The sequence below is a fragment of the Pezoporus wallicus genome, unplaced genomic scaffold (genome assembly GCF_028554395.1).
Source record: "Pezoporus wallicus isolate ANWC-B61680 ecotype Strahan unplaced genomic scaffold, APGP_CSIRO_Pwel_v1 contig_5069, whole genome shotgun sequence".
In the NCBI taxonomy this organism is placed as follows: domain Eukaryota; kingdom Metazoa; phylum Chordata; class Aves; order Psittaciformes; family Psittacidae; genus Pezoporus; species Pezoporus wallicus.
In genome coordinates this window covers 8,021,959-8,094,047 of record NW_026642361.1, presented here as the reverse complement: position 1 = coordinate 8,094,047, position 72,089 = coordinate 8,021,959, and the positions used below count along the sequence as shown (strand labels likewise).

General features: G+C 40.7%; 1 protein-coding gene and 1 long non-coding RNA gene across 2 annotated transcripts; one reads left to right on the top strand and one right to left on the bottom strand.

Moving 5' to 3' along the window:
* Positions 1 to 750: 750 nt before the first annotated feature.
* Positions 751 to 31,565, bottom strand: CPM (carboxypeptidase M). Its single transcript, XM_057429536.1, has 9 exons — positions 31,415 to 31,565; positions 31,111 to 31,261; positions 14,157 to 14,254; positions 6,211 to 6,383; positions 4,576 to 4,760; positions 4,176 to 4,346; positions 3,222 to 3,374; positions 2,090 to 2,238; positions 751 to 1,359 (listed from the first exon to the last, which is right to left on the bottom strand). The coding sequence occupies exons 1-9, from the start codon at positions 31,529 to 31,531 to the stop codon at positions 1,123 to 1,125; spliced, it is 1,434 nt and encodes a 477-aa protein (XP_057285519.1). The 5' UTR covers positions 31,532 to 31,565; the 3' UTR covers positions 751 to 1,122.
* A 2,961-nt stretch (positions 31,566 to 34,526) lies between these two features.
* LOC130610010 (uncharacterized) lies at positions 34,527 to 53,079 on the top strand. The gene is made up of 3 exons (XR_008974937.1): positions 34,527 to 34,762; positions 46,939 to 47,014; positions 51,955 to 53,079. It is a non-coding gene; the product is annotated as an uncharacterized LOC130610010 (long non-coding RNA).
* The last annotated feature ends 19,010 nt before the right edge of the window (positions 53,080 to 72,089 follow it).

Here is a 72,089-nt window from a genome sequence, read left to right as displayed (position 1 = left end):
TACCATGTACAGGAGAAAATTGATGTTCCCAAAGGTAAGCCCTCTTGGTCACTTTTGAAATTGCTTTAGAAAGTTGCTGGCAGATAGAGTTTTTGAGTAAACACAGGAGGAGATGGTACCAACTGGCTTTTCTTGATACATGTTTTTGTTGGACAGCTTCAAAGGGCCCTGAACATGACTTGCAGCTGCCCAGGTGAAAGGAACCCAGTAATTGTGCCTGCAGCCCAGCCCAGGCAGGGCACTGAAGGGCATCGGCTGGCACTGGAGCCAGGCTCTGCACAGGGTTTGTGCCCCACTCTGTGCACTTCCAGCTCCCAGCACGGCTGATAGAGCAGGTTGTACAAACAGCATAGCAACAGGCCTGTGGAACACTGAAGCCACTTAAAGCCTCACTTCCATACCAAATCCAGTAAAAAATGGAGACCAGCAATAGTATAAAGCTGTCACTGGCTGTTTGGCTGTTCCCACATTGTTTTTAATACTGTGGCATGGGGGAACACCATTTTCAGGGACCCAAGTTGTTCTCTGTTGCATGGTAGCACAGCTTACCATCAAGCTTCCAGCAGCATGGCCCTTCAACATATACTTACACTTCATTTCCATGTTCTTGTCTTAGACCGTGTCTGTGTTACTGGGCTTCACCTTATTTCTGTCCAGGTAAGAAAGAGCATACGGAAAAACGCTGTTTTTCAGTGACTACAGCGGCTTTATTATGAGAAATGAGGGTTGGGCTCCTGGCATTCAGTTCAGTTGGGTCACACAGCAGCTGCCGGCTCACACAGGAGCCTGAGCTTGTGTGAAACATTTGCAGACAATCCATGACTTCTTTTAAACTTGGGCAAATTCTTCAGACTGTATTTGTGCATCACAATTCTACAGTTATCTCCATAGGCTGTACAGGGTGTCTTTAGAGTAAAATACGTAGAAAATATGATAGTCTTGTAATTAAAGTAAAACATTTGATTGTTGAGCCAGTATTTTACAAAATGCAAAAAACATGCCTGTAAATCTGAGAGTTTGGTTCATAAAAACATACATTCTTTTGCATATACAACTCCATGCCTGAATTTCAACCGCATTTGTGCAGGAAGATGTTGCCTTGCCACCTCATGTCATTCCCAGCTATTGGAAGATGACAAGCAGAACGGTCATTAAAACCAAGATGACATGGAAAGTTGGTTTTACCGCAGCTGAAGCCCATTGGAGCTCCTGGTAGAGGGGAGTTTTGGGACAAGAAGCAGCACTTGACCTGATAGAGACTTCTGGGAAAGTGAAGTCTTGTTTCAGAGCACTGAAGTTACCAGTGTTGTCATGTATTTCCACTGTCTTCAGGATGGATTTAAATCCCGGTAGAGTAGCCTAGGAGCAAACATGAAAGGTTTCTTATTGGTGTGAAATGTTGAGTTCAGCTGGGAAACAAACCATTGTGTGATGTGTTTGTTTACGCTTTCGACACATAGAGAAAAGTGTTCTAAACATAGAGAACACAGAATGAGGAAAGAGTATTTACAGCAAAAAGAACAAACTCCCCAAAACTGAATAGAAACAGAATGCATATTTATAATGGGGGGCACTGCATGCTGTGCAAGAGAGGCAATGTCACTTAAGCATAAGCCCTTGGCAGGCAGAGTCCATCTTGCTTTGATGTTTTCTAAACACCAGCATCTGAAAACTGCTGCAGAAGAGCCATTTCAACCCTGGGGAGTAACTGCCATGGAGGGTGGTGCCAGCCCAGGGCTGTGTGGGTCCCAGCCTCCCCCTCCTCACCCTTCAAGAGCTCTAGAGTTTGTTTCAGACACCTCAAGCTGGCATCACTGTGGTCCAGACGCTCATCCCAGCCTGCTCCACCATCCAGGTCAGACGAGTGCTTATCTCCAGACATTCTGGGGACTCAAGATCTTACTGAATCAAAAAACCCCTTCTGCTGACTCATATTTTAAGATATTTTCTTTCAAATCTGCTAGAGTCTTTACAGCTTCTGTACCAGTGTCTTGAGCAAGTTCAGCTCGTTCATCTGCATGGATGCAGTTTTGCTGTGCTCAGGAACACATCACCATTAGAAACCATAATTCAGTAAGGCTACACTTACATTGATCACATACGTCCCAGGCAGAAGGAGAAGAAAGTACTCCCCTTGTTCATTTGTTCTGTAGGGGCAGACATGAGGCCTTCCTTGAGCTTCCACAATGGCGTTGGGAATAGGATTCCCGTTCTTATCAGTAACTTGACCCTTGATACCTATCAAAAAGGCAGAGAAAGATCACAACCTCTAACTGTAGTGAGCCTCCTTCTCCAGGAACATCAGACTATTCTGTTGCTGGATGCACTCAAAGGCTACCTCACTGATCTCAAGCACATCCAATAATATCACCAGTCACTCCTATCTTACTGAAGGGAATGAGAATAGAAAATCCGGTGGTGTTGTTCATAGCTTACGCTCACATTAAGTTAGAAGGCAGCAATGTAATCACCGATTCTAAATCTCAGCTGCTGAAAGCATTACATATACTTCTTGTCCGTGTCTTTTACTGAAGGGCTTCAATCTTCAGTATTGGTTTGGGGGTGGTTTTTTTTGCTACCTCTCCCCCTTTTCTTTCCCTCCAAATTAAAAAAATTCCAGCCTTTTAGCCGGTACTTCCCAATGTCAGAACACCAACAATGTCTGCCTGTGAAGTAGATTCCCTCAATTCTCACACACCTCCTTCAAGGCAGCACTGGCACTAAGCAAAGATAAACCAGCAGTCAGACATTCCAGGCAACAGAATGCAAGATAAGCAACAGACTTGTGCAAACCCTTCAACTCATTGCAAAGCACTACTGTTTCATTGAGCAGCAGCTCTCTTCCAACTGTGAAGCCAAAAATCACACCTAGAAAAGCCTTACAAAAATACAAAATCCAAGCAGCAAAGACCCATGAAACGTGAACACACACACATTTAGAGACCTCTGAAAGAAATGGCTGTCTTTAGGCTGCTCAGAAAAGCGGGCTCCCTGGAGGTGTGTATGGAAGGACATCCCCAGGACCCGTCCCTTGCTCCTGCCCCAGTGCATTCTAAGCCACCTGCACTGCTGTAGTACTGCCCTACACCTAATATACCTGAATGCTCTCCTCCCTTACCCATCCCTGACCGTGTAGCGCTTGCTATTCAGAAGCAATTGCTCCAAAGTTTGCCCATTGGCCTGGCCTCAGCTTTAGCTCCCTTCCCCATGTGCACGCTCACCTAGATGTACTTGCTTTATATATTCGATCAGAGCAGCTTTGTTGTCTCTCCAGAACTTTTCCAGCTGGTCTGCTGGAGGATATTTACAGCATGACAGCTCCAATGTGATTTCAAAGCACTGTCCCCAGATGTAGTTGTAATCTTGCATTCCACCTTAAAAGTGAAATAAAACAGTGTTCAGCTGAAAAGAAGCACCAAGTTCAGGCTAGAAGAAAAATAGGAGAGTTAAGATGTTGTTACTTACATCACACCTGTAAGAAAAGTAAATCAGATAAATTTATTCCTCAATGCCACACTTCTATTTACTGCCTCCTGTGGAAAACCAACTTCATTGCTCCAGTTGCATGTTGAGTGTTATTTTCTAAAGCACAGAGCCGTTTGGGAATGATGACAATTATGTCTGAGGAAGGGTGGGTTTTTAACTTAAAGTCTTTCCAGCGCTCACAGATAGGGGGAGATAAATTCACAGCCTGGCATAGACTTTGCCACTGCCAAAGCCATCCTAAGAGCCTAGTAAGGCTTTGAATTCTGATTGTGACAGCAACACATTCTGCCACAGTACACAGGATAGTCTATTTGGCTACGCATAAACAGTAATGAAAACATTTATTTCAGTGATCAAACTGTAAAAATAAGGATGATACCTGAACAGAAGATTGGTTTTCTTTCTGAAAGAACAAGACCTTGGTGCCAAAAGGTAATCTATGCAGCTATGCCTTAGAAAGAGCACAGAAGCAGCCAGACAACAGAGAATGCCTCATGCACTTGTGCAACTGCTGACTGGGAGAGTCTGTTGACAGCCAGGTCCTGCTCAGAGAGTCAGTGTGAATGTGTCTTACTCCCCATGTCCCCTCTATTCTGGCACAGTCACAGCCCTTTCATCATCAAAGATGGCAGGAGAAAGTGAGAACATCATATCTGAAGCAGCTGAAAAACAAACACAGACGGCCTTACCTTCCAGCTGGTACCAGGAATACCCGTTGGTAATGCCATCTGGAAAGGTTTGTCTGTTGTCACACCCAGTCCCTTTGTACATGCTGGCATGATTGAAAGAATAGGTTTTTGCCAAATGGATAAAGACATCATCATCTGGAGACCTGCTATAGCCTTCCAAAGAGCCTGTAGCTGCAGGATGAAGAGAGCCACCATGTCACTCTTGTTACTGGTACAGTGCTGGCTTACATACAGCATAACCATCTCCAGGTAGCCATATCAGGCAGTGTTTCTCAAAGTCTGCCCACCTCAGCTCAAAAGCTGACAAAACCTTACCAAAATCCTTATAAATTTTGCTTTTGTATGGCTAACGTTCCTAGCCCACATCAGCTGTGGAGAGGAGAGCTCGGTACTAGCTTACCTGAGTTGCCATTATCAAAGGTGTAGCTGGCAACCAGGGCACCCCCATGCAAGTTTGCTGAAAGAACAAATGTCTCATTTTTTATCCAGCTCATGACTGCTTGAGTCTCTGGCTGAATGCTGGCGTTGTTACGTTCAAAGGCATCAGGAAAATTTCTGTTCAGATCTTCTCCGTTCTTATTGTACCTTAGAAAGAGAAGACATTCCCATTACTGCTTTTCTTATAGACACTTTCATGTCACCAGCCTCCCACTACTTCACATCTGTGGTGTGCTAGTGTCTTCAGGAAACAGGAAAGATGACCATTGTAAATCTCCTCAAGCATCATGAAGATGGACTTTAGTTTGTTTTGTGGCAGCACTGCAATTTCATAGGACACAATAAAACAATTCTGTTGTATAGCGCATATAGCATATACACACCTGCACATACATGAATTAGAAAAACCTAAGCCAAGTAAGGGGGATATTGTCCTTCTGTATGTGTTCTTCCCACCTGTATAGAAGACCAAGGTAACTACTGGCTGGCTGTGTCCCTTGTACTGCTGTCACTCTAGACAGAGAGAAAAAAAATCTGACTCAAACCCAGGATGTATACTCTTCTCCCCGTACCTGAAGGGCCAGCCTTGCAAATACTTTCTTCCTTTTTCACTCAAATAGGTCAGTACAAGAGTAGAGAGAATATTTAGTATCAGCTCTTTTAATTTTTAAACTCAAGTTAGTTAAACTCTGTTTATTTGACAGTGAGGGGATAAAAAAAAGATATCACCCTCCATAAAAGTCCTGTCTATTTGCTGAGGAATAAATGTATTTCCTAATAAAAAGGAGGGCCTGCACCAGTAACCTGGAAAACTAAATTACCTAAGCTACATTCTCACCTGCTTCTGGTGTTGCCATGGCCTAAGAGAACTTCTGGCTCATGAGTTTGTTTTTAGTGGATATTCCAATTTTGTCCCTTTGGCATTTCTTCCCACTCTCTCACTCACTCCCCCTTTTCCCTCTACTAGCTTGTTAAACTTTTCCTCTCCTCTTTGGTCTCTACAATAGTTACATTAAAGAATGCAGAAGCAGCACAGGATGCAATGCTAGGTTATGTTTCGTTTTGCATGTTTTTTCCAGAGCACTGTTATTAGCACAGCACCTATTAGAGCTACCTCTCCTCGTGTAACTCTTCCCTCTTACTACATCTGCATTCAATGTGATCTTTAAACATATTTTTGTAAGTCCATTCGACAAGCTGAGACACATCTTTTTCACATTAATAAAGGTTACAGAATTACCCAGTTGAAATAGAGCGCTGTAGGTGGAGTTTTCCTTTTTTTTGTAGCACCCTAAAGGTCTAAACAGGTAATTGTGCTTCTATTTGCTGTCTGGGTCTCCTGCCTGAAAGGTTAGGTCATTACACCATTCTGACCAATTTTCTTTAGCTGCACCACATATTAACACCAGTCTGACTCAGTCTTCCCAAAAACTCTATGCTGCAACAGTGTATCTTCAGAACAGCCCAGGCCAAAATTAGCCCTAACACATCCCCTGGTGTATCCACTCCACTGATCATGATTCAGTCTCTGGCTATCTCTGGTTATTACTCCCACCCATTTCCTTTACCTGCTCCCACCCTCCTAAGCCACCCTTACCTTCCTCGCGTGTAATAACAATCAGGAACCTTTGTAGCTTCAAATCCATCAGGATTCATTGTTGGCATGATATGAATCCGGGTATTATTGAGTAACCGGGTAATAACTGGGTCCCGCCTATAGCTGGTCACCAGGAAGTCTATCAAATGGAGCAGGATTTCTCTCCCAACAGTCTGTATAAAGAATCACAGATTCCATTTTAAGTTTGCTATGGAAGAAAAAGAAGTGAAAAAAAGACCTACTACTTTGCACTTACAGCTTTTTCTTACCGGGTTATACAGACATACAAGGCATACAAGAGCGTTCTGGTTAACACTGTTTTGTATATTTTTGTATATTTATTTAATAGATGAAGGAGTCACTGGAGGGTTTTTACACGTGTTTTAAACCCGTACCAACCAGAGCTCCTTCTGTTATGGGAAACTGACTATGTCAGCTGCACTGCTTTAATCCTGCATGGGTAAGGCACAGCATTACCAAAAACTAAACCTGCAGAGGCTGCGTGTTGAAGGCAATGTGGGCTCAGAAACACACCAGAGTCACAGCTCTGTGCTGATGCCCAAGGCACCCTGAATCCTGAACATAAGCACATCTGTGCTCTGCAACACTACTTGGCAGGGAGGGTTCAGAAGAAAGGAAGGAGACACCTTCATGATTTCCAGGGTGCTACAGACTAGGATTTTTCCTTGTTGATCCCCTTTTATGGGAAGCCAACTTTAATACAGAATCAAGAGAGGCCTCATAATCACTTCTGTTACAGCCTCTGTTGCACTACTTTATTTTAGTGCCATGAACACAGGCATTGGGGAAAACAAGCATATGTAAATCCTCAGAAAAAGAGATGGAAAGACATATGGATACAGACAGATCAAGGAAAGACAGTGAAATAGCTACTTATTTTTGTTCATGCAAGCTTGCATAGGTTGTGAAAACTGGCAGGACATCTGCCTTTAGTCTACTCTAGCACATTTCAAGCAAAACAGTGGGAAATTCCAGCTCCAGTGAGTTAAGAACAATCCTATTCTACACCCCAAAAACCACTAGTACAGCATTTACTAGACCATAATTCCCAGGAGCACTTTCTGTAGCACTGTGACCCATACCTCAAGGGGGCTGCCGGGTTCCTAAGCCCTAGCTGCAATGGGAACAAATCAAGACTTGCAACTAGATGTGCTCTGGAGATAACTTCTCCCTACTTTATCTACAAGAACAAAGCCTGGTAAATCACTGCAGGCTCTAAATCAAAGCTACAGCATCTCACTATCTTTGAGAATGAGTTTTGTATCACTAAAGTGAAAATACTGCAACTTTTTTTTTTTAATAAAGTGAGGTTCATGGAGCAGCATTACTGATGTCAAGGGTAAATATCTCCTTGTTTTGAGACTGGAACAGGCTAAGGGTAAAAGGTAGATGAAATCAAGCAAGGGAAAAGGAATATTTCTCCATAGCTTCACTGCACTAATGTCTTGTTGAATTTTCACATCAGTGCATTTTAAGTGGCAAATCCTGCTCTGGGCATTAAGACAAATAGGAACAGAGACACTGTTCTGCAGGAGCTGGGTTGGTATAACGAGGGCTAGGTGTAACTGCTGTTCAGGCTGGGACCAAACTGTGTCTTGCCACTTAGCTGGCAATTACCCTTTATTGCAGGAAAAATGAAGTTGCAGATCACACTGCTGTGCCATACTCCAAGGCAGCCGTGGTCTCTGAGTTGGTGTTTCAGGAATTGTACCATGCTGTTTGTACAGGAAAAAAAAAGGAGGATTTCTTCCCACCTGCCCTCCAGGAGATTTGTTCCTAAATTTTCTAACCTTGCTTGTCAGCTCCTGCTGTCTCCTGCAAGCCACCATCCAATATTCTGCTAGGGGAAGCTACCTTACTCAAGTGCATATACCGAGTGGCTCTTTTCCTAGATATTACAGCAAGTGGGCTTTGAAAAGGGCGGGGGGGAAGTACCTAATTTCCTCCATTGCCAGTACCTTTCAAAACAGCACCTGAGTACGCTAAAGCGGACTGCTCTGCAGGTTTGATAAATTTACCCCATGAAATGTAGGAAGTGATGCTACAGAACCTGTCTTGCATGGGTAGTTCAGTTCCAGCTCTGATAGACATCTTGGAAAGCAAACGGAGCAGAGCAGGGGGGAAGAAAGGAGGGAAGATGAAAGATAAAGCTAGCAGACTTAGAAGCAGCATGAATGGCCCTACCACAGAGATTGCTGAGCTACAGACAAAACTGGACTGCTCTCTGGAGAAACAGGGAAAGTACCTCTGCTCCTACTATACTTCACTTCAGTGCCTGGCAAAAAGAAATTCAGAAATGAAAGAACAGAGAAATAGGAAGGGAGGAAAAAAAAGATAAAGAAAAGCAACAAAAGAAGGTGGTGGAAAAGATCATGTTCCATTGAACATTGTCCAGTTTTTCACAGGTGACATTCTTTGTACATGAAAGTTAAACCCAGACTTACATACATTATAGCATTTTAAAAACTAACCCTACTTCATAGGATGCCTTGCATACCTATTGTTGTATCCAAGTACTTCATACATAGAATCAAACAATTCAACTAATCTCTATCACAGAGAGTCGTTACGTTAATCATCCCTGGTGGGGAAAGAGTGTATTTATTACCACTGTGTTTTGCTGGAGTGACAGAGGGGAGGTTTTGTTTCAGGCCAGAGTACCCTGCATTTCTTGAGCGTGCACATCTGGAGGTGTTTGAGGGGAGAGAAAGGGAAAGCTTTTGCTCCTGGGAAAGCATAGCTCAAGTTTTGATCAAGATTTCAGCCAAGCTTTACCCTGGTAATAGAGAGGTCAGCTACACCTGTGGAGATAAGTTACAAGACTTTATTTCAGAGCCTCAAATAAAGGATCTAGGCACACTGTAAATAAGTTGCTGACAACAAAGTCAAGGACAGACACCTTAACTTGCCTGTAGTGTAATACAAAGATGTAAAGAGCAGGGAACAGCCTTTATGTGCTCTGGGGCTCTGAGAAGACATGATGAATATTTGGTTTTAATTACAGTATCCCAAAGGCGATGCCCAGGTGTATTGTTTTGCTATAGCTCAGATGAGGGGTGACATAAAAGCCAAGGAAAACACTTTCTCCCACCTCTGGGGATAGAGTTGAACAAGTTCTCTGTGCACTTTCAACTGACAGTTTCCTTGTGTGCCCCAAAGGGAGCCAGCAGGAAAGGCTTTCAGTGATCCTCAGGGAAGCCCCAAACAAAGCAGCATGCGTCAGGGCATGGATCAACGCTGTAGAAAAGGGTGTGACTGCTGTTCCTTACCCCTTAAACTGCCTGACTATTGCTTCTGGCACGGCTGGGTCAGCACCTTGCTCACTACTGAGGACTTACTCAAGAAGCCCTGACAGCAGCCAGTTAAAAGATTAAGGTTAGCTCCAATTGCACCTGCACTGTAACACTTCACTGCAGCACTCCTTAAAGCATTTGTTACCACATGATAGAAGCCTAATACCAGGGGACTATGGGTGGATAGACTCTGCCCATTTTTATGATCAAAATGCTTTCCTTAGCCATAGCCTGGTTTTTAAATATGTTGAAATAAAGATCCAAACCATCAGGTAGGACCTGTTTCAGGGCAACATGGTCTTGCCAGTTTCCTTGCTCTGGACCTGACTGCTCTACAGACCTAGCACAACATACCGGGCACAACCCCACCTAAGGAAGTGGAGTTACAGCAAAGAAACCAGTAGGCCATCCTGGTTTACCACTTAAAAAATAACATCTTGTAAGCATGGCATTTAACACTTGTACCTGCTTCACTGTGACACGCCCTGCTGTGTTTGTCCTTCTTTACTGGAAACCACCAGTGTTAAAACAACTGTGCAAATACAGTTCAGCACATATCCATTTATTTCTACAGCAGCAATCACTATGAAAATATGATAACTACCACATATATGGCAGGGAATTGCAGTTTGTTGGTTTATTACTGAGGCAAATGGCAACATACCTATCTCTTGCTTTTGAACTAGTAACTGGCATAAGATGTTGCCACCTGCACAAATTCCACAGGCTTCTCAGCACAGTCGTCACCTGGAAATGGATCCCTTTTTCTTTTCCCACTCAGAAGAGTGGGAGTAAAGATAAGGAAAAATGCAACTGGGGTGAGGCAGTTGGTGAAAGAGATCTCAGCAGCAGCCAGCAGCGTAAGTCTTGTTAGCAAGTAGACTGGGTTGCTTTGAATTTTGAAATCTCTGGTGCTTTTGACCTTCTTTACATCACATCAGCTAATACTGAAGCCAGGTAGAAAATAGTTCACTAGACAAGAAATATTTCTCTTTTTTTAGTCTCTTTTCTAGAGCACGTATTTGTTTCCCTGCCACACCACTTCCATGTTTTATGACACAGTACAAAGGATAGAGGAATTTGTGCTGAAGATCCCATATAGCAGATTGTATAGCATGTGGACACAACACCTTCTGCCCAACCTGGTGATTTAAAAAAAAAAAAAAAAGCCCCCTTCATTTATAGTGGCATTTTGACAGCATAAATGCAGCTTCCATCCATTTTTCAGAACTCATTGAAGAATACTACATAAGATGTCTTAGTTTGTTGTTTGATTTTTTTTAAGCTCCAATTATATTGATCACAAATAAACCTACCCCAGTCCTCTGTCAGCCAAGTCCTAATAAGTCATATCTCAGGAAGCCCTTTTATGCATATGACTGTCTATGATGACATGGAAAATAGGGTCTAGTTGTTTTAACTTAAATCACAAGATAAGCCAGCAAGATACATGCTTTCATGTAGGTTGACTCAGGTCTATCAGCACAGGCTCAGCTACACATCATGAAAGAGGCAAAATACTATTACACTAAAAAAGTGATCAGAAATGGGTGATTTAGGAGGAAAGGGTTGGTATCACAGCATTACCATCAGAGTTTATCTTGTGATGGTACAGTTACACTAGAGCTGCAGAAATTTAACAAAGCCATATACTTAATACATTAAAGGGAGCAAGCAGAAACACACAGGTAGTTTACACTTTGTTCAGATATGCCTTTCCTTAAAGGGTTTCTCAGCTGCGATATCCATGGGTTAGGAACAGCCTTCTAATTAGATCCCATGGTTCAGATGTGGAGATTGGACTTCAGCTACTGGCACAGCTGGTCAAAACATGGTAATTCTGCTCTATGTATGATTTAGGAGTATTTGGAGCTTGGTTGTGGCTGATGTTAAGTGGAATGAGCTCTTCCTCAGCAAAGTATGAGTGTACACGCTGAGGAAGATAAGGTCTTTCAAGAGTACAAGCCTGGGACAGGAGATGCTGATGCCCCAATTCAGAGTGAGAGCTGCCACAGAACAGCAGGCAGACTCTCCCTCATCTTCCTCAGTGCAGACTTCATTAGTATTTCACAGACTGCTCAAAATACATATACCTATTAGTGCCACTTTAATTCAAGTCTCACATAGCTGCAAGTGACAACTGTCTCTAATCAGTTTTAATCTGACTTGTGTTAAACAAAAAGTACTGCTAAAACCAGTGCACAACTTCATACAGGCACACAAGGTATAGGAGAAGTCTTTTGCTGCATCTCCAGGGATGTGGAGCAAAAAGTTCACTCTATTTGGCAATGATGATCACAAAATAAAACCATGTAACCATGGCTGGTCATGCCTTACAGTATTAAAAAAAAAAAAAGTTAACTTGCTTTAAAAAAAAAGGTCTTTCCAGTTCTGGGGAAAAAATTACTCTTCCTAGTATTATGTACTCACATTATTTTATTGGAACTTTGCTGCTGGGCAGCTCTCCAAGTAACCTAGATTTTCTTCCAGCAGCCTGTGTGAACAGCCTGCACACATGCAATTCAGGCTCCTCTGCCCAGCTGTTAGGTTTAAGGAGCAGGCAGCCAGCTGAGTCAGAGTCATAAAGGGTCATCTGTGTGATCATGACAGGCTAGAAGGGCATTACCACCAAACCCTTTAGAACAAAACTTTCCTCACTCTGTACCATTTATGGACATTATCAGCGAAGCACAAAAGACCCAACTAGATCAATGAAGCCATAATTCCACAATTTTAAAGTTATGAAGGACTGGGGAACACAAGTTGAAGCTTGTCATACGGTTAGCGCAAAACTTATCTGCTTAATATATTATAGGAATAGCTGAACCTTTCCTTAGAGACTAGACCAGAAGAATCATAGATTATGGGGAAAAAAATATTGAAGTTCTTCAACGTTTTTCTGAATGAGGAACTCATTTCCTGCCATCCAAAATACTTTTATGGGCAGATAGGAAAACCAAGTGCCACTTGTGCATTAGACCCAGGCACAAAAAGCATAAACCAAAGATCATCATGACAGCCTGAAAAGGAGGAATAGCTCTATTTCCAGAATCTTTCCTAGGTGCATGCTTGGTCTGATGAACAAGCTAGAATGCAGCATGGCACTTAACTGCTACATGGTAACTCAGCAGCTCAAGGATCAACGCTGCTCAAACTCAAACAGTACCAAATACTTAAAAACAAGTTTTGCCTCATTTCCTCACAAAGTCATTACAAAAGTTTAGATCCTACGCAGTGATCCAGGCTGCCTGATCTCCAGCAATCCCTGACCCTATGGATATGCAAACAGTTCGTGTCTTCATGGTCAAAGTTCCTTGTGCATATCCAGCTGGGTAGCAATAATGGTAAAGTGCTTCATTGTGGAAGTTTCAGCAGGAGGAATGGCCTTCTGTTGGATTTGAGAGCCAGGATGAGATTGCTTCCTGCCCTCCATCTCTTTCCTACCAAAGCTGGGTCATCTGCAGCTGTAGGTTTGCAATTCCCTTTAGCAGTCTGCAGGGACTATCATGTGGAGCCTCAGTTCCTAAACACCCTGATGGCAACACATCAGGTTTTAGGAGTTGCAAACTGTAGCTTGGGCATCCAGTAACATATACCCATTTGAAACCATGAATCAGCTTCCTCCCACACAGTTAAATTCCAAAGCAGTCAGGCTCCCAGCAGCCCTTTGAACATAGACTAGTTTCACCTTGTTTGACAGTGGGCTAACTTGGGGAAAATTCTTGGCACATAATGTCACAAGTGCCTGTAGGCGTGCAAATGCTCACACATAGTATTGTTAACAGCAGTAGCTTATGTGCTGCGCTTTACACAGGATACACTTCCTAGTACACCTACTTTCATTAGTTTTGGGAATTCAGTCCAGCATATATAAAATTTTTGCCATTTCTTTTGAATTAGTTCACATGAAAGACTGCACAGAAATAGTGTAAACTTATCCTGAATATGACTAATATAAGCAGGTAAAGCTAAAGAATAAGGGAAACAGAAAGCAAGAAAAGATTAGAGAGAAGAGTGAAGATGTATTTCTGTTCCAGATTCACATGCTACATCAGGAAGGCTCATAATCACCATTTTCTCCTTTATTGTTATTCAGTAGGTATTCTTTCCACAGCAACTTAATCCTGAAATTGCTTTTTGGTTTGTACTTACTGTGTTCTCAGGTGAATCTAGGTATTCCTACCTTAAGGCTTCCAAAAGAGAATTTCTTCCTAAAAGAAATCACTTGGTGCTTCACAACAATTATTATTCAATCATGGGATGCATTTGAAGAGCTTATCAGTCATACTTTATGACTAGGCAATAATAATGTACAAGCAAACTATTGCATCTGACTTATTACCAGGAAAATTTAAGCCTCTGGGTTAATTCACATGAAGAAGACAATGCTCTCTACTTGAGAGATCTCAGGTGTAGGATTGTAGGATTCTTCACCATGATGTACTGTCTCCTAAAGCCCTTCTACCAAAATATGGGGACTTTATTCTTGAAATTCTACAAGAAATACATACATTGGGTCCATTTGAGGCATGACACCTCTTAATAATAAGTAGCACACACCTGAGAGAAATTCACTGTAAACCTGTGGTAAGTGTATTTGGTATAAACAACATTGCAAAACTTGAAACGTACCTCATCCCCATGCATATTAGCAACATACTTGAACTCTGGAATGCCAATCTTATGTTGGGTTGGAAACCTTCCCAGAACAAGGACCCACAGGTCTCTACCTTTAAGAGGGGAAGGGGAAAAGAGTTTTTTTAAACAAGTGTAAAAATCATACACAAACCTTAGAGAAAAAAAACACATATAATAAGAAGAGTTGGTCATTAAGGCCACTGTACAAATTCGCATATTTCAGTGCTACCCAGCCAGTCCTATATATAGCACATCAAGGCAGACTTTGTGGGTTTTTATTCTATGAGTACTTGCTGTATTAATTATAGGAATAAATACATTTTGCCTTCTGACCAAAAGTGTGTACTGAAGCCTTTCAAAAGCATTTAACCAATCCTAGAAAATAGGTTGGGTTTGGTTTTTTTTTTTTTGGAGTGAACTTTCTTATAATCAAGTTTAGCAAGCAAGATCTTGTAAAGCAAAGTCCCCAAGCAACTAAGAAGCATTTAAAAATCAGTCTTCCCCCCAGAAATATCATAAGGGTTTTCCAAGTTTTTATTATCAGAGTAAAAATATTTTTTTTGCATTAAAGACAACACCAAAAAAGCTAAAGCTAAGCACATTTGTGAGTTATTGCTTGGAAAACAGGAGGCATTGGTCACAGCTGTATCAGATATATTAAAACAAACAAAAAAAATCAGTAGGGAAAGAATAGCTACAGAAGAGTGTTAGTTAGGACAATAAAAGCTGCACAGGAAGCTGAACTTTGAGTAACAACACACATACAGTTTGGAAGTCCTTATTTAATGGGGGTGGAGGCATTTTTGATCATTATTTTTTGTGATATTGTAGCATTACAGATCCTATCTGCAAAACTGTGCTTCCCACTAGTCTGCTCAATGAGGTGGAAAGCTCTCATTTCAGTAGATGGCAGTAATGAAACTGGACCAGTTCCTTGGTAATATCAGTCACAGCCTATGGATTGCTAACACTCAGGCCTTGCATGTACATTTCCTGTCCCCAGCTCTCACACAGGCCTTGCTGAGACCCAGGAGCCATCTCGGAGGAGGCCAGTCATCATTGTTATGTATGTGCTACATTATATGCAGTACTATAAAACTTTTGTGGAAATCTGCAAATCTGCAGTAAAACTCTAGAGCGTAACAATTTCCTGGAGGTGGGAGCCATGATGCTCATGGTACAGCTGCAGAGCGCCAGTCATATAGCTAGAAAGTAAAGCAAATATACGCTGGCAACCGCAGTACCTTCAGGAATGGGAGAAAAACATTGAAGATGGAAGGCACACTACAAAATGCACTGAAACAAGTGCAAGACAGGTAAAACTGGAGGCTGGTTGCCAAACTAAATTTTCACTTAAGAGGTTGAATCAGTCTCAGGCTTAGGTTCAAGAAGCAGCAAGAGAGCACTGAGAGCAGACAGATTCAAGAAGTGGTCTCAGGATCCCCTCATTTTAGAACTTTCGTCTTTTCTTGGTGTCTTTATGCCCTTCTCTAAGACACTATGCCCAGCTCTCCTTCCCTCTCTGCTGGAAGGAAATCTCAGACATCCCTCCTTAGTTCCCAACTTGTCAGTTGCCATATGGAGTACTGCACCAAGAGGAACATACCTGCTTACCATTGCAATTGCAGCCTTTCCACCAACAGCTCAAGACTGGCTACTGCAAACCTACAGTGTCCAGCTTCCCTAGCTAGGGATTCAGCAGACCAAAGAGCACATCCAATGTCTAAAAGACAGCAGTGAAGTTATAAAATTAAGGTAGCAAAGGACCTATATTGAAGACCTGACAGTCTTACCTTTCCACACCTAATTATCTAATCACAGCAGCCAAACAATATAGCAGTCCTGAAAACATGAAGCACCTTATCTCACCAAAAAAAGGGACATAAAAATTAGCAGATCATAAGGGCTATTTCAAATCCAACTACTATCAGTAACACATCCCTTCCACACAGACTTCCTGAACCATCTCATGAACCAGCATAGAACAGTGCCATAGTCTTTAGCCACTTACCTTCAGCAGTACTAGCACCAATTTTGTACTGTATGTACACTAAAGCAGCAAAAGTTTGAGTACAGCTAAAATGCTATAGTTCCATCATTTAAGACTTTCTGCAAGTAATATTGTATTCTGATTTCAAATTTTAAGAAATTTCCAATGCTTTACCATCAGCAGTGCTCATTCCTGCTGCTACCACTTGAAATTGCACTCATGGGAAACTGAAGGAAGAGCTAAGTATAGACTAGCATTAAGTGCTGATTTAAATCAGTCTTTTCAGCATGAGTGTTTAAACTGTTTATAGTTTGTGTGAGGGCCAGGGCCATCTACATGATAAACACTCCCATGAACTAAGACACCAATTATTTTCTGGCATTTCCAGCTTATGAGAAGTATTAAAACCTGCCATTAAAAATTAAAATAAATTCCTGGGTCTGCTCAGCCTGCAGTACTGGATAGTGCACCTACAAGAGATGACATAAAATTTCTTTCCATACAGCAGTGATTTATTGCATATAAAAAGATTCAGCCTTTAGATAGTTTCCTTTAATCAGTAAAGCCTAGATAACTTTGTTTTTGTACCTGGAATGAACAGCTAACCTGCCTCCTGTTCTTTGAATCAACTGAATGTATACCAAAAAGACATTTCTTACTGCCAAACCAGAACTTGCTTCAACTAATTAGCAAAGTGTAGTTCAAGTAATTAAGACAAGTGTGTGTTTCTAACCATGTGTCTCAGGACAAGTAACAAGATTGGCACTGCAACAGAGCTAGACCACACAATTTCTAGTGGAATAAGCAGTCTTTTTTTAAAGTTTTCTAGTAGTGGCACAGTTCATGGCATAGTATCAGTGTTCTAAACAGATACATGAAAACTGGGAGTTAACATGGAGAACTGAAATCAATCTTCAGATGTAGTGGGAAATAAACCAAATCAATTTGCAGGTGTTGCAGTCTGGATCACACTCCCGTTGTCTTGTTCTGAAATTTATTTCTGCTTTTCTTCACTTCGTTATTTACAGCTACAGTTATAAAACAAAACAAAAACAAAACAAAAAAACAACCAACCAAACAAAAAAAAAAACTTATCAAAGAAAGTTATGGCTAGGAAATTCAGTCAAATGACTGGGCAATGCATCAGACCCACTCTCAGTAACCACTCAGAACAGGCTACTCATTCAAAAACTTGCATGGAGGCCTACTTTTACACAGAAAAAGCAATAGGCTGACTACAGTCCCCCTGGGCCAGCTATATGCTGCTCATGGGTAGGAACTGCAGCGATGCTGATCCATGTTGAGGCAGTCCTTCCATAGGAAGGCACAGGACAGAGGGAAAAGGAAGAAAGATTGCCTCTCATTAGAATGTAAGGTGCCAGAACAACTTAACCATAGAAACAATCACAGAATTGTAGAACAGCTCAGGTTGGAAGGGACCTCAAAAGATCTGGTCCAACTTTTGATGGGAAAGGAAGCCTAGATGGATTATCAAGCACTCTGTCCAACTGCATCTTGGAAACCTCCATTGATGTGGACACTACCACATGCCTGGGAAGTTGTTCCAATGAATGATTTCTCCCACTGTAAAAAATTTCCATTGTCTAGATCATTTATGTAGATGTTCAACAGTGTAGGGTCCAGTATTAATCCCAGAAGGGCCCCACTTACAACAGGCTACAGCCTGAATAAAAACAACTGATCACCACTCTATGTGTGTGGCTGTTTAGCTAGCTTCCTACCTATCTTATAGGCCATGTATTCAACCTATATCTTGCCAGTTTGTCCAGGAGAAGGCTGTGGGAAACAGCATCAAAACCAGTTTACTCCATCTCCAGATCTGACTGAATACCTATTTGAACAGTGCAGCACTGAACATGCTCATACAAAACTTCCTCTGACACTGGCTAGAAAATTGAGGGTTTAGATAGATGTCTAAATGCAAGCAAGCCTCAGATATCAATCTACTGGGATCCCATCTATGTTACCTATAAAACATAGCTAGGTTATGAAAAGGCTATGTTACCTATAACTAACTTTAGGCTATGTTACCTATAAAACAAAGCTAGGTTATGAAAAAAAAAAACAAAAACCCCCAAAAACCACAACATGACATTATACCAAATCAAAGTAATGACCTCAAAAAAGTATACTTATGAGGTTTGACACAAGCCACAACAATTTACTTCTTTGTATTTCCTATCCTCTTTCTTAAAGCTTACTACTTTTTATTCTTACTTATCCCATGTTTGCCAACAAACTCTACAGGCCAAGTAGCATATTACCAGGGTGGTTTGTACACGACTCAGAAAGATGTGGCCCTAAGCTGTAGGGAAGGCCCCCTTAGTAGTAAGAAAAAAAGGCAGAGAAATTAAATAGAAAGTGTAAACAACTTAAAAGCTTTATCATTATTCTTCAGGTTGGTATTGGCTACTGAGTACTGTGAACTCATCCTATCAGGGCTTCATTCCAGTGTGCTCCACACAAAATATAAATTTCTGAGCCCCAAAGCATGTACTCAAAGTAGTGCAAAATAAGAAGGGGGACCAGACAGGCAAGTTTTTATTCTATGAGAACATAAGAAGGTAGTGGATATGCCATAGGCATAGCTTGTGTCAATCCAGCTCAATTCCTTTACAAGCAGATCTTCAGCCTAGATTCTATGATGAGAACACCAAGTAACAGTAGTGAAATACACCAGCTGATTTTTATAACAGCTTCCACTGCAAGAGCAGCCAGTATGTAATTATGGTTTGACAGAAGAAAGAAACAATGCAAATAACTAACATCTACATTACTTATACAAAACATTGTGGAGAGACAGGGTGGCATGGGAGCCACTCCTTGATAAATACTTTTGTAGATACACCCCAATTCCCACAATCTCTCATGCACTCTTTAATCCACTGCAACAATGCATACTGATGTCAGAAACATGCTGACTTCATTTGGCAACATATTCTGCTATGACTTGGGATAGCCCATCCTTGCTGGCTACTTGTAATACTAGTGTAAATCTAGGTTAATTGTTGCCATGCAAGATATTAAGGAATCTTCACAGTTTCTTTTTATTACAGAACTATGCCAGGGTATCTTCCCTGCACATACCTATGTTCTAAGTCTAAGTCAGACTATACTTGTTACTACATGAAGGTCTTCATCTTGCAAGGAAAAAAAAAAAAAAAAGAAGAAATCAATCCTGCTTTATCACTTCTAACTTTTAAATCATATCCATGGTAAGTCTGTTTCAGTGATAACACAAACCTTTTTTTGGCTTTTGCTTTTTCATATAATTTATTCTTGTATGCCCTGCAAAGCTCAGGCAGTATTGTACTTCCAAGCTTCAATACGAAGACAAGGTGTTCCTTTCTCCATAACAGCGGGACAATGCTGTCTTTCAGCAAAACGCTACCACAACTAATGAAGGAGCAATCCTCACTCACTGGCTAAGCAAGCACCCGCAACATTCTTGCCCTGTGGTACTCTGATTTGCCATCACCAATTCAAGCTGGAAAATCTAAAGCTATTTTGGAACTTGTCCTCTGCACGGAGACTGCCCAACAGCACACATGGCTTGATTCATATTCTAACAGAATTTGAGTTACCAACACTTTTTATAACCAGAAATCTTTAATCAGAATGACTGACATAGTAGCATTGCAGAAGTGGCTTCACAAACATGCGCAAATGCACAAGTTTAATCTAACCAGACTGTTGAGTAAAGCAGCCTCCAGATTATGATAAATAATATATATGTACCCTTTGGGGATACAAATTCTGTATGTTGTCAGCCAAAAAAAGGCAGCTGTTTCTGCTCAGAAAACAGATACTTGAGATGTCTGGTTTATACTCAGAATAAACTACATACCTGAAAACTGGTATTAGATATACATCTGTATGAACAACTGTAGTACATCAGCTCTTTTTGTGAGAGTTTATCCTCACTTTCAATATACCAGGTTCTCATGGTCCACCGAGACAGAGAAACTTGGCCTGGCCTAGCATTACTAATGAACAAAATTGATACCCCAAGAAAAACTAGGACATCAAGAAAGTTTTCAAGGTATTGTAAAAGATTAAAGAGATACAGATAAATCACATGTTAACCAGGCATATCTGACAATATTCAGCATGCTGCATAGTTAAGCAAAACAAACCAAAGATGCTCATGGTAACATTAGACTGCAGGCCTACCATGCCTTCCCTCCTCAACTGATAAGATTTCCTATTTATGGAGGGGAGCAAAGGTTTTAGTACTTGTTTTGTACCCCAAGAATCTGCTTAATGAAGAGACTGTAAAAGAGATTATACTTAGCAAGAGCTACTCTAACTACACTGTTGTTTTTAGGATCATTGATAAGCACGAATCATAAGCAAATGCTTGTCCGAGGAAAACAGCAAGAGAGACCAATTGGTACAGTACCTGTGTAGCATTTTTAGTTTTATTTCATAGCATTGGGTCTATCCTATGCTCTGTATTTCCACTTGTCAACTTCCTGACTGCTAACAAAGACAGCTCCATCTCAGCCAATACTACCACTGACACAGTAACTATGCTGGGGCCACTGCTTAACTTAATACTTCCGGTCCCTTCCCATGTATCCCTTATCACAAGCACAAGGCTACCTCTCTCTAAAGAGAAAAAAAAACAAAACAACAAAACCAAACAACAAACCCAACTATTTCCCACAATTTAATAAGCACCTATCTATGTCCAAAGACTATACCAGCCTATTCAATTTAGAGTCACTACCTTACCAGCAGAACTGAAGAAATAACCAAATTACTCTCAACCCCCGCCTAGACAGTGTTTATTTGTAACCAAAGCACTTGAGAAAGGAAGTGAGTCAAAACAGTTCATGGTTCATGTGCTTGCTTATCTTTCTAAAGGTTTACAAATCTTTGGTCAATTGGGACATACATTACTGCTTTAGACACTTTCACAGGACTTGTGAGAACAACCCTTTCTTTCCTATGTATACATGACTTGAACTGTTCCATTCCCAAGTTCTCATAATCAAGCTGGGCACACTTTATACATAAAAACATTAAAAATTGCCATCAAGCTGGGCACACTTTATACATAAAAACATTAAAAATTGCCATTCCAAAGCATTTTCTACAATAGCACCTTATGGTTTATTTGAACACAAATCTAGAAATAAAAATAAATTTTACAAATCCAAATAAGAACAACTCAGAAGGGAATACTGTTTTTAAAATACACACTAATCTTAGCCAGTACTGCTCACTGAGAACACCAGACACAAAGAATTATCCTGAAAAGGCTTTTCCCAATATTTATACTAACTGGTTTCATATTCACTCCCAGAAACCGAATAGTCTATTTTTCCTTTCCACTAACTCTTGTTTCTATTACCATGGGGGTTTTAAACCTAGTTCTAGAAATCTGTCCTTTATATTCTGAGAAAGGTGTGAAACTGCTACACATCAAGTCATTTTCAGGAAAGCTTCTGTATCCATAAAATAAATAAATATTACTCATTCACAGTAGTGCCATTGGATCATCATGAGCAGAATGATTACTTGTAAAGCAAGCAAGTTGTAAAGTGAGCAGCTTCTTAACATTTCTAAAAGAATCCAATCCTTACATCATCTTTCTGGTTTAGTTGACAGGCTACATTAGTTTGACCAGTTGCTTCCAGATTCTCTTGTAAAATGGGTCACAAAATGTCTCCTTTGAAACATTAGCAACTGCCTTTTAAGATAAGCAACAGGCAAACACATAGTTTACAAATAACTAAAATTCAGACAGTGTTATTACCTACAAACAGTAGCTTAGTCCTTTGTCTCTGCAAAGAACATGCTCTGGTGGCCTTTGTTTTCTCTTGGATTTTGAGATCAGCCTAATGCAACGATGTACTAAACTCTACTTTAGGTCCACCACAATTATGAAACTTTGTCAGAAACAGCCAAATTGCACATTACTTGGGAAGTAGCATTTTGTGCCTACCCTATTCCTTGAATTTCCTCCAGCTTTTCTAGGAAAAAAAAATACTGGACCAGACTGGACTTTTGAACTGATGCAGTAGGACTGTATTTCTTGAGAACATAGTCTGGTTTTATTTTATTTAGGACAAATGTTACTTTTTCAGATCTGCCTAAGATACTTAAATGCAGATAACTGCAAGACCAATGGATGTAGAACACGTTGGCTAGGAGCAAACAGGAAATGTAACTCAATTATCCTAAATCCCCTGTGAGCTCAGCATGTTACACGGCAGCTATGGTAATTTAGTTAAATAACTCTATCTGCCATAGTCTGACCTTTCCCATAAATATAAGTAAGCCCTAAATATCAAAGTGCAGAATCATCTGCTTCGAAGCATCCTCTGACCTCTTCCTCACATTTGAGCCACTATATAGATTACAAGAGTCACTGTGCCAGAGGAGGAGTGGTTTATAGGGAGAGTAATATCTCAGCTGGAAGGGGAGAAGAACTATAGCCAGCCCTATGCATTTTGTTTTCATCTCCAGTAGCTACCTAATTCATAACAGTTCAGAAAGCAACACTAGCAGTCATGTGCACATCCAGCTTTCATTCAATGAAAAAGCCTTTAAGAAAGCCAAACCAAACTAGATTTCTCTTCTATGCAAAATCATGCACAGAACAACTGCCTAAGGACCAAATGCTTCAGGGAAAGAAGTGACATCTTGCCTATCAACTAATTAGTGCATTATAAGGAGGTCTCCATTTGTACTTATGTGAACCAGCTGAACACAGTATCCCATACCATAGCTACATACAGTAAAGCTATTATTAGGCTACCTTGAGAGTCAGGTAGCTGGAAGGATCTACAGTCAGCGTTCCTAGGCAGAAAGGCTATCCAGAAGGGATGCGAAAGGCACACTGCTCTTTTGCAGAAAGTGACTAGAAAGCTACTGGAAGAACTTTACTAGAAAGACTCATCCCCTGAAGTGGGTTAGGAGGAGTGTGTTACTGTGCTCTCCTCAAGTAAGAGAAGAATGAAAACGGATTGAGTTTCTGGGTGATACAGGCACAGGATGAGTTTTATTTCTAAGTTTGCAGTCAGAATTTGTTTTTACATGAGCAATATTGTACTGAAAGGGCCATTCAACCCATACCACTGAACATTGACACTGTTACTCACCCCATTTCCCCTATACCTAAAGAAATACAAGCCCTGTAGCATGGCCCAAAGACTGAAGGCCATCTCTTGATTAATGGTTGTTTTCTTTTTCTTTAGCACTCTTCCTGTGCTACCCCCAGCATCTGAAAAAACAGCAGTTTGAGGAAGTAAATTCTTAGGACCAGTGTAAGTCAACACTGACTTACATATAGAAAGCAACTCAAAGTGAGCATACAGGTTTGATATGCCCCTGCAATCAGCAGTACATAAGTTCGAGTCAAATTGTTAGCGCAGTTACGAGCTATAAGAAGGATCACAAGCCATGTTTCAAGATCACACCTCTTACTCACATGGCTAAAAGTTTATGTACAGTGCCCCAAGAAGCAGCATCCTATATGAAGTAAGGGTGGGGGGAAGACCCCAGTAATTAATCTTTCTCTATTGTGCAGTATTCCAAGTATCCTGAGCTTCATGTCTGGGTGTTTGGAATAGGTTTTTTGTTTGGTTTTAGGTAACAGAACAGTCTTCTATATATTTACTTTCCCATCACCAGCTAGGCAAGAATCAAGTTGCACCCACCAGCTGCAATTGCTGATTCTGTTACACAAGCTCCCCAGCATTGCTAACTTCACTGGTGTTAATTATAATATCCAGTTGTCAATTCTGTCTACTTCTAAACAAACATGGAAAGCTGTAAAGTCTTGCTGAGGGAAAACAGGATGGCTTCAGGCTTAAGACCTCTACTGCTCTGAAAAAAAAAAGCTTGACAAATATATGCTACAACTAGACAACTACAAAGCTAGGGACAGAGAGGAAACAAGAGAGCAGAGATTTTCCCCGCAATGCTGGTTTTAAATAAATGCTGCTCATAGGAACAGTGAATGATTTCTAAATACCTCAGATCTCTCCATTTCAAAGTTACAACATAAAGATGCCAGCAGTAGAAAACAATTCTTGTAACAGAAGTGTTTGATCTATGTTGCTAGGATAGGTTCCCTTCAAAAAGTTGTTTGAAAAGCCTTGCTACAAGATTCTCTGAAGAACTGTATTTAAATTGTGTATGCACATGTACGTAAAAACTGCACAACTCAAACATACTTCCATTATTATTTTTAGGGGTAGGAGATAGCATAGAAGTCAAAATAATGATCAACCAATTCAGAGCAAGCATAAAGGGAATATTTAAGCAAATTATTTTATTTTCACTGCAAGAGAACAGCAACATGCTCAGTGGACTGCACCTCAAAGAGTAACGTCATATCAGTCTTTTATACAACTGACACTGACCAAGCTACATATTTTATAAGTTATTTGTACTTATTTGCATAGCCATGCTGATAAAAAAAAAGCAATGTTAAGTCATGTTATCAAACAAAAGTCTTTGTACTTGTCTATCAGAAGCCAGCTTGCATACAACTGTGTACTGGCATTGACTTTTGATCTGATGCAGTAGGACTATATTTATTCTTCAACTACACAGTAGTCCCGCTTGAACTAATTCTGATAACTAAATTGCTAGATGATGCAGTCAGATGAAAGTATGTTTCAACATTTTAAATGTTAAATGTTGAAATGTTGTTAAATGTTCAACTTTTTAGCTTCAGCAAGGACAAAAAGACTTTATATGCTGCAAGAACTGACTACAGCTGAACCAAACATAGTAATGAACAAAGGGACCAAAGAGAGCAAGTAGCACATAAAGGGCGGGAGGAAATTTCAGGAGAGGCAGGCAAGAATGGGTAAAGCCAACTATCACAGTAAGTTTTAGAATGCCCATTTTTAAATGAAACTCTGGACTCGAGCCAAGTGACTTTAGTATGATTTACATGAAGCCCTCAGTGGGAAATCTCTTCTTCATCCTTGCTTCTAAAAATGAACACTGAAAATCTCAATGCTTTATATTATCTACATATGCCATGCTTTCATGATAAGCCTGTGATCCACACTGCTAAAGAAATTCGTGGGATGAGAGATGAGGAGGAATGGGAGACATTATCAAGGATTGGAGACAGGAGGAAAGCTATCTGCAGCAGTCATGCAAGTGGAACAAACAGAAGGCAATATTCTCCTACTCAGATATACCTCGCATCATGCGGCCAAGAAAAAAATAATTGCAATATTTTCTTTAAAGACATCACATTCCCTGTGGATTTTCTTCTAGAAAATTTGTTTATTTCAAGACAAAAAGAGTTCTTTACAACATTCTTTCTTCCTTCTTTCTAAATACACTGGTACTCATTTTTAGTTTGTACAAACATTTAATAATGACTAGCACTGAGAAACTTACTTCAGAGTACACTGGGCTGTGTATAACCTTCTCATTCTATTTCTGTAGAGTGCCAGGACCACTGAAACTAACCTGATAAGAAGAATGACAGTAGATTACAAACATTTTATGGATATGTATTTCAGTTTTGTTTCCTCCAGCAGTAAAACTTGTTTTCTAGTACTTTAAACAAAGTAAAAAATCCAGAATATAAGCATTTCTAATGTAAAGTCAATAAAATTTACAGTGCATTTTACTATTGATGCTAGTAACCCAGGCTCCTTCCACACTGTATCACATGAAGTGTCTGAAAAACAGTTCCTGAAAGTAAATTCCAGGTAAGCATCATTTTCCAGCTACATTCACAGAGTATCAATATCCAGAGGAGAAAAGTACAGTATTTACTATTAAATATTTTCAGAGAAGTGCAATGACCCTTAAGGTAGCACTCCCCTGTTCAATAGTTGCCTGTAAACACCTAAACGTATCAATCACACGGTATCAGAAAAGTCAGGAAATAACTTAATCCATGGCATATACTGGGCACATGTTCCACTGATATTTGTGCAGGATGATGTCAAAGACAGGTTAACTGCCTAAGTTCTCTATTAACAGGCAGACACACACTTCCTACTGAGCTGCCCAAGTCCCAGTCCCTACTGCACCCTCCATTTACTGAAGTCACAGCGATTTACTAGACAGAAACCTGGGCATGCATCATTCACTTCTGTTTACCGAGAAGAGAAACCCATGAATGCAGATAGGAAGTGGACATAATGAGCTTTAACACACGGAGAAAGCCGGCCTACTGGGAGCCCTGCCAAGTACTCCTTCCACATAGTATATCATATCCTCTATGCACCCAGATGTGTGGAAGTCTGTGCATAAACTTTAAAACCCAAACTGAACACACACACCTGCATACTTCAACCTGTTCACAGAGCAGGGACAGCTGAATAATTATAAGGGGGAGAAAGGGGAAATGGAGGTGTTTGGTGGACTAGTGAAAACTAGCAAAGTGCTTAAGAATAATGGATGGAATGCGCCAGGTCAAGGGCAACAGAGAAATTGAATATAAAGCAGCAGAATAGAATTAAAGTTCTCACCTAAAAGCTTTCAGGAGAGCTCTCTTGCAAGAAGCTATTTCTGAAAATTTCTAATGTAAACCACATTAAGAGCTGCTCAGTTTAGCTTTTTGTCTCTTCAATGATGGAATCTGCCACAGAGATGTTAATCTATGAAGTCAACTTTGAAGCTCTTCACTAGGAAAAGGACAGGTACTTCAGCCATACACAACCTTCTGCTCAGTGAGCAGGATCTGGCTTGAGGATGTTGTTTACAACTGTTCCAATTTGACTGGAATTCTAAAAATACAGCCTGATTACCAGAAATCCAAATCTAAACCAAGCTATAGTCACTTTATCTGCATCCATAAGTGTACCTGAAAAGAGTTTTTAAAAGACTGCATATCTACTACAAAAGCCGCTTAGCTCTTTCAAAGTTGCTTGCCTAAATGTCTATTTATTAGATCTTTAAGTCTGCCTTCCACCATGCTCATATTCCTTTCAAAGAGGGATAAAAGCACTGTATCTTGAGCGGTTAAAAGCCACAGATCATACTTAGACATCAAATATTTCCTTTTTGATAGCACACACTAAGATTTGCTCGCTGAAGAGTAGTCTGTTTTTCACTAGGGTGCCATCAGGCAGGACAGGTCAATATGATTACACCAGGTCCATTCTCCTGACTGACACAGCTCTGCAGCCTCCTCTATTATTATTATTATAAAGTGCACATACTATACTGAGGTTGGATACTGTGTATATTAGAAAACAGAGTCATGCCAAAGATCTTTTATGAGCTTATTCAACAACCCATCTAAAACAATATAAAAGAATTAAGATTTCTGGGCCACCACACATCTCTGCCTACCTGCTTATAAGATGATATCTGGTTTCTCACAAACATACAAATCATCCTATAAAAAACCTGAGGTATTTGAGGCTACCTACTAAATAAAGCCAAACAGATAACACTCAGTTTTGTCAGCCAGGTTTTGTCTTTTTAGGCTACCTTCTTCCCTTAGTTAAGGATAATAGCTTAGAAGATGACATACAGTTCTCGTGTCCTCAACATAAAAAGGACATGGAACTGTTGGAACAAGGCCAGAGAAGGGCCACAAGGATGATCTGGGGACTGGAGCACCTCCCTTATGAAGACAGGCTGAGGAAGTTGGGGCTGCTCAGCCTGGAGAAGAGAAGACTGCTTGGAGACCTCATAGCAGCCTTCCAGTATCTGAAGGGGGCCTATAGGGACGCTGGAGAGGGACTCTTTCATTAGAGACTGTAGTGACAGGACAAGGGGTAACGGGTTAAAACTTAAACAGGGGAAGTTTAGATTGGATATAAGGAGGAAATTCTTTCCTGTAAGGGTGGTGAGGCACTGGAATAGGTTGCCCAGGGAGGTTGTGAATGCTCCATCCATGGCAGTGTTCAAGACCAGGCTGGACGAGGCCTTGGGTGATATGGTTTAGTGTGAGGGGTCCCTGCCCACGGCAGGGGGGTTGGAACTAGATGATCTTAAGGTCCTTTCCAACCCTAACGATTCTATGATTCTATGATCATGGCTTCCAAATGTACAGACCTGGAGACTGAACCAGCCATTGCCAGTCTAGAACACATTCTTCCTAGTAACCTGGCAAAGGGCTAGTGAATTTGTATATGGTAATGTAAACCACTACAAAACAGATTGGGCATCTTTTGTTTTTCATTGAGACTCTTGGTAGTGACTCTGTTGCGTACACTGCTTTTATAGTCTACATATATCAATCATGCTTTGAAAGTCTTGCCTCAAATAAACACGTGACAGATTATACTCGACTGCTTACCTTTCATGCAGAAAGGACCAGCTTAGTGGGAGAGAAGAAAGTACTCTATTTCTTTAGTCTTGACCTTAGCAAGGCTTTCAACAGAACCTGAATCAGTTGGAAGGGACCTCTGGAGGTGACCTGATCCAATTCCCCTGTTCAAGCAGGGCCACCTACAGCAGGTTGCCCAGGACTGTGTCCAGATGGCTTTTAAATATCTCCATGGATGGAGACTCCACAACCTACCTAACCAGCCTGTTCCATTACTCTGAGTCAGGAGTGTGTTCTCACATCACAAAAGGCAACCGGCATGCTTCAGCATCAGCAAGAAGAAAAGCCAGCATCTTGAGGGAAATTATTATTCCCTTCCACTTAGCATTGGTAAAGCTACATCTAGAGTACTGTGTTCAGCTATGGGTTTCCTGGGGCAATAGAGACATCATCACACAGGATGAAGTCCAGCAGAGGGCCACCAGGATGATCAAACTACATCTGAGGAGAAGCTAGAACAGGTCATTTTGCTTAGTCTAAATCTCTTCTCTGACAGTTTAAAGCCATTTCCCCCTTGCCCTGTCACTATGTGCCTTTGTAAAATATTTAAATTAGTAAAATACTTAAATTAGTTTATCATCAACTGGTACATTTTGCTGTCACAGTTTAGCTAAGTGGTAGTGGGACACTAGTGAACCCATACCAGTAAGTGCAAGTGCATACATATATTCTTGTTCATGTCAGCTTAACACAGAAAAAAAAAGGAATAGAACTTCAGCCCATTTACCAATCTTGAATCTTCATTTCCACCAAATTTATAACACTTCTGTTTCCACACACTTTTAGTATGAGCAACAAAGCAAAGAGCCTGATTTAGCACAATCCTCTACCATATTTCAGGGAACTCTAAAGGCATGTTTCTTAACAGAGGTAGGAATCTCTTAACATTTAGGAAAAAGAAAAGCACTGAACATTTTTCACTGCCACTCTGCTTTATATGGCACCGAGAAAGCTCCCACTGCCCGCTATCCTGTTCAGAGGAATACTGCAGGCACACAGGACATGCAAAAGGCATAAATAATCCCTTTTCACAAATCGTGACATGTAGCTGGCAGAAGGCAGAGCCCACACAATTCTCTTTTCTCACATAGCTTGGCAGAGCAGAAGGTAATATAACCAAAATATGAATGAAGTTTCAGTACACTGCTGAGCTACAATCAAGAGATGATGCATTTCCAGTTTTCTGCTGATGGAACTCAGACAAGTTGAACACTTCATGTTATCAACTTTCAGATGTCTAGATATGTAAAAGCCAAAATTTCAATCTCAGGTTGGATGAAAGGGTTGTTTTTTATTCCTACCTGCATGGAGATAAGCCAGCAAAGCTCCTGCCAGAAAAGTCAGAATCTAGCCCTATCATTAAAACATTAGCTAAGTCCCCTCAAGGTAGGAAAATGAAGATGTGGATAAGTGGTAGCTTGCACTTAAAGGGACTAGCCTCCTCTGTGTGAATGATTAACAGAGTCCAATATGATCCTGCCTTTGGCGAAACCAGGAAGAACACAGCTTCCTTGTCTACTTGGAGTATTCCCACGGTGACACTTTCTAACACAAGTGCAGCCGCACACAGAGAGACAAGATCACATATCCATAGTAACAACAGCTGTTTGATACCTCACTGAAATAGAACCCTCTCATCAACTAAGACTTATGCCGCAGACAAATACAAGTATATGTAAGAAAAATGCGAAGACATACATACTAACACAAGGAAGGAGGCACGAAAAGAAGCTACTAGCATTCTTCACAGTTATCTACCTAGAAGGCAGCAGATTTTTTTAAACACATGCATAGATTTGATAACAGAGGCTACACTGTCACCTTCCAGTGGTACAAAATGGGATTAGAAGAGCAGATGATATTTCTAAAGAATTAATGTCCCTGCCTAGTTTTATACCTCCTATCAAAGGAATTTACTTTCCCAAATTGAAATCTACTTTTTTTTTTTTGCTTAAAGCTAGATGGATACATACTATTTATATGGTACCAAACACTAAACTTCCTAGTATCTTAAACTACAAGCTTTTTTTTTGTTTTTTTTTTTCTGTATTGTAAGAAAGTATTATGGAGAAATAAATTCAGATAGCTATATAAGGCCAGAAGGGCAATTACTGATTTCAGTGCATTTGCCTGTGTGGTTTGAGACTGAAATCCCATTATTCCTTTAATGCATAAGACCTTATATCAGTATGGAATTTGAAATCCTTTTTCTAGCCAGTCCTGATTTACTGGAATAATAGGCAGAGCCAAAAGAGAGGTTATTTTTAACATAGCCACATGTTAGAAAACACACACTCTTATTACAGCCCCACCTAGAATGGCACTTGGCAAACAGGGTACCACAACATCCTAAACTCTTTAAAAGAGAGCCCTGTTTCTGAAATTGCCACTCGGGAGGTTTCCAATTCTCAAATAAAAAGCTGTTGAGGCACTTCTACCCTAGCTGAAGCGCCCTATGTGTCATCCGAGTTCGTTATTCACGCTTAAGCGGGAGAAAGAGGAAACTTCACAGATGTAAGCAGAGAGGCACCCGGCACTTGGGATTAAAGCAGCCCTGCCGCCAGCAAGCGCCCACGAAACGCCACCGCAGCCACTTCTACCCATGTTTGTCCCAGTTTAAATAGAGCAGAAAGCTTTTTCCCCCACACTGCCCCTTCCCCTACCTTCCACCGAGCGCCCGATGCTGTGCAGGTGGGTGAGGGAGGGGTAGGTGGCATGAACTCTCTTCAGGTACGCCTCCAGCTCCTCGGCGTGGTGGTACTTGAAATCCAGCGCGGCCGCCACCGACACCAGGAAGAGGATGCCCACCACGTCCTAGAAAGCAGCAGATGAATCGAACAGCCGAGGGGACCGGCGGGCTTGCCGCTACACCGGCAGGAGCACCATAGCAGCGACAAGCCCGCGGAGGGAGCCCTCCCACCTCAGCCCGCCTCCCCTCACAGAGAACAGGTGCCTTTCCCCTCCTACCCCTGCGGCCGCCTGCATGGTGCCGCAGCTCCTCCACAACTGGAGCCACACCGCCGGGCGGGGGCCGCTATCCCCCGTCGCCGGCCTCGCCCTGCCCCTGACTGACGCGGACTCCATCCACTCAGGTCCCCCGGCCCGCCCAGGGGTCGGGTGTGGGGGCACACACCCCTCCCTCCTCGCCAACGGCTCTCACCTATGCGCCGCGAGGCTCCTGTCAGCGCGGCGGGCGGGCGGCATGGAGCTCCCGTCACCTCGCCGCTGAAGGCCGCAGCCCCTCGGGGTGAAACGGACCCTCCTTCTCTTCCTGCTCCTCTTCGTGTCCCTCCTTGTAGGCTGAGGGGAGGGAAAGGGCTCCGAGCGCACGTCTGGTGGTGGCTCGGTGCCGCTTCGGGCCCGCCGGCTGGCCCTGCTGCTGGGCTGTGTCCTGAGGAGGTGCGGTGTGAAGAGCCCCTGATGGCTTCACCTCGTTCTGCTTCCCGGAGGGCGTGAGGGGTTCTGGAAGGAAACGGAAAGAAAGAAGGAGGCGAGGGGCTTTAAAGTTCCCATTCTGAGTTTTGATGGCTGATTCGATTCAGGAGGGTTGTTAGGAAAAAAAAACCCCACCACCTTTTTTTTTTCCATTTTAACTGTCCTGTCCACTCTGTTCACTGCTCTTCCTCAGTGCCTATGTGGTCCTGGGGCCCAGAGACAAAGCCCGCTGTGTGCAGAGGGACTCGAGAGAATTTATCCACCCAATCTATCAAAATATATACCTGGAATTGTTGGTTTTTTTAAAAATATGAGTTTTTAATAGGTGTGTATTCACTTACTGAAAGGGCTGGATTCTATCTACGGAATTAAATGCTTTTCTTGGGTTTGCACTAACCACAATGCCTTGGGGATATCTTAGACTTGGGATTCACCACAAAGACTTTTTCATCACCTTTTATTGTCTTTAAGTTTGGAAAGAACTAACCGGGGGGGGGGGGGGGGGGAAGTAAAGCTGGCCTCCAGCAACAAAAATTAGGAAAGCATCTACATTTACTTTAAAATATGAATGGGGATATAGCAGAGTGTTAGAATACAGCTGTTTAAATTTTGCATAATTTTTCTGAGAAAGAAAAATGGCAGTTTTTGTTCTAACCAGCAGCAGGATTTCATCTGCCTTCTTCTGAAGTTTGCTATACTGGGCAGCGTCAGAAAGAGGATATTGAAGGAAATGGACATATGAGCCAACCCCAAAATTACAAAATTACAAGTCCTGCATTCAAAGAGAAGATGCTGTATTTAATAAAAGGGACTTGTTAAATAAAAAGTTACAACTAAATTAAAAGGCACTTTAAAAAAAAAACAAACCAAAGCTTTAGGAAAAAAAGAACAAAAAGGTATTTTAATGCAAGTGTCTGTAATATCCCAATGTACCAGAAGCATGTACATCTAAAAATGGTGCTAATATATCTATGTTCAGATCCCTCAAGTATTTTTAGTTCATGGGAGGGACTTCCATATCACATATGACAAGGGATATATGCCATGTAGAAGGCTACTTGGTTGAAAGATATATATATTATTAGCCTTCTGTTGAATAGTGTTCCTTCATGTGTTGCATCTGGGGGGAGAAGATAGCCCCAGAGCCTTTCCTCCTCAGACCCTTTCCTCCCTTACTCAGACTCCACCATATTTTAACTCTTCTGATTTGACAAGACCTTCTGTGCAAAAGAAAACTCCTGCAAAACCTAAATATGAATGTCTTTTACCTTCTTTATATATGGAAAAAAAAAGTTAATAGTTAGTTAGAGCTACTTCCACTTTCTGCATGGAATGGGAGAAAAACTGGGGTTATACTGCAAACATGGCTGCAGAGAAACAAGAGGAAGGAGTCAAGTATGTGAGCTTCACATCTGAATTTGCAAGGCTTGAATATATATATATTTATAGGCTCCTTGAAAGATTATCTGGAGGCACCACTTGAGTAAGCAGGGAAGAAAATACACTCAGGTGGTAATCCAACATATACATACTTGGAAACTGTCCCAAGATAATCATACGAAATCAGAGAACTCTGACTCCAAGCGAAAGTAAGGTTGGGCAACATGGTAAAAAATCAGAGGGGGCTGTAAAAACTTAATCTCAGTGAAACAACTGAAATTACCTTTGATACCAGGTAATCACATAGCATTATCTCCTTTGGAAATTACACCACCATTAAACGTAGCCAACACAGCCATGGTTAAATGAGAGCATTACTGTATTTAGGAATGTTCAGAATGACAGTTTCCGTGCCAGGTGCTTGCAGGTTAAGACAAGTTAGCCTGTTTGGCAATATCTGAGTTACATGTGACAGTTCAACCTCCCTCCTCCTCTCCCAGCCCTCTCCCCCCTCACCCCAGCTTGCACAAAACTAGAGATCCATGTTGCTCTTAAATCATTTCTCAGAAAGTCAGTTTAATCCAATATAAATAATATTCTGGTGTATGCAGTTGTGGGTAAAAGTCAGTACCAAGGAACAAATCCTGTATGAAATTAAGTCAGCAATAAATCTCCCTTTGGCATCAGTAGTTCAAAATCAGGGACTACGTGTCTGAGTCTAATTGCAGTTATTGTTCTCAGTGCTGCAGTGTGGACAATGACCCCTACGAGGAAGCGTGACAAACTGAGAAATCCTGCTGCTGTAAACAGCATCAACTGTTCTCCCCTCAGTGACATTCTCCTGTTAGTGACATTCTGGATCATCTGTTCAAAAGTGTTCAACAAGTGACTATTAAAGGCAGAACCTGAGCATGGGTAGAGGAAATAATGCGAATTTTGACGTGAAATTCGCGCCGGTGGGTTTAGGCAGTTGCCTCCAGGAGTATTGCCGGGCGGTGTAATGATGTGAGCAGCTGTATTGCCCTCTAGTGACAGGTGAAGAAATTCTTCTCCATGCAATAGGTAGCACCGTCAGACGCTTTCCAGACGCATAGTTAAGACAGGTATCGGCAGTAAAAAGTTCTTCTGGAAGCTTTTGTAATTTGGAGAGCCATTCACAGGAGCGACCTTGGAATTTGAAATCTGACTCAGGGTTTTGTCACCTTTCGTGCAGGATTTCTGCATTTTCCAAAGATTAGCAAGAAAAAATGGATGGCCCACATGGTAACTAAAGCTTCAAAACAGTGCTGGTGAGAAATACAAAGAAGTCACTAAGGAGGATTAAACATTTTAAGGATCGCTGCTGCTATTAAAACTGTATCATTTGAAATTGTGTCCTAGGCATACAGATTACAGCTTCATGTTCTTTGCACTGACATAACACCAAGGACCTGACAATCAAATTTCTGGTGTGGGAAAAACATGAGATAAAGGCTTTCTCAAGTGAAATGGACCAGACAAGTGAGTTCAGTACAAGTGGCAACACAGACACATCAATTTGACAGGACAGCACAGACCTGGATTAGTGCAAACGCAGATACCAACCACTTGAACAAATTACAATGAAGCCATTCTGGTGTGTAATACCCACACTGATGAATTAATAGGCTGATATTAGTATATCGAAAGATAGATTCCCTGCATGAAAGAGCACAAAGGCACCAGAAATCGCTCAAGCATTCACCAACTTATTAGTTGTCTCTACCATGCAGGCAATTCTCAACTGAGGCTTGTGGTTTTGGTTCTTAAATTCTCCTCCCCTCCATCCCAGCACAAGGATTACCCCTGGAGTAGAAAGGGATACCCTGCTGTTTCTGGTAATCTGCAATTAGCAAATGATCCCGAGGGGGACTGTCAGCAGCTGGTATAGTTTAAAGCTGTCCAGACAAGCACTGAATTAGCTGGAGAATCTGGAACCGCAACAGGCTGCCTGGCAAGCCTCTCACTCATCCCATCCTGCAAACAGCACAATCTGCATACAGGAGAGATTTTGAGCTTCTGTATCCCAACACTTTGTCATGTGCTATGGTGGAACAGATCAGTTCTGCTAACCTGTTGAAGCATGGGAATGTGATCTCATTCAAGACAAATTGCCTTGAGTGGTGTGTGTTGGGTATTGTAATACAATTGTAAAATGTTTCAGGTTTATCTTTCTCTTCTTAAATTGGTTTACACTTGCCCTTTCAGCAGTTCACACAGAGTTAGATTTGAAAATAAATTATCCTTGGAATGGGAGAACTTAATTTTGTACCTGTGGTACAATGGGTCCCTGGGCATGTAAGAACACATGACTAAGAATAGAGGAAGCCAGGAAGGCTTGATGGAAAGTACAGTGGGCCAGGGACTGGTGTATGTCAGGGAAGTAAATGGGAAGAAGGAAGGTGAGGAATATCACAGAGGTCTTGATAAGGTGGGAGAAGTGGACCTGGGGAGAAGGGGCTGGAATGTAGAAGGATTATAGATACTATTGTTGGGAAAAAACAATTGAGAGGATTTAAGGGGTCATATGGAAAAGGACTGAGAGCAGTCTTTCTGCTCACTAACATCTTGCTAATCTGATCCCAAGATAATAAAATTTCAGGGATTTAAGATGTTGACATAGCAACTTGTCAGCCCTGCTCATTTGTATATGAAATGCACTGCAAGTTAATACCATGGAAATTACAGAGATTCTTCATAGATGATTTCTTGTTGATATTAAGCAAGACATTTGAGTAATCTGAAAATTGTCCCAAGAACTGGACTCATTTCATCTTTCAACATTTGGAAAATTTGTCAAGCTTTGGAATAGCATTTTGCCATTTTTGCTAATTACCTTCAGATCAAAATATCTTCCTAATTGCTATTGTCAAGAACAATGCAACACTCTTACTCACAGCTATGGCTAGGCTGTCTCCTTAAACAAAACTCCTCCAGGCCACTGAACGTATCTGTTTCAAGTAAACAATGGTGCCATTTCCTGAACAAGAAATTAAGACATTTTTGGAAAACTTCATTGTGTAATAAAACAATCCCCTATTTCTCTGCACTGATTTATGCATAATGGGCCTCTACACAGACAACCAAGTAAACAGCATGTGCAGAAATCTCCTGTCAGTGAAAAGTACACATTGTGATGTTTTGAACTAACCTTTTTCTTTTGAGAGAAAAATGAAAAGGGAGCTTTCAAGATATACAATATCTACAAATTTGCTGATCAGCAGTTAAAAATGAATGTTTAGTGGTGCAATAAACATAGCACTTGCTTGACCTTGCTGAAAGCAGCTGGCAAGTCTTTTTTTGGCTTAATCTATACTGTCTCTGCACTGGTTAGACTGTCATTTCTTAAACCATATGGCTCTACCAAGGCTGCATTTCTCTGAAGATACGGGTGTGGTTTTGTGGCCAGCTTAAATCAACCTAAAACTGTGCTTTCCCTGAGAAAGGCATCCCTGCACCCAATGCTGCTGCGTCCCTTTTGCCAGTGTGAGCACTCAAGCAGCTGTGTGGTCAGTTGGATTGGGGACCTGCTGCATCTGGAAGCTAACCCAAACACACTCACACAGTCCAAAAAATCTCTTCATTTTCACCTGGCTCAGCTCCCTGGTTCAGACCAGACAAGCACTGGTGTTGCCTGAGGGAGCAGAAGGGCTGCATAGCCCATGGACAGTAAGAACAAGTTGGGAGTGAGCTGCTGGCTAGTGGTAGGCAGGTATGTGATTCCACAGGTTGGAAGGGAGTTTCTTCAGAAGAATGAGTTGAACTCAGAAGAGAGAGACTTATGCTGTGCTTCAGTTCTGGCAATGGCTAATGCCTTAGAGATAGGCTGGACATGAAATCCTATTACTGTCCTACCCCACTAATGGTACTGGAATAGTAATGTTGAATTTACCAGTCGATTAATTCCTGCTTGTCAAGCAGTTTGGTAATGGCAATTAAATAAAAATTAGAGAAAGAGAATGCTCTTTCAAATGTGGAAACCTCTGCAAGACTTGGTCTGATACCATTGCTTGTTCTGTATAGAAAGTGGTAATATAGAATCATAGAATAGTTAGGGTTGGAAAGGACCTTGAGATCATCTAGTTCCAACCCCCCTGCCATGAGCAGGGACACCTCACACTAAACCATATCACCCAAGGCCCCGTCCAACCTGGTCTTGAACACCGCCAGGGATGGAGCATTCACAACCTCCCTGGGCAACCCATTCCAGTGCCTCACCACCCTTACAGGAAAGAATTTCCTCCTTATATCCAATCTAAACTTCCCCTGTTTAAGTTTGAGCCTGTTACCCCTTGCCCTATCACTACAGTCCCTAATGAAGAGTCCCTCTCCAGCATCCTTGTAGGCCCCCTTCAGATACTGGAAGGCTGCTATGAGGTCTCCAAGCAGTCTTCTCTTCTCCAGGCTGAACAGCCTGTCTTCATACAGGAGGTGCTCCAGTCCCCTGATCATCCTCGTGGCCCTCCTCTGGACTTGTTCCAACAGTTCCATGTCCTTTTTATGTTGAGGACACCACACCTGCACACAATACTCCAGGTGAGGTCTCACAAGAGCAGAGTAAAGGGACAGGATCACCTCCTTCGACCTGCTGGTCATGCTCCTTTTGATGCAGCCCAGGATACAGTTGGCTTTCTGGGCTGCAAGGGCACACTGCCTGCTCATGTTCATTTTCTCATCAACCATCACTCCCAAAATATGGATAGTTCCTCCATGAGCCTTCCAAGACAACCTGTCATGACAGAAAGCTTATTAAGGTTATCTAGATACAATCAGTATTTACAAACACAGCAGCCGTCACAAAAATAATAACCTTTATTCACAAATGTTTGTAAGTCCACTGAGAAAAGCTGCTCTCCTGGTGGTAATGGAGACTGGCTAAAGAGCAGCCCTTAAGAAGACAAAACCTGGACAGAAAGAAAAGAATCTTCCAGTCCTCAAGCTTTGAAGGTGGTTTATTTGAGGTCATGTATAACCTCATCAGAAAATCAAACATCAGGATGAAAGTTGTTGCTGACACCGGAAAACTTTTCCCCCCCCTAGTTCATGTTTTACAGAATGATGAGAAAATTGTAGAAGTAGTCAAGCTTTGATATGGAGTAGGAATGACCAGGTAAGCTTTAGTTTTGTCTTGGCTCATTGACTTTTTATATAATGAAGCTTCTTTTTCAATTAAGACTTTAAAGTTATTTCTTGCTTCAGAATGCTTTGTACTTAAACTAAATCATGTAAGAATCATTTTGCTACCACAATGCTTCCCTAATAGAGCAATTTTTTCCTGTCAAATCCAGGCTTAGAGAAGATATGCAGGATAAGGGATGCTCTTGCATTCTTGGCACATTGTTGGAATGGATGTTTCAAAACAGCACGTATTATAGCAGCCTTAAGCATGGTCATCAGGAACCAAACTGACATCTGAGCAAGCCCCAGACTGATAGAATTTCCTATGCCAGCTTCAGAAGGAGACAAATCTTGGGGGTCAAATGTCTTCATTTGTATTTTATTAATATATGAACGTGTAAATGTAATATAAAGTTCTCCATTGTGAATGAGGATTTCAAGTGTAGCCTCATCTTATTTGCATTAGTAATCCTTTTTGGCAGTCTCCTGCGCAGGAAGTCTGAAAATACACAAGAAAAACATGAATTCCCCAGAGAGCCTGTGGTAAGGAGATCACAATGTTAAGATAACTTGGAGGTTGCCCTCATTTCAAGACATCTAGGGAAATCTCCATAACAGATAACAAGGCTGGATGTTGAATGCACTGCAAAGATTGACATATTGCATACCAAAAGCTTTTCTGTAGTCAATTGTTTCTCATGTAGTTTTAATTATTGTTCATCCCACAGGGTTTTTAATGATGATTATGGAGCCTCAATCTACCCTTTCCATTACACAGAGTAACTTTCTGGGAGCTTTTCTTTACCAGAATTGTTCCTGTGCAAGCCTAGCTACATGAAAGATTCTGTCTTCAATCAAAGATTGGACTGTTCAGAGAATTACTTGGCCCTTAAAACTATCTTGCCGTAGGCTAATACTTCAAATTGCACTATATAGTATCAAAATTGCTGTAGATTGCCATGGATATAGATATTTGATCACTCAAAAAAATATCTGCCTTCTTTGAACATAAATTATTTCATCTTGTCCTAATATTCATAGATCTATTTTGCTCTGGAATTTGGTATTATTTCAAAGTGGTTATCACAATTATAAATGTATTACAATATAAGCCTAATGTGATTGCTGGCTTGCAGAGTCATGGTACAGATCTGAGCTTCATGCCAGCAGTTAAATATTTTACAGGACTGGAATGTTAGCCAGTTCTTATGTGAACTGAAGAAAGTGCTTTGTTTTACTTTACCTATAATAATTTTAAATAATGGACTAAACTTAAAGAAGAACCTGGCAAAACTTGCATAAGATGTAAGCTCTATTAACATAAACTAAGATTTTTTACTTGTCCTGGTTTCTTTAGATTCACATTTCATGAGACTGCACCTCTAAATTTGGCCTCTTAGTCTAAATGTAACCAAAATGGGTACTCGGTCTACTAGGTCATTTTACCAGGTTTATTTCTTTATCTTAAAATAAAGGATAATTTATTTTCATTGCATGTGAGAGGAAAAAAGAAAATCACAAAAGCTATTATTCCTTGCGTAAGTTTGTATCAAGGACATTCCTTATAAAAGGACGAAAATTTATTTCTTCCTCTCCAGCCAGTGTTGTCCTAATTCCTCTCAGCAATTTTTGTACTTTTGTCTAGATCTAGATTTACAAAAAAGATGTTTATCTGTTGTCCAGCCTTACCCAGCTGCAAATAGAGAATCTGAGCCAGTAAATCACACAACCATATGTTCCAACTTTAAACTTATGCCAAAGTTTTCTTAACTTCAATCAAAGTTAAGTGCATTATTAAGATGTGTGCTGTCTTGTAGGAGACAGAATAGGCTTGGGAACTTTCCTAGTTGGGGCTTCTACTGTTCTGGAAATGTCTGTCTTCATTACTCATCCCAGAGTTTGCATTGCTTTAAATAAGCCCAGAGTTGATGCATGGACATACACATCTGTAATTTCTATTGTGTCTTCTTTTAATGATTTGGGCTCAGAGTTCTGGTCATCATTAATTCCTCCCATCCTATTTTGAAACAAAACTTTAGTGAGTTGCTAGGCCAGTAGTGATTCATGAGGTTTCCCTGTCCTATATGGGCATTTTATCTGGTTAAAGCATGATGTTGTTTACTCTTCTTGTGTTTAGAATCATAGAATCATAGAATAGTTAGGGTTGGAAAGGACCTTGAGATCATCTAGTTCCAACCACCCTGCCATGGGCTGGGACACCTCACACTAAACCATATCACCCAAGGCCTCGTCCACCCTGGTCTTGAACACCGCCAGGGATGGAGCATTCACAACCTCCCTGGGCAACCCATTCCAGTGCTTCACCACCCTTATAGGAAAGAACTTCTTCCTTATATCCAATCTAAACTTCCCCTGTTTAAGTTTTAACCCGTTACCCCTTGTCCTATCACTACAGTCCCTAATGAAGAGTCCCTCTCCAGCATCCTTGTAGGCCCCCTTCAGATACTGGAAGGCTGCTATGAGGTCTCCACGCAGCCTTCTCTTCTCCAGGCTGAACAGCCCCAACTTCCTCAGCCTGTCTTCATACGGGAGGTGCTCCAGTCCCCTGATCATCCTCATGGCCCTCCTCTGGACTTGTTCCAACAGTTCCATGTCCTTTTTATGTTGAGGACACCACACCTGCACACAATACTCCAGGTGAGGTCTCACAAGAGCAGAGTAAAGGGGCAGGATCATCTCCTTCGACCTGCTGGTCACACTCCTTTTGATGCAGCCCAGGATACGGTTGGCTTTCTGGGCTGTGAGCACACACTGAAGCTGGCTCATGTTTTTTTTCTCATCAACCAACACCCCCAGTCCTTCTCTGCAGGGCTGCTCTGAATCTCTTCTCTGCCCAACCTGTAGCTGTGCCTGGGATTGCTCCGACCCAGGTGTAGGGCCTTGCACTTGTCATGGTTAAACTTCATAGGGTTGGCATCAGCCCACCTTACAAGCATGTCAAGATCCCTCTGGATGGCATTCCTTCCCTCCAGTGTTTACTTTCTATTCAGAACTGATTAATGCGGAAAAAATCTTACTCCAGTCTCTTCAAGGAATTAAAGACATGGGAATGATTTTTCTTTCTGCTTCACTAAAGATTGTACACTCTCTAGACTCATTTTTGCATTGCCCTGTGCCATTTTTGTACATCAAGTTAATTGAAGAGTATGCAAGAGTGATACATATTTTCCATACATTTGGCACTGATATGTTGACTGGGCCGTGGAGAATAGGTCTACTGTCATGTGACATTCTGCAAAGGCCATGGGCAAGGAAAATGAAAACAGAGCTGCTCCGAAAGCTTTGTATTTATTTAATTGATGAATTATGTCAGTAGGGTTAATTAGAAAGATATGGTGCTTGTACTTCTGCTGACTTTAGCTGAACTTGTAGGTAGCGATAGCTTGTTCAAAAGGTTTATTGGAAGTCAAAAATGCTCTAAAAACAAGGCAATAATGCATGTATCATAAACATGGTATGAACAATGATTTATGTGCATGGAGTAACTGATGTTGAACTAGCAACTTCATGACATTTCATGACAGAATACAGAGGCTATGATAAATGGGTTTTGCTTCTAGCTGCTAGAAAGTCAACCATCACCATATTGTTGTCTACGTATGCTGTGACAAGCAGTTTATTACTGGTTTTACTACTTGCCACAATGCTTGCCACAGTTCCAGTAACTGAATGAACTTGAAACCAGAGGGGCTGGCATCCCTGGCCAGTGGGAAGGGCAGGCCTCAGAGATGAGGGAGCTGTCTGGGGATTAAAAGAACTCTCAGGTTTTCAGTTAGGGTGGGTCTGTCAGCATCTGTCTCTCACTTCCTTACTCTCTCTGGGCAGAAACGACCTCAAAAAATGTCCACAGGAAAGTGTTATGAAAACAGATATATTTCCAATAAATATTTTTTCTTTCATGAGACGGGATATGCTTTGATGAACTCTGAATGTTAATGGAAGATTTTAGTTTATATTCTCCACCCTATTCTGCAAATCTCAGACATGGTTTTAATTTCAATATGGTTAAATGTACAAAGGAATAGTTTTTAACACAATATATTAGTTTTTCCCTTTGAAGTATCTTCTATTTATGAGTTCATAAATGTTCGTGTTGAATGTCTTATTCTAGATAAGATTAAGTTCTCTGAGTAGGATTGATATTTATGTTGATTGCAGTTTAAGTAGTGGTCCTCTATGTGATACACACACAGAACTGAAAACTATTAGTAGAATTGTAAAATCTAGCATAGAATAAAGATTTCTCGCACAACTCTGATACTTTGTGCCTGTATTATGATATTCATATGAACTTATTTCTTTTCTGTACCCAGGACCTTTATTTTGGTCAGAGTACACAATAAGTATTGCCACTTGATGAGCAACTATTGAATATTTTGTTTTATATTCATTTTTCAGTGGGTGGCCTGTTTTCATCTGTTATATCAGTCAAAATTCAAAATATTTTGGGTGTTCCCTTTAAAATGGGAGACTAGTGATGGAATTGGGTATTTTGTTAATTCAATCCCTTTCATCTAGAAAGAATGGACAGTCACGAAGTGATATTTTGCCGAACTCAGTAGGAGTCAGACAAGAAGCATTTTCTTTTCTTACATTTTCAAGAAACACTGGCACTAATTCTGTTTGCTGTTAGTTTCTGTCCCGCTTCCACTGGCATCTTCATCAAACAGTACCAAGTTCCCTCCAACTACTCTTCACCTAGACAGGGGGCTCATCTTCTGATCAAATTCATATATAACCTGTATTTGCAGCTGACTTACTTTCAGAAGAAATGTAGTCTTTCTATTTTGTATTCCAGGTGAACTTTAAACACAATTTCATTTATGTGATATTGGTGCATTTACACAGACCACTATTTTAACTACAAAAAGACATTCCAAAGCCTGTTAGGATGAACAAATAATTAATTTCCTTGGGGTTTAGTTTTGTAATGTTCATAAAAATGGACTAAGAATAATTCACAAGCATTAACACATATTCATATGCCTCTCTGAAGACTGATCTTATCCTAATTTTACAAATGAGGCACTGGAGCACATAAAAGATAGGATCAAAAGTTTTCATCAGTCTTAGGAGCCAGTGTGAAACACCAGAATTTTTTATTTTTGAGGATAGTCAGCATTATTTTCTTTTCTTTGTGCTTAAAAGAAAACTATCACTGTCTTCAGCTGCAGCTGTAAATACTGGAGACTTTGACAAATTTAACTCCTCCATATTTTTCAGGTCCAAAAAAATTAGGAACATGGCACATCTGGTAAGTACTTTTATGAAGTAGCATCCCATAGCACAGGCTGAGACATAATCCTGTTCAGCTGGACAGTATTTGCACCCTTAAACATATAACTATGTTTTCTTCTGGCACTCCATAGTCTCAGATAATCCCTTCCAGCTTCAGCAGCAAATGTGACTAGATTTAGCTATGACTTACTTGCAGCCTAAATTCACGTGTCATTTAGTAAGTCTGTTACAGGGCCTACACATGAAGGAGGCAGGAAAAGGATGTATGGACACTCTAGTTAGCAGTGATACTCTTTTAGTGAAGAGACTTCTTACCTAATCTTCCACCTGAAAAATCCAAAACAGATAGAAAAAACAGGTATTCAGTCCTGTGAAATGTCATCCTCTGTACAGTTCATGAACAAGGTTATATTTGTTTTCTGCCAGTTGAGTTAATGAGACTAGCAATGACTTATTACCTCTTGTGTCAACACGTACACCTGGGACAGTGCCAGCACCTTTCAAAGATATTTGGTGCCATCCAAGATTTGGGAACCTTAGGGATCTTTTCTTGGCCCTGAGGAGAGCACAGAAGCTTACCTCACCCAGCTCTCACCCATTTTGACTTCTCATACCCTCTGAACACTGGCTTCTTACTTTTCTGGTCTGATGCATCCTGGTGCTTGGCCTCTTTTTCCAGTTCCATTTTCTTTACCTAGCAAGAGTCACAATACATACCAAAGACATTCCTAGGCCCAGATTGCTTCCCTTTACCGTAAATAGGCTATTACATTACTTCTGTATTTTTCCACCCACTGTAGTTACTGATTGATTTTTAGCTGTGTTCTGGATATAGAGGAGAAGCTGCATACCTCCGACAGAATCTGACACCCAGAAATGTGAATGCTAGAAGTGCTTATCTGCCTCAGAGCTATCACTGTGACTTCTTTTCTGTACAGACAACAGCATGAAAAACATTCTTTCACTTTCATCAGGCCTATCAAAGTCCCGTGCTTACATTTCAACTCACACCATTGTATTCAACTGAATACTCGAAGAATTCAAATAGACTGAACTCCTCTACCTCCAAATGAATATAACTATTGTCATGCTAGGTAAATCTAGGCAACACTTAAATGCTTACATGCTGTCTTTTTCCAGGGTGCATAACATTAGTCAGTTAATTTGCTTGTTTCCTATCACTTCTACCTACCTTATTTATATATTAGCTCAAATGAATTATTGCACAAGTATTTGGTAGCTGCTATTCTTTTTGTTACATGGACTATCATCTTGTCATATTTGCTAAAAGCCTAATAATCTGCAAAGACAACACTTTGAAGACTGAAAAATAAAGGGAACTAAACCATTTGCTGTAGAATCTTCAATCGGCCTTATTTTCCCTTTCAGTCTGATTACCAACCAATCATGAGTTACCCAGCAAGTTGTAAGGGCACTCTTTGATTGTTCTTACAGGCTACCAGTGTTTTTTTCCTTTCTTTCCATTAACGCAGGGGAAAAAAAACCTGATGGCCTTCTCAGAAACATTAGGAAGCAGTCTAGGTCATACAAGCCAAGCCATTCTAACCATTCACTGATCAGCTGCTTCTCTTCTCTTAGACACCAGTGTGCCTTTGTATCATCAGTGACCACAATCTTTCAAGCCTTTAGTGACTTTCAACTCTTGTCATTTCTATTTTACTTGCTATTGCCCCACTAATAGGACTCTGAGAGTGCAATAAGGCATAATAAATACTTTGTGGGTTTTATTTCTTTGTAAAATATGAAGGAAATTAGGAAAACATGAATAAAATTTCCACTCTATGTCAGGTCTTCAGGATAAAAAAAAATTATACTGGGACTTTTCAGAACCCTGGCTTGCTGATCTAACAGATGACACTGATTTTCTGTGTCATGCCAGCTACTCATCTCAACTTCAACATCTAATTTGAAAGAAGTTGCATATTTTTATATACTGCAATGTATGAATTCTCATGAATTTGACATCTTCTCCTCTTTGTTCATATAATTCTCCCCTTTTGTTCATGTTCTGATTCAACACTATTCATCCAGCAAAAAAATCTGAGCACCTGAGGATATTACCAAGAAAACACAAAAAGCATGAGTTGCCAAGAAATTCATACATGTGAAGGCTTTGATGTATTTATGTAACAGCAGCAAATAAATGGGTCCAATAAATTTGTATAAATAACGACATGGTTCATGACTAACGACCTAAGCTTCTTGTAGTTCCTTATTCCTTATTCACAAAGAAAACAGTGGATCAAATTCAGGTTTGCATAGATACGAGTCCCTTCAGGCTCCTGGCAGATATATCCACTTATGTAACGGCTGAATTAAGTCTAAATATATATATATATATTTAAAGATTAAATATGAGTTTCATAAGGAAGAAGATACTGGAAGTAGAAGGAAAGTTTTCATATTAAATACTAGAATACATAAATATATAAAACTTCTCATACACAGAAAAATTACATTATCAGGACATTTAAATCAAAATAGTCAAATATTAATGCAACACAAATATTAGAGTATCAAAATGCAAGGCAAGAACGCTACATTTTTTGGAAAGTCACAGAATCCAGACCTTAAGACTAAACCCAGTCTTGGAACTGTCTGTCTTGACTCATCCTTTTCTCTGTAAAAAGGACAAACCCAACACTTCATACTTTGAAAAGACTCAAAATTCAGAACCGTAGTTCCATGCCTAGTTACAGCTTAGGCTGTCCATGAAGTAAATTGCCAGGAGGCTCATAAACACATTTAATACAAAGTGATTTTAAAAACAGTAGAGGCAGAACAAAAGAGCTTTTCACTAAAACTTCCTATAACAAACTCTCCCATTGCAGAAAAATACTGTCAATCACTCCATTACAATCAGAAAAAGCTTTTTTTTTAAATTGAATCATCAAACAAACTGCTTATCCTGCTGGTGCGAAGTTGCCTCAGGGCACAGAAGAGAATATGCAGCAGCCCTGTTTCACCTTTGGCTCTTTCAACTTGTACATGTAAGAAAAGACTGAAATCCAACTTGGCATTCCTTTTGCTTAAAATTTATTTTATGGACATTTCAAAATGATCTGAACAATGCTTTGGGAAAATCAGGCAAACCAGGCACCAAATTAAAAACTACAAGAAGTATGTAGTGAATCTATGGTTACGCCTTGCAAACAAAAAACAGAAAAAGAGGGTAAGTTTACTATAGCCCTGTATGGAGTGCTGAAAATGCTTCTATTTTGCCTAAACTGCCATATATTTAATTTGGTCTTATCTTACAGGTGTTCTGCACTTCATCCTATCATAAATGCTGTAGTTCCGCTGATGTTATTGTAGCTCCACAAACAATAAGTTAAGGTAAGTTAAGGTAAATAAAGAAAAATGCAGACAGAATATTTAAAATATATGAGCATATAATTCAGGATTTATCAGTTTAAATTATTGTTACAATTCCCCAAAAGTTTCAATAGAGAAGACTATAAGCACCATAGTACACAACTAGGACCTGACACAGGAGGCTAAGGTGACCCTTCAATTTTCTTGGGAAATAGATTGCTAGATCTCTGTTACATGACACTAAGGCTGCTCTTGCAAACTATGGTGTGAATAATTCTGCATAATAAATTAATTGAGTGAAGAGTCACACAACAGTCATCCTGCATCAGTAAATGATCATCTCTGTCATGGCTTATGTGGCTGACACCAACTGGTATTAGGTATTGCATATCTTTGTAATGACGAGGCTCTCTAGATGCTTTTTTGAACAAGTTTCCTGAGAGGACTCACACGTCATGCTCCCTTACCCTTCACTAGCAGTCTTTTCAAAATCACCCTGCTTTGCAAGGGTATTTTTCTATGCTCTGAAAGATTTAATATTGTTCGTAAGCCACTACCACATCACTATTCCCTTCTGGTATGGACTGTTACTGTGTTAGTCCTCTGTATTCACAGAACTAAGCTACAGTAGTGCTTTTGTCCTGCCATTCTGGGATGCACATCACTGAGCCAATCTTGTCCTTTCACTGATGGTATCTGGACTGTCCTGAGGTCTGGGACACTGCAGTTTTGTTTCCATTTCTCTGACTATATGCTTTGTGATGCAGTTCTCTACCAGCATGCCCTTTCCATTCTGGTGCACAGGAATTTGCCCCCAGAATCTTTCTTCAGTTGAAGGCAAGTTTCTACAAAATCTGTTGCATCACAAACTTACTACTCTGAAAAGCAAAGAAGCTGAAAGAAGAGCTGACTCCAGAAGAAACTACTGTAGGGACAGCCCATGAAACCTGGTTCTATATGTGGCCTCATAGATTGTTTAGAAATGCGCCAGCTGTGTATGTAAATCTCTTCAATGTATAAACTAACAAAAAAAAAATGTGTAAGTGTAATCTCCTAAAAGGGGTGTGATTACATGACATGCATAGAAATGACCCATCCTATAGCAGGTATTTCTAATGTTACATACACAGTGTTATTACTGGCAACCAAAACTTCCCTTTGTGATAGTCTGCAAGCTGCAAGCTCTATCACTTACAGAAAGGACATATCAGAAACAAAGGATACACGCTTTTATCTAAAAGCTCCTGATTAGGACTGAGTAAAGGCTCTTCTAGGAGTCATCTGCTACTTCCTACCTGGTCCTGCATTGTAATGATGGTTACAGGCCAGTGGATAGCCTGTAATTCACAGATTAGGTGTATTGCCGTTACTCATTTTGCTAAGCATATAATTTTTATATCCAAAACAATCTGCACAGTTAACAAAAATCATTATAACAATTAAAATGCCAGCTGTAAAAGGGAAAGCCCCATTTGAAAATGCTTGTAGCTGTGGAAAGCAACCATTAGGAAGGATCCCCACCATGGCTGCATTGTGAGTAATCTTATTTCAACAGAGTGTAATTTCTGGAACGCTACCTAGCTGACAAATCCAGTAAAGGCAGGGTGTTCTAGCATGTACCTCAGTAATTTAGCAGGTATCTAAAGGCACTAGTTTAAAGTTATCAAACAACTGCCTTCACGTAATGGAGTTCGATGGTCATTTCTATGCGTATCACATAATTGTAATCATGACCTGTCACTGTAGTTACTTTAAAACATAAGTAATCATCTGATGGCTGCAGGTGCAGGTCTTCATGGATGTTTTGCACAGGCTGATTTGTGATTTAACCTAACAATATGTGGACAGTCAAACCATCCAGAAAATTTTCTCTTGCTCTAATCTGTTTTGACTGACAAAGAGCAAGGTTAAAGCAGAACATATTTTGGGTTATCACACCCTGAACGAGTAGGTGGATTTGAGATTATGTGACTCCAGTGGCAACATGTCTTTCTTTTAACACAGTTGTACATTTCTAACATTACCCAGTTGGATCTTTGCAAATAAAACACACCTAATTTTTCATTAAATTGCTTGCATATTGTACACACAGAGAAAGGTTTGATTACCACAAATGACAAACCTCTGATTTTGACCATGTATTTGCTTTCCATCAGCTTCCTTCCATAAACATTTAAAAATATCCCCCATACAGCTCTTCACAAAGTGACATTTTTTCCTAACCTCAATGCTGCAAAACTAAAGATGATGTTACCAGCCTTTCAAAGTAGGTGTTACCATAATAAGCGTTTCTATAATTAACTGATTCGCCTTTTCTTTTTCATAATGCTCAACATTTCTCATACACAAAGTCCCATCTACCTGCATATACTTTGTTACAGACATAGACATTGTTCATTTATGTTCTAGCGATCTTTTTGTCATGGCTCCTTTAATAACTGAAGTACATTTATCCTCACTAAGAGAAACAGTTTAACATGTTTGTAGATGGAGATGTGGTTAAAGTGGCATCTATTTCTCCATGCTACCTTAATTTTTCTCTTGTTTTTTAAGTTCAGCTAAAGCAATGAATCTGATAATACTACATCTTTTCCCTTTCACTTACACATAAAACCAGAAAACCCCCCACAGTTAAAACAAAGATAAGCAACCTCTCTCCCCTCTGGTGAGTTTCTGATTTCTGCTTATCAGTCTTTACTTCATGTATGTTACCCATTGCTTCCACCTCTTCTCTACAACAAAAGATGAACTTTATGACTGAACTTAAATCAACAGTCCCTCTTTCCATAATCAGAAAAATTGGCTTCAGCACATCAGTTGGAAACACACACTTACAGAGCTGACTTCTGGCTTTCAAAGCCAACTGTATTGCTCTTCAGTAAGAATAGAATTAATTCTCTCAACTCTCCAAATACACATGTCAAACGTACAATTCTCTGAGCTCTTAACCACTTCAGTACCAACAGTGCTTATTCAGGTCCTCATATGAAACCTCTTCTTTCTCTTTTCGCTGATTACTGTGCTGCCAATATACACATTCCTCCAAGTTCCTGCATGTGCTCACATATTTATTTGAAAACACATTACTGATTTTTGTAATACTACCGTCCTTAAACCTGAACTATTTTTTGTCTTGCTACCTCTCAGATTTGCTTATCTTGAATCTCTCATTTTAATTGTCTTAAATTTGCTAACAATTGGGAATATTTTTGTGTATAGCTCTCTTTTTTTATTCCACAAATGTAAAACTGAAGCAACAACTGAAAACGTGGGAAAAAACCCAAGCCCAAGAAAAGTAAACAGTTCTCTTTTTTTTTATTTCTCCCTCATTTTTTTTCTGTTGCATGAATTCATGCTTCTTTATTATACTGCTGGATATGCCAATATCTGGCAGTTAATTGAAGCAATATCCCAATATTCAGCAGCCTCCAAGGACTTCTTACTCCTTTTTCACCCCATAATACCACCAGATTGGAGAGTCTTCCACAGTGGCCTAATTGTAATTTTACTATGAAGCCCCAGGAAGGCCCTTTGTATAAACTCTAAATCATCTCTTTCTCTGGAGGTTTTCTCTTACTTGGTCATCCTCCAGGCTAGTACAGCTTTTCTTATTCCTACTTATGGTTTCTCCATGGTTTCTCTCTTGTGCCTTTTATTTTAGGAACAGGGAGTAGAAAACTTATTTTCTCCTCTTGGAATGTCTGTGTGTTTAGTGGAAGACAGAAACCTGATCACAGCCTGGTCAGCATGGGAACAAACCTAGTCTTTCCTAGGAAACATTTTTACCAATCACTACCCGATTGCTACTTAGCTGTTATTTTGGGAGTCAGTTTGTAGTTTACTCCAGCAGCAGCAGCAACAAGGAGGATAAATGGGAAACAGCTTTCTAAAACTCACAGTCTCCACAAGTTATCAAAGACTCACATTTTTAATACATAAATGGAATTATCAAGATTTTCTTTTTATATGTAATGAGATGTGCTTTAATTTGGACACCTGAAAAAAAAAAAGTTTTGGCTTTCAAAGCTAACTCTATCCCCATTCAATTAGGATATTTTATTATCCATTTCTCCCTCTCAAACCTTCAAATACATATACAGCATTTGTAACAGTGCCAGGACTTTATTGGCTTGGTAAGGAACAAGCACTCAGCCCAGTTCAGAGTTGACAACCTCCGCAAATCTCTGGACAGCATCTAGCAATCTTCTCCTGATAAATCTTCCTCTTTTATCTTAAGGAACACAATTCACAGCAATGAGAAACACATGATACAATTTTTGTTGATACATCTCCAGTTTGAAAAGTTCTGAGAGCAGTCACGGATGAAACTGTTCTCTGTGTCACATTGGAAATAAATAAATTATAATTGATAAATTAATGAAGATTTCCAGTCCTATTGGAATGCTGAGCAGCATCTCAGAAAAAAAAATAGTATGGTGTTTGCAATCAGGTTTAAAAGCCAAAACTAAGTGAGGGCCTGTTTTTGTTTAGTGAAGAGTTCCAGGTCTGGATTACAGCAGTTCCACATGTTGACGTTAGAGTTTTAGGAAGATCTGCCCATGCAACATGATCCAGTCAGGACTAAAGTTATTTACTCTTTTTAATGAGATACAGATAAAATGCAACCTCAGACAAACCAACTTGATGAAAAAGACATAATTTAAACCCTTTAGCGTGATGATTCTTCTGCTTTATTTGGAAACATGCCATGAACTTGTGCTTCTGTGATCACACATCTTTCTGGTTTCCAGAGCTATTCATTCCAAAGTCATGGGGGAAATCAAACACACAAAGATGTGAAGGCTCTTTCTGCTGTGCCTTAGCAGCAGCACCTGGGTGGGCTTATCTTGGTTTTGTTTGTACAGGAGCTTTGTCATGAACATTCTGGGTGTGCTCAAAAAGGGGTAACCAATATATCTTGCCTTCATTTACAGATCTTATGGGTGGTTTTTTTTTTCAAGATCTTGGCTGCTATATGACCTCCTTACAGTGTATACAGCTTATCCTAATGTACGGCAGTGTTTTGGATATGGGCATGGTGATCTAGTTGACAGGGGTTTTTCTCTGTAATGCCTGATGTTACACTGGTGGTTCATCAGCTAAACTGTGGCCTAGACAACCTCCTCTAATTCATAATATATAGGAAATGATACACACAGGTAGTAAAAGCTGCCCAGCTTCTGGCAGCAGGAGCAAAACAAAACCACCTTATGCACGATTTGTGGTCCACCCTGGGGAGTGCAGCTGGAGGGACTCTGGGTGGGTCATGGGGCCAAAAGGGATGTACTCTGCTGGGCCAGATGTCTCTGGACACCCACTCGCTCCCAGAGCTTCATCCAAATCTCTAGACTAAAACAGCGGGTGCCTCAAAACTTTCAAAAATACCATCAATAAAGCAGCTGGCGACAGAGGACTCTGCTGAAAGACAAGGAGAATGGAAAGTCATCCTCTCAAACAAGGTGGCTGCCAGGAAGAGCACCAAGGCCCAGCTGAAGAAAATTACTGTACTCACTTTGGAAATTAAAATCACAGTGTCCAACAATACTGTTAGATGCTACTGCAATTAGTTCTTCTTGGCAACACTACTGGGACAGGCGGATGAACCTCAAGGGGGATATTTGTGGTGGAGGATGAAGTACAAGAGATGCATGCCCACATCCAGAAAAGTCTACAAAACAGACATATTCTCTCTACAACTGGACTAGCCAAATCCTGCAGCCCACAAGGAAAGGCAAACTCTTAAAGCTTGTCTTCCTCATCCTTACAAAAATGCTCAGATGTCTCATAGACGGTGAGTTTAATTCAGGAAAAGACCTGCAACTTACTCCAGTTGCAGATATCATGCACTGATATTTACACATCTTAAACTGATTATGAGGTGGAAAAAAAATACAACGCAGTTGAAAGAATTCTTTTGGGAAAGTCACATTAAGACCAAATAATTTCCCACCATTTAGCAAAACACATCCCTGGACTGTAATCACCCCTTTGAAGAGTAGGAAATCTGCCAGGTGGCAAGGACTTGGACTTTTTAATGAAGTTTCCATCTCATCTCTGTTTTCAGATTAGTGAAGAGCTGCATCTCTTCCAAAAGCTACTGGTTTCTAGTCTTTAATACTCACCTTCTACTCACTGGAAACATGAGAATTACTTCAGCTCTCAGTAAGACATCATGAAACAATGTCAAGTAATAGCTCCAGCAGTCAACAGAGTGGAAGAGATCCACTCTGTGAATCTCTTCCACAGGATGATTCACACCATCTGCATGATCACCCACTAACCCCTTCCCATCCTTCAACTGTCTGTACCCTTCCTATCTCCCCTCCCTTTCTCCCTTATTTCTTCCCACTCATTCTTCCCTCCCACGGTTTCCATCACCCCACCCTCCCTTTGATTTAATCCCTCTTTCTCTATGCTCCTTTGCTCAGCTTCATGCACTGCATGAATCCAGACCTCCCATGAATGAACCTGGACCGAAAAGCCCATAATAAAGAACCAGTCACTGGACTTAATTGTCTGTGCTTTTTGCTGCAGACTTTTACAATTTGTCCTAGCAGTTACATTCTTTCCCTGATAGTTGAATGTTTGCTTTGCATGGGGAAAGGAAAGATTGCCTGCTTATGAAGAATGGGGAAAGAGGATTCTGCTGAACCCTTCCACTCCCCCAGCTCACCAAGACACAAGGCTGTTGATGAGGGTATTCAGTATGGCAAATGGTAAATCACAGAGCCAGCATCACAGGCAGACACATCCTTTGTTAAGGAGCACACCTGCTGAGGGTGAATCTGTTAGCAGTGTGCTCACCAGTCAAGCCCTTAGCTCCCAACAGTGCAGTTAAGTCCAAGGGCAGCAGAAATGCCGGCAGAAAGGTGAGTACTGCCCAGATGGCAGGGCAGTCACCTCAGCTACAGCATCTGCTCCCAGAATAGATGCTTTTGGTTTAATCAGTGCCACAGTAAGTGGCTTTCACTGATGCTGGCTTGAAATGCAGGTCTCTGATGCCCTTTCTCCCTAGCCAGCACCTCCAGCTGCAGTTGTCTGTGTCACAGAGACTACAAGAGGCAGAAGGATGGAGAGGAAGGTGGGCACGTTCATCCCTCCCTCAGATATGCCACCTGTCTCTTTATAGCCATTTCCAGTTGCCTCCAATTGCTGCTTGTAGCCCTGTCCTTCTTCCCAGCTTCCTCTAGCTGTCCCGCTTCTGCCAGTGGCAAGTCTCAGCCACTGTCTGGAGAAACAGCAGCTGGTGGGAACTGGTTTCTCTCCAGTATCATCACAAGAGCTGCCTCTAGGGCAGGTTCCCTTCCCATACTGGCTTTATTCTGGCTCCTGTATTGCTCATGTACAGCCAAAAGGCCAGTAGCATCCTGCCCACAAAGTCAGGAGCTGTCTGGGTGTTCCCTCAGGACTCAGAAATTGTTGATTTCTTTCTTCACAGGGGCATAGATTCAACTGGAAAGTGGAGTAACTCACAGATTAGTGGTTAGGCCACTCTCAGAAGGAGACGAGAGATGTGAAATAGGAGTTCTTAATGCTCCAGGCAAAGGAGAGAACTGCAGCTCTGGGGCAGTTCTGTGAAAAAGGAGTGATGGTGCCACACCAACCACACCATGATTTAAATGGAATCAGTAGCATTCAAGAGTTTCGTGCTGGTGCTTGAGAAAGAGAGGCTTTGATTCCTTCTGGAGCAGACCATCAAAGACACCAGCAGAGAAACTCTGGTTTCTGAATTCTGGTGAGATACATGCATGTCGTACATGCATGAGAGAAAACAACTTGCTGAGCCCTGTCAAAACTGAAGTGCTTCTGCACATGTCCAGAGGCTGAATCTTCAGGACCTTCAAAAAGTCAATGATTTTATATGCCTCCTAGCTGACTGTGTATCTGAGACCTTGTCTGAAAATTAGCAGTTTTGGGTGCTGGTGTTCACAATCCACTGTGGGTACCAAAGTCCTTCACACACTCTGGTCCTTCAACCTTAGGAACAGATGTGATCAATATATGATGTTTCAGATTGGAAAAATCCAGGCCAAAGTACAATAGGACACTTGAGCCCATCTCAATTACCATTGAAAGAGTATGTTCCTGCTACAAAAAACAGGTAAAATTTTGGACATATTTTGGCTTTGCTGCTGGGTCCTATCTTGCAACTTTGCTTCTGTGAAGAATTGTGGAATTGCTTAAGACTTTTGGACGCACTTTGGAGTGCATGGCATTTAGTAAGATACATCAGCTGCAGACTTTGGGTTCGCTTTTGTAAGTGTTATTCAAAAAATAAGAAATAGTAATAGCAATTACATGGCTAGGGTGTACGTAGCATATGCTTATTGGCACCTGCAGTAAAATATTTGACACAATGATTTAAATATCTACTTAATTAATGTACTAAAATGTAGTTTTTTCCTCACATGAAGACAAGCCTAATGAAGTGCCCTTGGAAATGGGTGGCTTTCCTTCACTTTTAGCTACCCTTAGGAAGGAGCTTAGGAAGGACTGTGCCTCCTGAACCACTGAGACTGGATCCAGCAGAACACTCTTTTAAGCATGATGTTCTTGAGTCTGTTTTGCTCCCCTTTCACAGGGATAATCTTATCAGTAAGAAAAAAACATAGTCTCAATTCTGATGTCAGTTACTTTCTCTAAACAAAAGACTCTAAGAAATATAGCTGAAAACTGCTGAACTTTCCCTCTGCTCAGGAAAAATAAGAAGCATGGATGGATGCATGCATGGATGGATGGATGGATGGACTGATGGGTAGACAGATGCACTAAACATTTCACCCTATACTTGAAAACTAATGGAAAACAGATTTTGTGGCTTTGACAACAGAGCAGAGCAACCTAGTTTTATATATCACAGTGTTATTATTTCCTGTTTTTCTAGTGAGTTTTGCCTTGGAAAGCAGACTTGTGCACAGATGAGTAATGTGTTTAGCTTTAAATTTGGCCAGAAAAGAAAATCCCGGAAGATCTTTTTACTTGGATGGAAATAATGTATGTTACTGTGATGTTACTCTATGGGATTCAGTTCTGTTCCTGCTTTTACAGCTGATTGCAATGTGCTCATGGGATAGGGCCAAATCTCAAAAGATTTACTGAAGTAAGTGGGAGTCTTGACTGAGTCAAATTTAAATTATATCTGAGGAAGGACATAAGGACTTGGTTTGTCACAAGATTTTTCACTGGCACCCTAAAACCTTTATGCCCTGAAAGAAATGAGAAGACTCCTGAACACTCTGTAACTGAGACGGTTTCTCGAGCATGGGCAGGCACTAAGGAAAACAGCTGTAAGTCTGTCTTCTAGCAGCCCCACCGAGTCACAGTGCAAAGGGCATTGTGAGGACAGAGTAGGGGACGGTATGTCTAAAATACAATTGTAGCACACAGCGATGATGTCAGGCAAGCTCTTAGGGCGAGCAGGGTAGCGCGCTGAAGACAGTCAATGTCAGACCCATCTGTTTTCTCATGCTGGCCCCTCTGCACGAAGCAGGATAGAGGGATGATCTATAGAGCAGGATCAGGAGTTCAGCATTTCATAAGGAAGCATCAGCTTTCTTCTATCTTGAGCTGAGATTTCTGTTAACAAAAAAGCAGAAAGTCATGACTTTCCAAAGCTCTTTGGCAGTGTAAAGGTCCCATTCATCAGCATAAAGCCAAGCTCAGTTTCATTGGATTATACAATGGTCTCAGTGGCTATTTGTTTACTTTTTAAGTAGTTACATTTTTCAGTAATTTCGGGCCTGTGTAGCCAGAAAATGTGAACTATATGGATTTAAAACCAGCATACCAACAACAAGGACATTTACTATTTTTAACCCCTCTATTTTTAAACCACTCTCATGAATCAGTAGGTTCTGTCTCTGGGGTTTTGAAGGGTTGCGATTCACATCACTTCCCAGCTCCAGAGGGTGAGTACTGTTCACTGTACTCTCCTTCAGATTTCCATTAACCATACAGATTAGTATATACTACTAGGACAGCTTTGTAATCAGAACTTCCTTTCACGAGAACCTGGCTGGAGCCACAGATGTTTCTTGTATTACATGCCATAAAATACTCACCTGAGTGTACAAATGCTAGTTTTTATTAGACATTAAACTGGTTTGGGTGTTAGCCAGCTGGGCATTTTTGAGGGTCTCTGTTTAATCAGCAGTCCTCTGTGTTCTCTTCAGCCTTCCACAAGTATATATACCTACATACATACAGCACGGTTAAAAAACATTATTCATAAATCCCAGTATGAATATTTTGAAGTATCAGCATGAAGCTCTTGTATGCTTCTGACCTGTACATCTTCCTGAAGAACAATGTCGGCTCACTGGCATGCAACACAATGTACACACTTTTTTCACACTGAGGAGAGTCAAACACTGGAACAGGTTTTCCGGAGATGCTGTGCAGTCTCTCTCCATCTTTGGACCATTTTAAAGACCTACTGGAAAAAGCCCTGAGTAATCTGGTCTGATCTCATGGGTGATGCTGCTTTGAGCAGGAGGCTGGGCTGCAGACTTCCTGACAGCCCTTCCAGGCTCTGTTATCATGTCATCCTAGGATTCTAGGACTATGTAGTGGACAAACGGGGGGATGGATAGATTAGATAGATAGATAGATAGATAGATAGATAGATAGATAGATAGATAGATAGATAGATAGATAGATAGATAGAAAGGTCTTTCCAGTTACTGTAACTGCACACTGTATATGACTAAGGATGCTTTTAGAGTAGAAATGCACCTGTTCATACACAGAAGGATAAAAGTGGAGGGTATAAACCAGAGATAAATCAGAAAAAACAAAAGGATTATGAATGCTAGAGAGAGGAAACAACATCTGGAGATATCTTTCCTCAGTTAAGTAATGTTCATTATTGTCCTGAGAGGAGTCTCTGTTGCCAGCTTTAGACAGCAATAGCACACAACTCCCACTGATTCCCTTACAGAAGACGTTTCATGCATTTTTGCTGTATTCCCCACTGTTTTAGGGTTCATCTTCCTTCCTTCTTTTGTTCCTTTCCACAGCCCACCCCTACAAGGACAGGATTTTTTTCCTCCTTCGGTTTACATCTTCTCAGAGTTCACACCCTTTTCATCCTCTCTCTCAAGAGCTCTGGCAGTGACCTTTCCAGAAAAAACAAACTTTCAGCTTGTACAGTGATTAGAGAGATTATCCACATTAAGCGTTCCCCTTGTAAGCATGAACACAACAAAAACTCATTTAAAAACTCCAGCACTGTGCTGTAACTGGGAGAGGTATTCCCTGCCTCCTGCAAAAGCAGCCCTTTTATTCCTCTGCTAGATTTAATCAACCATTTGTGTCTCTCATCAAAAACCTCTTTTGTTTCCTGTATGAGAAAACAGTGCTGCTGAATCACCACAACATTTGTGTTAGTTTCTAGTTTTTCTTTACATTTCCTATTGGCTTACCTACTGCTTAGCCTATTCTGAGATCAAATTAATAATTAAAAGCTCACATCTATTCTTGTAAGATGAAAAGGCATTAACTAACATGTCTGAAAGCATGCTGTCAGAAATGCCTACTGTTTGTTCAGAATATTTCTCCCTAAGGCTCTTCACACCTCCCTCACCACAGGCATTAAAATGACACGCATAAGACAGAACCAGAAGAAAAGTTCATTTACTAGGAGATTTGATTCCAGTGCAGAGAACTGTGTAAGTTGTAAATCTTTTTCTTTACATAATCACCCCCTTTTCCCAACCAAGTTTCCTGTTGTCCCAACACATTATCTAGAGGGCACCATTTGTCCAATAATTTGTTTCTAAGATTAATATTTTGACATTTTTCCTCCTTTCAGGAAACACAGGCAATGAGGTGTTTTCAATTAAGGCTAAAGGGTGTGCTGAGGATTTGGGAGATGCTTTTGAAGTTGGGAAAAAAAAACAGTTTACAATTCCGATCACTTTGGCATGGCACCAAGAATTACAAATGCAAGAAATTACATGATTGCCCATTAGTGCAGTCTGCAAATGCAAGTGTCACACTGAAGTCTTCCCTCTGTTCCTGTTCATTTCTTAAGTTGTCTGTTAAGTGAATATGCTTCACTGGGCTTATGGTTGTTAAATGCATCATAACCGATGCAATATCAACATGCCTACAAGAAAACATCTACTGAGGACCTATATGTTGAATTTACCTTAAAAATTAAAGAAAAATGAATGAAAAATGCCAGTATCTCCCACATAAGCCATGGTAAATATGGTCACATATCAGGTAATATGTGAAATCAAAGAATTACTGTAAACTTACTGTTTCTGGTAGTGCACTAAATGCAATATAAATATTTAGAATTTCATTTACTTTAAAAAAGGTGGTTCTAGATAAAAGATTATCTTTCACTGTATGAGAAAAAGTGTTTGCTCTCCATAAGAGGAAGCACAGCTATTTTCATTTTGATCTGCGACATATGTTACCCTGATCATACACGTAGAAGATTACACCTATCGTCAGATTAAAACTAAGCGTATAGCAGCTCAATACACAAATTCAGCTTTTTAGCCAACATTTTATATCGTAAGGCTTCAATTTAATACCAGTTTTGTGTAGGTGTCACAATTCTGCAAAAGAAGTATGAAGGTCTAAATCTTCACAGCCCCAAAGGATGAGAAAGCTGAGGAACTGGAAAAGAAGCAAGTGAGGATTAGGGATAGTCACTCTCTACATAAGTTTCTTTTTTGGGAAGCAAGCTGCAACAAAAGTTTAGAGGTGTGAGAAAGGATATATTCAAATAATGTGTTTTAAAAAGCAATATAAGCATTTTAGAATGAACCTTTCCATAAGTAAAGCTGCTAGTCTGACTCATCCCAGATTTTTCAAGGGGTCAAAAGCAGGGCAGTTACACTGCCAACTGATACAGAGTTGGTAGTGAATCATCTTTTCAAGTATGTTTATAACCTCATAGTACCTGTGGAAGTAATCACAGACTTGGCAAAGTAGAATTATACAGTAGGTTGAATATATCCATAATGAGCTTGTCTTAACTTGTAAATCTGTTATGGGCAGATGAAAATAATTGTTCCGCCTATACAATTAATATAACCACTATTATAAGAACGTATTTTTAAGATTATTCTTTCACTTATACATATAAATGGCTTATATTAAACCATAAACTTTTCTGAGACATATTTCTTAAAGCAGTATCCTGATCCAAGGATTCTGATCCTTTTATTTCATATTTGTAGTTTAATGATCCAATAAACAAGTTACATATTACACATGTAATGTTTCAGTGAAATATCTTAAAAACTTATAGCAGCCCAAGAAGGACACTCACGCTGTTTGAATTAATGCATCTAGTTCAGGAGCCCCTTGTTAATGGAATGAATAAGGCTTCTCGGCATGTTAGCTCAGGGAATATCACTTAGAAGCTTGTTTCCAATCATTATAGGAAGACCTCAAACATAAAGTATATGACAACCCTCATTAGATTCATTTTTAAGACAGGTTCCATAGAAAGAAGACACTAAAGATGAAAGCTAAAGATGTGAAACTAAAGATGAGTTCTCTCTAGTGGATATAATTTCCTTCAAGATCTGCACTGGAAATTTTTCTTTTAAAATAGACCTTGGTAACTGCTCTTTTGGGAATAAAAATGTGTCTGCAGTTTGCACTTACTTATTTAGATTCACTCCTTTACTGTTTCAATCATTTGTCTTACCGAGGCCCAGCTGTTTAGTGTTTTAAATTATGTCTTGAATAGCTGCTCATTTGAGGTTTCTTACATGAGTGTTAATGTGTCAAGGTAAGAAATAAAAAGCTATCTTCTGAAAACTGTACATTATGAATAACATCTCTGAGGATTTTCCTTGCTTGCATAAAAGCATGCTCCCTTTTATTTAGCAACCTAGTGTAGCCTAGTGCAAACTTGAATCACAGAAGTTTTAGCTTTTGGAAATGCTTGTGAGTTCTTTACCAAACTGATAACATTCCTAAGGCAGCAATATCTTGTTCTCCCTGACTTTTGGATTCAGCCCTTGTTGTCTTTAAACTATATTTTTTAAACTAGAAAAACATACCCTTGCATTATAGGAAGTACAACCAACAGCACAATTGGTCTGATGAACACAAACACGACAGACACCAATGAAACATAATAAAAAAATACCAGAGTCCTTTCTGCACTTCTTGAACACTATCAAGAAAATCCTACACCTCAAGATCTGGCTTTATCTTGGCTGTATATTACTGAAGAAACAAAGGTCCATACATACCCCAAATTATCTTGAAGAAAGTGATGACCCTGATGGAATGCAGTAGCTGCCACAGCTGTATTTCAATATACACTGAACAATAAGGCGATACATCATGGGAAGGTTTACATCTCTCATTCTTTCTTGTGGAATTACTTCTTTCTCTGCTGCTTGGAGAGAGTCAACTTGTCTTTTAAATACGTTATCAAGCCAGAGAATTAATTTATTTACAGCTCTGTGATTTTTTCAGTACTTCAGAAAGCAGCTTAGTAACAGGAAAGAGGTTTAGTAACAGCTACAAATGCCTTAGGTTTGTCTACAGCAATCAACTTTATTTCAGATAATCCAGTATTTAAGGCTTTTTCCAAAGCATACAGGGCTTAACAGCAAGACTTGCTTCAGACCAAGCCTCTGTTCTGGAAACATCAGACCAAATTAAACACGAGTTTAGAGGAATGTGAACTATTTTCTTCAAATAGGATACACAGAACAAAAATGTGCTCTATGTGAGATACATTTCATATATAATGCAAGTCTTCATGTAAATAAGGCTAAGCTATTTGGTCTATCTGTTCTTTGATTTTTTATCTGGAAATAAGAACATTGCTATCCTACCTCCTGGAATAGTATAAGAGTAGAAGCAATAAATCATTTCGGGGTGCACCTATATTATGCATATAGGGTCACATACATATTCTAGCTCAGATAAATCAAATCAGTGTGCAAATATGTGCAGTATCATTCCAGGATGTGATCCTCCAAATTTACAGCAAGACATGATTTTTTCAGTCAGTAATAACACAATAGTGAGATTAGATCATAATGTTGTATGTTGATGATAGAAACCCAAAGATTTTCACAGAATTTAATAAAGAAAATAAGATGTATGTGTTTTCAGGTGAAATATTTAAACGAATAAAAATAAGCCTCTGAATGGAGAAATGCAAGCAGATGGAAAAACTATTATGCAAATACATGATTCATAGTTTTCCTAAGGAAATAATTTGACCTGAAAAATATAAAACTGGAATTTGGCCACAGTGCAGATGCATGCCAAAGGCCTGATCCTTACTTACTTTATTGGAATGTTCTTTACAACTGCACAAAGAATCCTATTATTTAGAGGTTTGTAAGATCCCCTGTTCAGCTGACTTGGTCATTTGACTTAAGTTACAGTGCCATCTACTGTAGTAATAGCCACAGAGAACCATAGAATCATAGAATAGTTAGGGCTGGAAAGGACCTTAAGATCATCAAATTCCAACCCCCCTGCCATGAGCAGGGACACCTCACACTAAACCATGTCACCCAAGTCTCTGTCCAACCTGGCCTTGAATACCACCAGGGATGGAGCATTCACAACCTCCCTGGGCAACCTATTCCAGTGCCTCACCACCCTAACAGGAAAGAATTTCCTCCTTATATCCAATCTAAACTTCCCCTGTTTAAGTTTTAACCCATTACCCCTTGTCCTATCACTATAGTCCCTAATGAAGAGTCCCTCCCCAGCATCCCTATAGGCCCCCTTCAGATACTGGAAGGCTGCTATGAGGTCAATTTGATGGATGGACCACTCAGTGTATAAAGAACTGGCTGGATGGCAGCACACAAAGAGTTGTGGTCAATGGCTCAATGCCCGGCTGGAGACCAGTAGCAAGTGGTGTCCCTCAGGGATCGGTGTTGGGACCGGTCTTGTTCAACATCTTTGTCGCTGACGTGGACAGTGGGATTGAGTGCGCCCTCAGCAAGTTTGCCGATGACACCAAGCTGTGTGGTTCGGTTGATACGCTGGAGGGAAGGAATGGCATCCAGAGGGACCTCGACACGTTTGTGAGGTGGGCTGATGCCAACCTCATGAGGTTTAACTGTGGCAAGTGCAAGGTCCTACACCTGTGTCAGAGCAATCCCAGGCACAGCTACAGGTTGGGCAGAGAAGAGATTCAGAGCAGCCCTGCGGAGAAGGACTTGGGGGTGTTGGTCGATGAGAAAATGAACATGAGCCGGCTTCAGTGTGCGCTTGCAGCCCAGAAAGCCAACCTTATCCAGATGTATTACAAATTTCCCCTCTTCTGAGATTATTTTTCAATTACTTTCTACTGTAGTTGTAATCAAATACAGCTATGAGTTCAGAAGCACTAAAATTGTATCAGATGTGAATATAAAAAGAAGGGACATCCAGAGTTAAAGCAACATAGAACACATTTTTAGGAAACCAGACAGACCCACAAACCACAAGAGAGCCTTTTGGAGGGTGCGTAACTCTTGCTTCAGAGTTCAAGATGGCCAAAAAAGCCCGTCTTTAGATACTGAAATCTGAAGGAAATTTTCCTGCTGCGTGTTTTACCCTCCTGCCAGGTTTGGAGTTTTCACAGATTCTTTTGAAGCTTCTGAGAGTGCAGCTTCTGAAGAGGATACCCTGAGAGATGAACCATTCTGCTGGAGGAGGGATATTTTTCTGTACTCTTCTCTATTAAATGCACTCTCTGTTAACCTTAACCACCTCCCTCCTCCAAAAGATGACACGGAGTTGAATGCTGTGCCCAACTGCTAGAGCAGGGATGCAAAGTGGTACATTTCCATACATATCCCCAGTATGATGGGCATATGTAAATTATCACAGGACACTGATATTGAGATCTCAAAGACAAAACTAGTGATGAAAACCTTACCTTTTTGTAGACAACTGCAAAACACTGAAGGGACAGGTGCTAGTTAGAGATAGTTCCCCTTACTCAAGCAATGTAGGCACAGATACAGTCTGGCCTCCAGAGAGCCTTCTGGCATGTTGGTATCATGACTGGGACAGGAGCAGCTCTTAGGACAGGGACAATAAACACACAGCCCACAGTTCAGCAGCCCGTGTGTTCATGGTGCTGTTGGTAGTCCTGACAGCCCTGCAGAATAGTCAATGATGTACAATCATCTCATTTTCCCTACAAGTTTCTTATACCAGAAGTAATTACGTTCCACAGACCCTCTACACTGATGCAAATGTGTATTTATATCACATACCACTATGAAGAAAAAGGTGCTGTTGTTAGTTCTGTACCAGGCTTCAGTTTTCTAAAAGCAAAGAAAGAAATCATCACCCTGAAGACTGAGTGAGCATTTGTAGCCTATGATTTCTTTTCCTATTCCAGACAACATCAACTGATTTATTGAACCTGCCACCAAGCAGCATCTCATATCTTCCTCAAAACCTTTGCATCAGCTTCCAAGTAAAGTCAGGATTCATATCTAACATGCATCTGGTTGTGTCACCGAACATCAGATTCTACAACAGACTATACTTCTTTGTGTCTTTGGCAAGGCTCTGTTCTTTTTGCTATCTACTTCTTCAAACCAGCCTGCCCTTTTTGCTGACTTCTCAGACCATTTTGCAGCTAACGGTTGCACTGCAAAGGCAATGGAAATTTACAACTGGTTAATTCCCTCTTTTCAGTGAACTGCATTGTATGCCCTTCTCCTTTCTGCTTGTATTGTGAATGATTCCCCTGCTGGAATTTTTATGGAGCAATGAAAACAAATCCTAAAGAAACACATGATATTGTAGTTCACTGAGAGGTCATATCCTATAAAGTCTGGTGCTAGCTCATTGTGTCCAGATGTGGCTTCCTAAGGATTTGATTCTATATCAGTTGGTTGAATTTAACACTGGGTATTTTAGTAACCTGGTGTGAGAACACTCTACTGCTTGAAGTCATCCTTCTCTGAGAGTCCTTTGTTCAATGCATTTATAGCACACATAACTGAAAAAAAATGGCTGTTTTTCACTGCGTATGGCACCAGAACTTCTGAAAAACAAACGGACCTTTAACAAACTAAAAGGCAGGTTAAGGTGCTAAGCAAGGCCATAGTTTCGCAGTTGTTTGGAACTGACATAAACCAGAGTTGCCACCAAAGAGGTCACCCTGCCCTTCCCCTTGTGTGCATGGCCCCGCTACTCCTATCTGCTCACACAAAGGCACGTACAGACTCATGTCAGCTTTATTCTTTTTTATGTGGTAATTTAGAGCCAGACCACTGCTTTGACCCAGTTCACCATGGTCTACACAAGTTATGACTTTATTGCTAACTAGAAGAGTGCCAAACGGTGCAGAGGGACTTATAGCTACTCTCTTTATGGCTGGCCACCTCTGGGAACAGTTTCTTCCCTTCCACAAAACACCCAGCCCTTGGTCTTCTATAGATCACACACAGGGCCACTGCGGCCCCAAGACATAATTACTCTTTTGTCTGCTATTTTTTCAGTTCAAAGAGTCTGAAAGAATGGTATGGCTGTGTTGCAGCTTATCAGGAGAGTTTTTTTTATTGCGTGAAGCTGTGGCTATGTGTTGCATGCCCTTTGATAACATGGGCAGGGAATGGGTTGACAAGTAGGGACTGCAGAAGACAGAGGGACCCAGAACTGGCAAATTCTCATCCATCCTGCCCAGTCAGGTGGATCCTGGAGTGAACTGTATCAGAGTCCTGCCCAGGCACAGAGAGGGGGTGCAGGCAGGAGAAGGAGGCTTTGCAGAAGGGCAGCTCCCCTTCCTCTGGTGGCAGTGTCTACTTCAAATGCCTGGAGGACTTCAACTGGTCTTGGAAGGACATCATGAATCTCATGGCGATAAATGGATCTTAATGAAAGGGAATGTAATTCCAAGGAGTTAAAAACTGCTGAGTTGGCTTGGCAGAAGTAAAAGATGGGTAAGTGCTGGTGGGATTTAGTTCAGAAAAAGAAAGTATCAGGGCTGTGGTTTGCTGCAGGGCAGATGAGACTCTACTAAAGACCAGTCCCTAGCATTAAAAGTTGTTGCAGGTCATCTGTGTGAAATTATATGATGGTGATACTGAATCTTTACATACTCAAGTTTAAGGCAGAAAATATAATTTGGAGTGTATGCCAGCAGAAAGCAACATTAGTATCCCTGATGAAAAAATTACCAATTTTGTCTTCAAAGCCATTCATTTTCAGTTACCATAGAAACAGCCATTAATGCCATTTTATATCTGGCTGACAAACCCCACATTTTCTGATCTCTCTTGCCTTTTTTTTTTTCTTTCTTTCATGTCTGCTTTTTATTTCAATGCAAAATGTCTGAAAGAAACATAACTTCTATGGAAACATGGATAAGAAATTTTATTTTTGTCCATGCAGTTCTCCATTGCTCCTCACATATGTGTGCTCAGGTCATAACAAAAATACATATTTCTAGTAAAAAAACAACCAGCCAACCACAAAAACACAAACAAACCAACCAAACAAAAGGAGTAAGGAATAAAGACACAAACATAACACAAAATTATAGTTAGATACTTTTCCTTTTCCATTGCAATAAAGTATTGAATTAATATTAGTATGATACCTCTCTTCTAATGAATCCAATATAAATTCACATCTGTTCTCATTTGCCCATCTTCAGTCATCCCAGACAGCTTACAAACAGAAAACAGGAGTTTGTATTTACTTACTTGCATTTTAAATTAGTCAGATTATATGGTTTTGTAATAGTTTTCACTGAAAGTACTACTTTCTACTGAAGTAGAAAATATGACCTCACACCTACTGGAAGAGAAAATCAATGTTTTTTAAAATGTCCACTCATTCTGAGTAGCTCAAATACACAAAGGTGCTAAATTCCATTAGTGTTTACCAACTTCTGCTAATACCACAGTGGCTGGCACTCTAGATTCTCATCAATTCAATATGTGCTTTTGGAAATTTGAGCCCAAATGTTTCTTTTTCATTAAAATAATTATCATATGTATTTCTATGATACTAACAGTAAGTAGTCAACATGGCTTCACCAAGGGGAAGTCATGCTTGACCAATCTCATAGCCTTTTATGAGGAAATAACACGGTGGATGGATGATGGCAGAGCGGTGGATGTGGTCTACCTTGACTTCAGCAAAGCATTTGACACAGTCTCCCACAGCATCCTCACAGCTAAATTGAGGAAGTGTGGACTGGATGATCAGGTAGTGAGGTGGACTGCGAACTGGCTGAAGGAGAGAAGCCAGAGAGTTTTAGTCTATGGGGCAGAGTCTAGTTGGAGGCCTGTAACCAGTGGAGTGCCTCAAGGGTCAGTACTGGGACCAGTATTATTTAATATATTCATCAACGATTTAGATGAGGGAATTGAGCGTACTATCAGCAAGTTTGCTGGTGACACTAAGCTGGGAGGAGTGGCTGACACGCCAGAAGGCTGTGCTGCCATCCAGAGAGACCTGGACAGGCTGGAGAGTTGGGCAGGGACTCACTTGATGAAATATAACAAGGGAAAGTGTAGAGTCCTGCATCTGGGCAGGAACAACCCCAGGTTCCAGTATAGGTTGGGGAACGACCTGTTAGAGAGCAGTGTACGGGAGAGGGACCTGGGGGTCCTAGTGGACGACAGGATGACCATGAGCCAACACTGTGCCCTTGTGGCCAAGAAGGCCAATGTCATCCTGGGGTGTATTAGAAAGGGGGTGGTTAGTAGGTCGAGAGAGGTCCTCCTCCAGCTCTACTCTGCCCTGGTGAGACCGCATCTGGAATATTGTGTCTAGTTCTGGGCCCCTCAGTTCAAGGACAGGGACCTGCTGGGGAGAGTCCAGCGCAGGGCAACTAAGATGATTAAGGGAGTGGAGCATCTCCCGTATGAGGAAAGACTGAGGGAGCTGGGTCTCTATAGTTTGGAGGAGACTGAGGGGTGACCTTATTAGTGTATATAAATATATAAAGGGGGAGTGTCACGAGGATGGAGCCAGGCTCTACTCAGTGGCAAACAATGATAGGACAAGGGGTAATGGGTACAAACTGGAACACAAGAGGTTCCACTTAAACTTGAGAAGAAACTTCTTCTCAGTGAGGGTGACGGAACACTGGAACAGGCTGCCCAGGGAGGTTGTGGAGTCTCCTTCTCTGGAGACATTCAAAACCCGCCTGGACACATTCCTGTGTAATATTATCTAGGTGCTCCTGCTCCGGCAGGGGGATTGGACTAGATGATCTTTTGAGGTCCCTTCCAATCTCTGGCATACTGTGATACTGTATACTTATCTAACTCTCAGAGAGAGGGAGTTAATAAATATATGATAACATTTGTAAAATAGATAATAAATTCATATTTAAAGTGTTGGGAAAAATGCAAAATAATTACAAGTACTTCATGCATTTTTTGTAACACAAAATGAAGTCAGGATAAAACTAATCCAGAATGAGACCTCACACAGCAGAAGTTAGTTATTACATACGAAAACTATTTATCCCTAAAAACCTCTTAAAATTCCTAAAGAAATAACCTTGTTGAGAATGAGGAATACTTTTCTGCCACTGAGCTGTTAACAAAAGCATGTTCTATATCGACACATGAAAACAATGCTCTCAACACTCCTTGAGAGTGGCCTTGAAAACCACAACTTTGCTGTATTACAAGCATTCTGATAGTAAGTCTGGTGGTGTCAGCTCTCTGGAGCACACAGCCTTCATCAATTCATATTCTGCTTACTTGCTTCCCTTTGCTGTCTTTAAATCTAAACCCTTGTCTCTTAACAACTGTAATCAGTGCACACATAATTGTGATTTATGGTACCAGCCGCTGTTGATGACTCTTCCTCTGGGGCAAGTCTCCTCCATCCTGAATTGTAGGGCAGCAAGAAGCTGCCATGGTACTTAGAGTGCTGATTTATTCTGCAGTATCCTCAAGACCAAACCCTCTGGCTCTATGTGCAGCTCATTCCCCAGGCATTTTCAGGGGATGCTGGAAGGAAAACATCTAACCCACTGTGCCTCTCTGCTGTCTGCAGCCAGGACAGCCCCTGGGAGAGCTGCAGATGAGAACAATTCCTGTTCCCCACTGCACTTCTGCAAGGTGCCTGGTGCAGCCTGTCCCGCTGCACCTGCCTTCCAAACCCTAGCACAGCCACTCCTTAAAATCTCAGCAGTACAAATGGGACACCCAAGCCCTTCTGCTGCAATCCCAGTAGTGGGATAGGGCCTGGGACTTGCCATGCCACACAGAGTGACATCCCAGCAGCAGGAATGCTGAACTCCCAAAGGGCACAGGCATGGGCACATTCCCTCAGACCACTGCTAACTGCTCACATGAACATTGCTCAGCAGAGACATGTAGACATGGATGAGAAGCAGTGTGAGACAGATTGGCATACTATTTGAAGAAGATATATTGCTTTCCAGTTCCAGACTAATTCTGCTTATTTATAATGGAGTAAAGATAGATATTGCCACCCCTGAAAACTGGAAGTGTTCAAGTTTCAGAAAAAAAACAAACCTGAATGTTATGGATGAGGTCTCTCTTTTCTGAAACTATCTATCTCTGAACACCTCAGCTTGAAGCAGCAGAAGCCTGGAGAACAGTGTTGCACCAGCCTGTGTTCGAACGGCTAAGGCAGGTGCAATACATGAGTGAGCAGTGAAGATTTTTTCCAAATTCAGAATGATGCTTGACATCAGAGGTAAACAGAAATTAGAAGAGAAAATGAACAGAAATGTATGCAACTAAGTTATCTCAGAGCTTAAATTCTCTGAAAAATAAAAACGATCTCAAAGTGATCTTGATAGTGCCGTTTCTTTCTTTGTATATGTGTATAGCCCATTTAAAGAAAGAAAGATATGTTTAATGCACTTACCACGTGTAGGAGGCTTCAGCCAATTTTGAAAAGATTAACTGCAGAAAAGTATTCCAGAAATAGATTACTGCCTATCTTGATGGTAAAAATGAAAGTTTGGAGAGAGGTTTTTATATATGTATACAAGAATAAAAATGATCGTAGACTATTTGGTAAATATCCGTGGACAATAAACCTAGTAAGCTGAACTACTTAAAAAGGCTCTGAAGTGGAAAAACCCCTAGACATGAAATACAGCACAGGGGGGATCCAAAAGCTTCACTGATCACCCTTTATTACCTTAAAATGCAGAGACTGATGTCTTTTCCTGCCTCTTCAAAGACCCCTGGCAGAGCCCTTCAAATGTAAGTGACAATCCCTGAGGTGGTTTCTGAGGTGATGACAATGACTTTCTCATTCACATTTGATTCAGTTGCTCTTATAAATGTCATTACAATCTATGCGTAATTTCCTTAAGACATTCAGATGCATATAAAACATTCAGCTGTCCACAGCCTACTATCTCCTGTAAATTTTTGCCTGATCATTAGAATAGTAATGGTTACATCACTAAATCAGTTCATCATTAAGCAAATATATGAATCCAATGAGCTCTCAGTGCTTCAACAGTACCTGTATGGACTGTGGGAAACCCAGAGGAAAGGCGAATCTTCCTTGCAAAACCAATGGATCATTTGCACATACATAGATGTGAACTTGTACTTTTAATCTGTGATAAAATATACTATTATCAGTCACAACTGTAGCCAACAATAAAAGTTCAATTAAGAATTTTTGTTTGCTTGTTCCTATAAATTCGGTATTTTTATTTTTTCTTCAGGTGATACTCTGAACTTTTCCAAAGGCTAAGGGATGTTCTAGTTCCTCTTATCAGGACCCTGTTACAGAGTTGAAAACAAACTCAGTTACAGAGTTTCTGTCTTCCAGAATTATTAACACCAGGAATAACACAAGAGATCTGCAACTGATAATTTTAATGTGCCACAGGCTGGATAAGAACTCCTAAGCATCTCCATGCTTGAGGTATATCTGGACTGTCAGCAGGTATGCTCCCCAGCATATCCCTTGTTTGGGTTCTCTGTTTTTTCACTTCTTTTCTAGTCCATTCATCTTTCCTTCCAACAGACACTGCAATGCAGAGGCAGCAAGATAGACAGGGTGGCCTGTACCCAAGCCTGGAACTGAACATGCACTCAGGACAGTTTGGGATGTGGATGCTGATCTAGGAACTGAGAAGTACTCCCCGACATGGAAAAAGAAATTTTGAGTCAAGCTAAAAATAACACTTAGCATTTTTATTCCTTGCAGTGATGTCTTTACATTATTTTAATCCAGTCTTGAGAAATACAAGCTCCTCATTGTCAGCTCATAGTAAAGTGAAGAAAGCAGCTTTATTTTTGGATGTGCAACATAATGTACAATGCTGAACATAATCTCTGATGTAGAACATTATGTACGTTGTGCAGTATGTTCCAGGAGATGCTGTTTTTTTTTCCAAATCACCTGGAGCTTAAACACGGATCCAGATAATAGGCACATTCATTCAAAAATAACTTGAAGCTATCTTTGCAACTCTTAACAGTTCTGAATGCATTAAAAACCTGCAGCTGCAGCAAAGAAAGCCAGCAGGATGCCGGGTTACACCAACAAGGGCATCACCAGCAGAGATAAATTCACTGTCCCACTCAGCACTTGCCAGACTACATCTGGAATACTGTGGTCAGTTGTGATCCCTGCTATACAAAAAAGATGTGGGCAGGCTGGAGAGGGTGCAGAGAAGGGCCACAAAGATGATCACAGAACTGGGAAGCTTGCTGTATGAGGAAGGCTGAGGGAACTGGGTTTGTCCAGCCTTGAGAAGAGAAGGCTCAGGGGAGACCTTATCACCATCTTCCAGTATTTAAAGGGTGGCCACAAAGAAGATGGAGACTCCTTTTTTCAAGGAGTCACAGGATAAAGACGCTCCTGGGGAGATTCCGACTGGGGACAGGAGGAATTTTTTTCACAATAAGAGCAATCGTCCACGGAAATAATCTCCCCGGGGAAGTGGTGGATTCCCCAACACTGGACACTTTTAACATTTGGCCAGATGGGGTGCTGGGACATTTAGTCTAGGTCATGCTTCACCTATAAAGGTTGGACCAGATGATCCTTAAGGTCCCTTCCAACCTGGTATTCTATGATTCTATGAAAAAAAAAACTTGTATCTCTTGGTTTGACACTGATTATGTTCACTTTGTGATGTTAAAACTGAGCTCTATAAAAGCAAAGT

What these genes read in the sequence shown, in the direction of transcription:
- CPM (XM_057429536.1), bottom strand. Translation starts at nt 31,531, where the DNA reads ATGGAGTCCGCGTCAGTCAGGGGCAGGGCGAGGCCGGCGACGGGGGAT. An exon ending in CTAATATGCATGGGGATGAG is followed by an intron (nt 6,384 to 14,156) that starts GTACGTTTCAAG and finishes TTCTTTATACAG; the next exon opens with ACTGTTGGGAGAGAAATCCT. An exon ending in TTCCTGGTACCAGCTGGAAG is followed by an intron (nt 3,375 to 4,175) that starts GTAAGGCCGTCT and finishes TTCACTTTTAAG; the next exon opens with GTGGAATGCAAGATTACAAC.